General features: G+C 34.0%; 2 protein-coding genes, 1 long non-coding RNA gene and 2 pseudogenes across 5 annotated transcripts; 2 read left to right on the top strand and 3 right to left on the bottom strand.

The window, feature by feature from the left end:
* The first annotated feature begins 16,248 nt into the window (after positions 1-16,248).
* On the top strand, positions 16,249-23,100 carry LOC120088219. 2 transcript variants are annotated; one of them, XM_039045360.1, is made up of 8 exons: positions 16,249-16,385; positions 17,039-18,108; positions 18,335-18,453; positions 20,612-21,541; positions 21,638-21,941; positions 22,148-22,313; positions 22,470-22,575; positions 22,665-23,100. In XM_039045360.1, the coding sequence occupies exons 2-8, from the start codon at positions 17,323-17,325 to the stop codon at positions 22,777-22,779; spliced, it is 2,526 nt and encodes an 841-aa protein (XP_038901288.1). In that variant the 5' UTR covers positions 16,249-16,385; positions 17,039-17,322; the 3' UTR covers positions 22,780-23,100. The 2 variants fall into 2 exon arrangements, with proteins under 2 accessions (XP_038901288.1, XP_038901289.1); XM_039045361.1 differs by lacking the exon at positions 16,249-16,385 and adding an exon at positions 16,405-16,696.
* A 654-nt stretch (positions 23,101-23,754) lies between these two features.
* On the bottom strand, positions 23,755-36,263 carry LOC120088724 (annotated as a pseudogene).
* On the top strand, positions 28,256-29,971 carry LOC120088016. Of its 2 annotated transcripts, none has more exons than XR_005484794.1 (4): positions 28,256-28,664; positions 28,765-28,837; positions 28,924-29,017; positions 29,103-29,971. It is a non-coding gene; the product is annotated as an uncharacterized LOC120088016 (long non-coding RNA). The 2 variants fall into 2 exon arrangements; XR_005484795.1 differs by having other exon boundaries at positions 28,913-29,017.
* A 5,223-nt stretch (positions 36,264-41,486) lies between the features above and the next one.
* Positions 41,487-42,005, bottom strand: LOC120088209 (uncharacterized mitochondrial protein AtMg00810-like). The gene has a single exon (XM_039045335.1). The coding sequence runs from the start codon at positions 42,003-42,005 to the stop codon at positions 41,487-41,489; it is 519 nt and encodes a 172-aa protein (XP_038901263.1).
* A 570-nt stretch (positions 42,006-42,575) lies between these two features.
* LOC120088208 lies at positions 42,576-51,577 on the bottom strand (annotated as a pseudogene).
* Between the last annotated feature and the right edge of the window lie 8,465 nt (positions 51,578-60,042).

Here is a 60,042-nt window from a genome sequence, read left to right as displayed (position 1 = left end):
GGAAAAAATCGTAAAAAAGTCAAAATGTTGATTTTTTGGTCAAAGTTTGATTTTTACAAAATGACTATTTTGCCCTTTGACTAAAGTTAGTGGGAAAATCCAAACTTTTGTTGGATAATTCCACTAACAAAATAGTGGGCTAGGTGTTGGCTTATAGTGGAGACATTAAGCCTACTTAGATAGTAGATTCTAGGTGTTGGGTTTTTATGAATTGATTTTATGTAATTGTTGTATGACCCTTTTCTATAACTACGGGCTTTTGAATTTGGATGAAAAACTTTTGCTTTTTGCCAATTTTAGTTTTCAAAATGTTGCTGGAAAAATAAAAACCCAAACCACAAAATTCTATTTATTTTTCCATCTCTTTCTCTCTCTCGGGTTCTTCATTCATCGGGTCCCACAACCCGGTTCTGAGTCAGAGGATAGTAAGTCAACTCTAGTGGTGGTCCGGAAGAGTTTGGGTCGAGAATCAGTAAGGAAAAGCGGTTTTTAGGAGCTTTAAAGGTAAGTTAATTTACTGTTTTCCCTTAATTTTGCATGCTAATTTCCTTTTGATTAAAAGCAATTAGAGTGTAATTAGATCCTTATTCCGCTGCGTATCCTTGCAGCACTATCCTTGCCTTTAAAGCAATTAGAGTTTGGGTCGAGAATCAACAAGTATGTCTAGCCAAATGAATGATATATTAAATATTTAATAAGTGGAAATTCTTGTTATTTATAGAAGTTGTGGAGAAAGGAAAATAAAAACACATTAAATAAGAAAACTCACTTATTGGTTTGGCACGTGGCGGTTAATCCTTGAATTCGGGAGGCGGCAAGAAAATTAAAAGAAAGAGAAACTTCGAAAGGTTGGTTTTGACAATCTACATGAGCAAATTTAGTGAAATCAGTGTCATTTGAAAGCTGAGAGAATCTAGTTTTCAGGGTTGTCTTGCCCAAAAAAGATTGCAGGAGATAATATGTATGAGATGACCTATACTTATTTTGACTATTACTTTTATTCTTAAAATTTTGGATAAATTGTCAAAAGTACTATTTAACTATAAGATTAGTTTCAATATTACATTTGGACTTTTGGAAGTTTTAACTTTATTCTCCAGTTAATGATTTTTCTTTTCAAAGTCTATTATGTATTTCGAGTATCTACTTTTGTTCATGTTATTTTCTTCTCTTAATAGCTCACATTTTTCTTTCCCATGTACACACCATTTTTCCATACAGGCCACGTTGACTAATTCATTATAATAAAGATCGGTGTTATCGTAATAATATTTTATTGATCAATCGTAAACATAGGTAGCAAATACAATCGTATTACCTTCGAACGCGTTCACATTTATTGTCATAAAATTCAATTGATTCTCACCTATTTTCTAAATCAATATAAAATATTAACCTTACACCTTTTTAGTTTTCAAATTTTAAATCTTTATAAACAATATTGTCATGAGATTCAATTTTTTTTTTTTGGTTTTGTATATGAATTTCGTTATTATACATACACGCATTTATATAGACATAATATTTGGGTTAAAAATATCAGTAGTTCAAAATTTGTTTAATTTTAGTTTACTTTTAATAAGTTTTAAATTTAATCTATGTTGCTTTTGATTTTTTTAAATATAAATATTATATATTAGCAATTTCTCTAAAAAATTTAGAAATATATTCACGTCAACGTTATTATTATCTAACTAAATTCATTACAAAAATTAATTACAAATTAATTTAGAGAGACTAAATTTAATATTCATTTAAACTACATAAACTAAGTTGAACATTTAAAAGTTTAGGGACTAAATAGAAAATAAATTCTAAAGTACAACAAGGTTTAAAATATCGATTTTGATGAAAATATTGAGATCTTAATTTTACAAATTTTTTTAATAAAAATATCGATAAAATGGATATTTATGAAAAATATAAAAATAAAAACTAAAAAAACTTAAATTAGTAAATGAACATTTTATGGTTTTTAAATAAGTTGACATGTTTATTATTTATATTATATTTACATTGGTGACATTTCATTGTTTTTCTTTTTTTTTTTTTTAATGTTTTATGATTTTTTTTACAATACAAATAGAAATATCGATTCACCCTCATATCAATATAAAATATATGAAAATGTAAAAGTATGGATGAAAATATCGACATGTCAATTTAATACTATTACTAGAAGCACCAAAATGTTAATTTAACTCAATATTTTCATAAATTTCGACGAAGCCCAATTTTATGTAGAATTGTGATCGGCCTGTTATCATAGTCTAGAGAAAATCTGGGCCAATGAAGGTCCATATGGGCTCATGAGTTATTCAATGGTGGTTACAGACGATATGTCGTCACCCGGCATATGCAGCTAGACGACATGTAGTTTCAGTAAAATTACTGGATTGACCGATCAGACAACATATCATCTTCATGAACTTAATTTAGTGGTAATTAACATACACTTTATTTCTTCAAATCAACAGTTTGATCTTCTATCTTCATAATTGTCGTACTAAAATGTCCATTATAGTTACGAATCATTTTGATCCACGCTTAACAAATTTCACATACAAAGGAAAAGTTTAATATACATTTATTGGAAGAAAATACCATTTGGTTCCTAGATTCTGAATTTAGTTTTCATTTGATCCATTTGTTACATTTTTATAACTGAGTTTTGAGTTTAGTTTTAACTTGGTCTATAGGTTTCAACATTTTGCATTTTTACTTGTGAGTTGTTATTAATGCTCACTTTGGTACTTGACATTGACATTCATTTAACTAATTAAAAATACTTATGAAATGTGGATTTTTTTTTTCCAATTTTAATAGTGATTGAAAACTAGTGGAAACTAATGTATTAATAATTTAATTATTTATTTTAAATTAGTTAACAAACATTAGTACTGAAAACTGAAAAAAGTGAGTATGTAATAAAAAATCAAAGTTAAAAATATAAATTTTGAAGTCTTATAGACCACATTGTAAAGAATTTAAAACTCAAAGATAAAAGTATAACATTTTGAAACCTATGATAAAATAAAAATAGAACTCAAAAGTAGGGGATAAAAATATAACGTTTTGAAACATAGGAACAAAAAAGAAATCATACCCAAAACTTAAGGACCAAAAATATATTTTTCATTAAATTTATTACTATATTTTATGAAATTGAGTGAATAAAAAATCATGTTAAAAGGAGAAATAAATTAGATAAAAATGACAATGAACAAACTAAAATGATCATTTTTTAAATGTACAATTACCGATTAATGTTTAAAAATTTCAAGAACTAAATTCAACAAAAATTAAAATTATATAAACTAAAATAAATATATTGAAAATATATAATCAAAATGAACCACAACTATAGGTACAAAAAATTAAAATAATATTAAAACATGTCATTATTAAAAAAAAAAAATACTTATCTACTATTTAAATTGCAACCATTTTTTTACAATCTAGTTCGGTGATCCAACCACAATTTACAGACTACCCGCCAAGTACATCGAAACTATAAAAATGAACTTCAAATTAACAAAATATTTACATAAAAATTCAAACCTCACACTTTATAATCAATAAAATAATACACAAACCAATTAAAATATACCTAAATTATTAAAAAAAAAGAAATTAAGTATGGAGAAGATTTGGTAAGTGTGTTTATTAGGCATTTAGGGCTCAGTGTCGCCAGTCACGCCCGTCTCGTCGCAATGGCAAGGGCTCGGTCGGCCACTTCTTACAATCAAATCCGGAGCGTTTTGTCGTCAAACGCGTGGCCGTATAATGGAAATTTTGTTTTTTTTTATTATTATAATTTTGATTTGACTAATCAAATTCCCATTTTCAATATCTTTTAATTTTTAATATATATATATATACGGAAAAAAAAAACCCATGAAAAGAGAAAAGAAAAACCTATCAACTTTTTCTTTTCCCCTCAACTTTGACGCTCATCCGTACCAAAATTAGATTTTTGTGGTTCAAAACAAACAGACATGCTCAAATCACAAGTTGTGTAATGTATGCAATAACGTGTGCCATTTTTTCAGCAGAACAATTTCATATAAAGGTGTGGTATAAAATATTAAATATTTAGTGATTTTATTTCTCTGTCTTTTTAATAACAAAGGGTCGGATATGAGAATTTAAATACATGATCTTAAAAAGAATAATACATGTCAATTACGGTTGAATATATTTATAGTGACGTAAATTTATTTGTTTTAGATTAAAGGTGGTATCCTAAATTCTATGAATTCTACAATTTTAGAATTTTGAAAATCGATATTTTGAAATTTATATATACTTGTCCTTGGCTTAAAGTGATTTTATCTTTTACTCTTCTAATGTTTTATAAATACACAACTATTTAAAAGTATGTTATCAAATAGTCAAAATTAATGATAAATATAAAAACAAAATAAAATTACTTAAAGAAGAACATTTTTAAAAATAGAAAAATAAGAGAATTATTTAAAAAAAATTAATATTATTTGATAGAGGCTATAGAGACGATTAGAAGTCTATCAATCTATCAGTGATAGAAACTGATAGAAGTCTATCACTGATAGATCTAAAGAAAATCTATCAATGTCTATTAATATTTTTTTATTATAAATAACTTGACATTTTTTCTACCTGTGAAAATTTTCTATCAAAGAACATCTACTCAATATTTTCTTAAATATTTGGAGGTTGAATGGTTGAGATACAAATGTATTGATATTAAACATTTGTGTTTGAATATCCATATATCAAATAAAAACAATTTTTTTGGGGAAAAACTTTGTTAACCAAACTTCTAATTAATTGATTGATTAAATGCAAGAAAATAACTTAATATAGTTATAAATTAAAACTAGTAGAAGTAATAGTCTCACTCTTATTTATAGTATAAATTCATAACCGTACAAAAGTGAGCATAATTTAATTTACATATAAATGTGTTAGCGATTAAGAGATATATAGTTCGAATCTTCTTAGAAAATAAATTCATAATTGTAGCAAAGCTTACATAATTTTACATTTTTACCCCTCCTTCCATTCATGATTTATTTTTCTTTTTATATCATCAATTTAAAACTAGAAAGAATTAGATTTAATGTGAGCCAAAGACATTGGAGAGAAAAAAAAGTAAGAAGTTGATGGTTAGAGAATGAAAAAGAAGGAGAATCATATGGAACAGAAACATGGTCATGACCTTATTGTACTCTTCTGTCTTTTTATAATCCATGCATTGTCAAGTCTTGATGGATATATAATATAGCCTTCTATGATACTCACTTTTTATTCACAAATAAAATAAAAACACACTCACACACAAAAATAAAATTAAATAAAATAATAAAGGAGAAAAAAAAAATGATAGGATCAATTTTAATAGCAATTCTCATTTCTTTTTCCCTTTTCTTCAATAGGAGAGAGATGAAATCTATTAAATCAAATTGAAAAATAAATCTATATATATGACTTGCCACATCAGCAACTACAACATTTATTTTCCATATCATATTTATTAGTTTGCCCCTCAAGGTCTATCATTATTATTATAGGTTGAATTTTACCTTAAAATGAGCCAAAAACAGCCTATAAAAGTTCCAAATATTACATTTTCCCCCCTTTACAAGGTTATAATTTGAAAAATATCATACAAAGCAATTTATATCTCAAATTAAATATCTTTAAAAAATTATAGTGTAATTGATCGATTCAATATTATCTAAAAATTGATCTTGTCGACACAATGGTTCTTTTTCAATTTCATTAAAACTAACTATAGAGGGATTTGACATGCTAACACACCTATGACGTAGTAAATGCAAAAGAACCTATCAAGATAATATTGATAATTATAATATCTTTAAAAAACCAATAATAAGGACTAATACTAAACTATATAATATAATTTTGTGGAAAAAAACACATTTTTCTTATTTAAATTTCCTTGATGATTATTGCCATGGAAAGCACCACTTTGCTGAAAGAAAATGAGGGGTTGGTCCCTTAACTTATAATGCATCAACCCAAGAAAAAAAATTGTCAACAACACAACTAAGGCAAAATGGAGAATAAAAGTTCTTACTGTAGAAGGTATAAAGAAGATATAATTGAGAGAAATTAAAAGAGGGAGAGAAAAAAGTAATGATTAGATGTAGTATAGGTTGCATCTAATTCCATAGTTCCTAATTATTTATATAGAGAAAAATGCAGAATGGATGAGTGCAGTCTAGGATGTATCTAAATTTTTCTATAAAAAAAAAAAGGGTTGTTGGTTGAAGATATAGATTAGTTTGCTTGCTATTTTTCCTTTCACTTTAGCTTCTTCTCACTCCTTTCCTTTAACATCAAATTTTAGGTGAGAGAGATGAAAAAAAAAAATATAAATAATGGTGGAGAGAAATTGAAGTCCCACTTTTAATAACATTTAGCTAGCTTCAAATTTGATTTTTATTTTTATTGGGAAAAATAGGTCATGAGAGTCTGTCTATATGGTGTGACAAATTTGTGCTATATCATTATTTTAATGATAGTTAGGTAGAAATACAAAGAATGTTTTTGAGGGATTAAGGTCTTTAATTCATGGCTTTAAACTTGGGTTAGTCCCCTAACTTGGGAACCCCATTTCCACACTCTAACCAATTTAGTTTGCCAAATCAAAACACACTTTCCAATAATTCACTCAATTCCAAAGCCATTTTTTTTGCAAACACTTTACCTTACCAATCATTTTCCACTTATCACTTTAATAATTGAAATCCATTTTAATTATGCATTTTAATCCTTTTTGGATCAAATCCACTTAGCTCTCAACATTCTTAGCAAACCATGACAACCCATTTATTTTCTTTGATAATCGATATTATTGCTCTCTTTTAGATAGTACGAATTCAACGTACCTTAAATGTTTATAAAAAATTGATTTGTAACAATTATTTACTAATTAATTTCTTAGATCATATAACCAAATCGTTACTAACCGTGATGAGTCATGAGATTTATTTCACTTGCTAATAAACCTAAAAGCTTATATATAAATTAAACATCTAGACATAATTTTGCCTTCTGGATCGGTTTGGGACGACCTCCTCAAGATGCATGGCTGATACATAGGGTCAGCCATTGATGTTTAACCAAAATAAGTCAATTCTCCTTGAATGATCCATTGAGTTTACCCTCTTAAAACTAACTACTTAATATCTCATGCTAATTAATTTTTTAGCGCAGAGAGCAAGAAAAAGTGTGAAGAGCGAATAAGAGATTCACATGTTAAAATATGATAAAATTTGAATAGAGATGTTGTTTAATTAGATAAAAGATATGGAGAATAAGATAAGGCGTTGTTAGAATTGTCTAGAATTGATACACACACAAGTGAATGATTTTGATTAGATATGTCACGGATGTACCTACTTAGCAACGTTCTCTTTAACTTTTGATGAGTTAGCCTCCTGAAAGAGAAGCACGATGTCTGATAAGCAAATAAGGAGCTGGACATGAAGATAAATTGACGTTTAATGGGCCTAATTGGGGGGCACCCTACCCTTAAAAAATTAAAGTATAACCTACAAAAGTTTGTCACACAAATGAATAGTGTTTTGTGCCTTTTCTTAAGCAACTTGCAAAACTATATTATTTCTATACCATTAATATGTTCAACACATTCTTAATTGTGTTTTATTTTCTTTTACTCAACTAAAAAGCATATATTTTGAGATAATTATGAAATATAACACATAAGTAGGAGAAAATATTCGATATGATATGAGATTACCACGATATGACAGAACAATTATTCAATGTCATTAGGTGAATGGGAGAAAAGGACTTTGAATTTTTATCTATTGTTGTTAGAGATATAACTATTTTTGAATTGACATCCAATGATTATTATGAGTGAGTCATTTATTTTTTCTCAAAAATAGCCATGAGATAATTGATAACCATCTAAATTAATCCTAAAACGTAGAGAATATCACCATCGATGTTCGTCTAATTAAATATGAACCTCATAAAGAAATATACTAATATCCAACAATTTTTTCAGAGTTGAAAATATATTACAAATATAGGAGGTATTTGGTCCCACCAACTTCATAAGCCGGTATTAAATAACCTAACTTCATCAACTTTAATAGTGTTCACTATTGAAGTTTGCACATTTTCAAGAAAACTCCATCTTCCCTTATTTCTCTCCCTCTCTTTCTAATGTTTTTCCTAACTTTTGATTATACAACTATGAATCTCAAACACAAACTTACCAACTCAAACATATTAAATCCATATTTTGGAACTCAACTCAACGCCCTACAATAAGAAATAGTTTTCATAGAACGATTCAATTTTCTTGACTATAACGATTAACTAATACTCAATTTGACATTATTGCCCTTGTATGCTATAAACACGATTGAAATTTATGAGTGGGTTTATCTTTTAAAAAAAGGGGAAGATGGAGGATTTAGTTTGTAGACCCATAAGAATTTAACCATTTCCTCATGGGGGTATGTGAATATGAAAAGAATCATATAAATAAAAAAGGCAAAGGCATATGGGCACAATGTGAAGAGAAGGACAAAGCAAGGTCCATATATAATTATATATCAATGAAGAAAGAAAGAAGACTGAAAGACAGATAACCTAACTCCCAAATAAGTGTTCTTGCTACCAATTAACCCTTTCTATCTCTATCTCATTGTCTCATTATTCTTTGTATAGACACCCCCTTTTCCCCCCACAACATATTTTGTTCTTTTGTAAATTGTCATTTCCACCTTTTAATAATTTCTCACTATTATTAATCCATTATATTGTGGGAGTAAATTTTGATAAGAGAAAATGTTGTGGTCTCAAAAAAAAAGGAAAAAGAAAAAACACACCCTCAAATTTGGTAGGTTTTTTATATCAATTAAAATCCAAAATTTTAAACAATTTGTTACTCAATCATAACTATTTTAAATTTTAAAGGGATGATTGCGGCGTTGAATTGGTTATTATAATAGATTGTGGTTATTATGTCTATGGATTATAATAATATGTAATTGGGATGCAGACTATTTTAGTCTAGGTAGGAAATTGTAAACACTGTAACAAAAAAGGAAAAGGAAATAGTAAATACGGTAACAACTACTAAATACTATAACAAGGTTATAATGGTTAGAAATACCAACTATTATAATGAGTGTCTTGCCAACTATTATAATTAGAGTCCTGAACATGGAGTCGGCTAAACCTATTCCACCTACTTAAGTTAAGGGCACAAACACCTCCTAAATAATTTAACAATTTTTAATAATATGGTAGAAATAAAATTTTCATACTCTACATACTCTACCTTCATTTATTAATTGCCCAATCAACATGCTTTAAAATAGTATAGAGGTCCACAAATATTAAAACAATATCGATGAAGATAAATAATAATCAAAATGTTATTGTGTTACCTCCAAGGTCAATCACACATTCAAGGGCCAAGAAACTATAATTAACTCTTAATTTTCATATACAAACTGAGATGAACTCAACTGAATAATTTCTATATTTTAAAATCTAGTATGGACAAAAGAAGTATAACACTCTCGTATTTTTTCCTACCAAAACTTCTGCACCAAAACCAACTAGATGAACTTCACATTTTGGAGAATACAAATTTATTGATTTCATATCCCACATGATAGATCTCGAAATTTCATGAAAAAAATAAAGTGATGCTTAGAGTTTATTGACTTTATATAATACATCTAAAATTAAGAATAGTAGATAAGAAATTATTTGTTAGAATCAAAACGTGACTACATAACAATCCATAAAGGAAAGAGTCAATTGGTAACTTGGGGTATGTGTTTAGATTCTTTTGTTTGTCCTCCTCAACATGATCATAGTCTCATAATCAATCAATCAACTAGCTAGTTGCCTCTCATACATCTACCAAATTATGGCCTCAATTGACGAATAAAATAATAATAATAATAAAACTCGTGGTTTTAATATTTTGGATGAAATTTGGTTTTAAATCTTATTATAACATTTTTTAGTCACTAATACTTCAATTACAATTAAGTTTTCTCAAAAAATAAAAAATAAAAAAATGTGATAGATTAAATCTTTTTGCTTTAATTACTTTATACGTTTAGCTTATAACAATTATTTGAAGCTACATGTTAAGTTTCTAAGTAGATTTGAATTTCAAGATATCTTAATAAGATAGATTGATAAAGTAAGAGCTCTGTTTAAGTTTTAAAGTAAACTTTAGGATTAAATCATACGAATTTTAAGTTTAGAGACTAAATAAAAATAAAACATATATGAAACTGGAGTGGTAGTTATCTTAATATATCACAATGATACTAACAATTGATAGATGTATAGTAAAATAGTATCAACTATCAATCTACTTTATTATATTTTTTTTCTATCTTTTCGTTTAATAATGGTTAGAATTGAAATGTTGAATCATTAATCTTGAAATGACAATATATATATATATATATATATATTAAAATCCATGTATTTGGATCGCTTCTTTAATTATACACTACAAATTCTAAACCTAACACTAGCGATTAAGACACTAACATACTTTGTCTTAAAAGAAAAAAGAGACCATAGACTTCCCTTAAAGAATAATAGTTTGAATCCTACCCCATAATTACAATGTTATAATTGGAAAAAAAAAACATTTAAAATATTCAATTTCAACCTTCCCTACTTAATTCCTTTTCCAATTTTAGATGTAGATTAAATTATATGTTTAGCCCTTCAATTTTGAATTATGTATCAATTTAGTTTTTGAACTTTTTAAAATATTTAATAGATTTTTAAATTTTCGTTTTTATATCTTGGTCATCATTAAAACTTGAAATTTTCTGTTTAATAAAGAGAGAAAATCAAAAGTTTTTTTAAATTAATTATTTTATTAAATGTAAATTTAAATTTTAGGTCTAAAGTAAAAAAAATAAACCAAAACTTTAAAATTCCTATATTTGTAATTTAATGTATGTCTATAAAAAAAAAAATTAGAGACTGAAATAATTGGTCATGTATTAAATAATCCACGGCGCAGTTGTAAAAAAGCAATAAAAAAGAAATATAAAAAAAATGCGGAATAAATAAATAAAAAGACAAATAAATGGAGTGTTTTTATTAGGTGGGGTCGACATTGTATTAATAAGGGAAACAGAAAGGAGAATAGAATGGAATGGAAAGTGGTAAACAATTAATATTGAAGCGAACTTAGAATAATTTTAGTTGGGGAAAAATTAGAGTAATTAAAATAATAAATCAAGAGTGAAAAAGTTAGGCTTGGAGAAAAAAAGAAAGAAAGAAAGGTAATTCCATCGCTTAAAGAATTATCATTGGCCAACTTTTTTTTTTCTTTAATGATTAAAATAATTAAACAAAGCCCCTATTATGAACTTTTGGTCGCAGCCAATTATTTATTAGACAGCTTTTGGCTAAACTTAGGATAAGATATTGATTTTATTCATAGATTTCATGCACTATATCATATGCTTCCTCTTTCTTGGAAAAGTTGATTTTATTATATGTGTTTAGGGCTTTTGGTGGGACTTTGATATGAGTTAATTAACTTTACTTTTTATATAATTTTCTTTCAAAAAGATAATAATTTCTTTTTAGAATAAAATATCCTTTGGCCTTTCTTTTTAAGTTCGTTTAACTTTAGTTCCTCTACTTTTGTTCAATTTAAGTTCATGCACTCTTAATGAATTGTAAATTAAAGATCTTTCTGTATTGACTTGAGAAAAAAAATATATTTTTTAAATAAACTTATTTTTATTTAAATATTTTTTATAAAAACTGATTAAAATACAGTTTAAAAACTATTTTGAGTGGTTGCCAAACACTTCAATTTCTTCAAAGATGACTTATTTTGTAAATTAAACACTTGAAAATGTATTTCAAATACACTCTAAGTTCTCAATGCTAATTTTTTAGTTTTTAAAATTGTTTGTTATCTATTGATATTTTTACTATAAGTTTTTAAAGCATATTCACATCTTATATTTATTTACATGAAAACTAGTGATACCATTTGATCAATTTCAGTAAAATTAATTTTTAGAAACTAAGAAAAGAAATATACTAAAATAAAATTAAATAGTTAAAAAATATAAGGACTAAAATTTAAAAAATAGGAAGTAAGGGACCAAAAAAAATACCTTAGTTTATTTATTATGGGGTGGAGTGTTGAATGAGTAAAGGGGGATTGTAGGGTTGGGGATTATAGGGTTTTTGGTGGAAAATGAGTTTGCAATAAACAAAAATAAAAAAAAATAATTTGATGGGTGCAATTTTTGGAGGATTATTTTATTTTATAAGTGGTGTGTATGTGTGTGGAGAAATTAGTGCAAAGAGTTTGAAAAACAACAGACAATAAAAGGGCAATTGATTTTGACCTAAGTTTAAGGGGAGTGAATGTGATCGCATTCTATATATGTCACCATTTATCATTTTAGTGGTTTAAATGATAAAATCCTTATTACTATTCTAACCATTATTTAATTTGGTTAATTATTGGGAATAATTCTTGTATTTTTTTTAAAGCTTGTGAACAATAATTTAAAAAAAAAAAAAAAACCAATTTTGCAACTAAATAATTTCTCCCAATTAAATTAATTTCTCCCCATTCAATTAATATATATTGTTAGCAAGTAGAAGGTCCGTAATTCGAATTCTCTTTCTTTATTGTTCGTAATTCGAATTCTCTTTTTCTCATTGGTCTAGATGATGATAACTCAAAAGAGTGGTTTCTATTGATTAATTTCTTATCCCTTGATTTCTAAGAATATATCATCACAAAAATTAGAGGATGATTTGATCTTATAACCCATTAAAGGTGGTACACAAAGAAAACTATACAGGAAAGTAAATATACTTTAACTATTGAGTTATACTCACGTTCACAAATTTATTAAATATTCAACTTTCCTTTGACGTGGTATAAAATGAATTATAATTGTTTATAGATTACATGTTAAAAGATATCCTTGAGCGAAGGGGTATGTTTCACACTTAAAAATTTTTCATTTTTATCCATAACATTTTCAATCGTTATGATAGAAAGAGATCAAAGAAGCTCGAAGGCAATAGTCGAATGAGAAAGAAAGGCAAAATCAAAAGTGCAAACCAAAGAGAACGACGCCCTTGAGTTTGCACCAAGTTTAAAACGAGTGAAACTATTCCAAAAATGCTATTGAGAGCATTTTGTTAAAGTTATGAATGAAAACTGACACGATAAATGATGCATGAAAATTGGAAGACATACGTGACATTATTTGTAACACCATACATGTAAATCGGCGTGATAACTAACGTATTAAAAATAAATTTGTAAATGATGTTGTAAATACGATATCGGTATATATTTTAAGTTTAAATGAATAATATTAGCGATTTTAATCTTCGAAATATATTAAATCAAGTCGTAAATGATGTAATATATACTTTCCAAATTTTACAATTAGTTGTCACATCCATTTAAGTCATTTATGTTGGAAAACTCTACAATCAGATAGTTAATAAAAAAGACATGAATTCTAAAGTCAAACAATTAAATACCAAAATATCTAATCATAAATTAAGGGTTTGGAAAATCATGCGATTTTTGGGTTGAGGTGTGTTCACAATGTCTTCATAGAAGACATGCCCCGACTTGCACTTAGTAATTTGACACTCCACTCCCAGAATATAACACCCTTCAAGAACGCTTGTATATAGCTAAGCAATCTTACAAATTTATTTGGACTTGTAGTTCATAAAACCTTTTGAAATCGTATATAAAAATCAGAGTATTTTTATGTGTCTCTCAGAAAATTATATTTTTTTTTTACCGAAGGAAGAAGACGATTAAAAAATCTTGACCACCTCCACTTAACATCAAAGGTTTCTTAAAAGAGGGAAGAAAAATCGACTTTTTCTCACTCCTTAATTATTATTATTTAAATAAAATACAAATAAATAATTAGGATAAAAATAAAATAAAACAAGAAAATCAATTAAATTATTCAACAATTTATTCTAACAGAAAAACACACCAAATTTACATATATACAGATAAAAGTTCAACAGTTAAAATAAATAAAAAAAAAGATATAAATGCAACCTACCCCAAGGTTCAAAGATATCAACAAAATAAATTATTTTTCTTACTATTATAATATTATATAAGAGACAAACAAAAAAAATTATAAATTTACTTCTTGAATTTTTGTGTATAAATGTTCTCTAAACTTAAAAAAGTATATAACAGATAGATCTTTAATTTTTATTTTTAACCTATTCTTATACTTTACAAGTGTTTATTAATTTCTTAAACTTTCAAAATTTTGTCTAATACACCTTTAACATATTCGAAGGTTTTAAAAATTCAATAAATAAAACTATGAATTTTATGCCTAATATAACTTTTAGGTTTCAATTTCGAGCAAACTATTAAAAAAATTATTATAAACCATAATAATTGTAATAAAAAAGGTGAAACAGTGTATAGGCTATGTATCTACCTGTATAATAATATATCATACTACTTTATGGTAGGTTTTGAATTCTTCCCCCTTTGACTAGAGGGAACTATCATAAGATAGAGTTTGAGAGCTTTCTATAATTAGCCGAACATTTATTATATTTTTTTCTCCTAAATTTATGTCTTTTTTCCCTTTTTATTTATTTATAAATTTCTATTGTTTAAAATGTGCCATTGAAAAGAAAAATATGAAATCCAATTCATTGTTAATGAGCCATAATCATAGGGCTAATAAAATTATAGAGAGAAAAAAGAATAAAAAAACAATGCAAGAAAATGATAACCCTAATTGTACCACCAAAAAGGGAATTCAATGACCATTCCAAACAAATAATAAAAGGACAAAAAATGGCTATAGCTAGTTTCAATGTGCCACTTGCTCAATTATATTGCTAACATTTGATTTTCAACCCAATTTCCTTGACAAAATCATAATAGACCCAAAATAATAATAGTAATAATAATTTAGGTGTATATCTTTTTTCCTTTCACGATATGTAGATGAAAATTTCGGATTTTTGATTTCAAAGTTAATAGTTCGAATACTATATCAATTGAATTATGTTCATTTTGATATTTAGTAGATATGTTTGTGAATGTGTATTTAATGATTTTTACATAGTCAAAATCTTCGTTTTCATTGTCAAAAATAATTTTCTTTTAAAAGTGATATTTAACAAATGTTAATTATGGTGAAAAAAATTTATAAATACTTAGAATTGATTTTTCAACGATTAGTTAAAATGTAGTTTTAGTAGAGTGATTGACTAAAAATTGGCCTATGAGATTGGCCCCACCTTGAATTTTCCCTTTTCTAAAGTAAATTTTACTTCTCGATCATTTTCAAAGGGTAGTTATTTTAAATGACAAAATTATTAGAAATATTTATGAATATAGTAAAATATTATTATTTATTAATGTAGATAATGATATTTTACTATATTTATAAATAAGTTATCTTGTTTTTCTATATTTGAAAACAATCATTTTTTAAAATAAAATTGACATCAAAACTATAGAACTAAATATTAATATGAATGTATAAAAAATGGAATTTACAAAATCAATTATATATTACTCTCAAACATGTAATATATCCTTCAACCCATACATACATATATATATATATATATATATATATTGTTTTGATGTTTTTCAAAAAAAATTAATTGAAATTAATATGGTAATAGATATGCTCTGCCACTACTACACTGCAATTAATCATGTTATATATTTATATTATATCATATGCTTATTAGAGCATTAAAATCTCTGGCCCTGACTGAATCCCATGTGGTCTAAACCTTCATGATTTCATTTCAAAATTATTTTATTCTTTTTCAAAAAATGATTTATTAGGATTTCTTTTTTGGTTTAATTACCTCTCAATTATTCACACTCATTATATTAAATAAAACAATAACAAAAAGAAAAATTAATAGTATGTGACTATACTACCGACAACCCTTCGAAACCGGAACGACGTGTCGGATGACGGTTGGGGATTTTTCTTATTTTTAAATTTAATTTATTTTCTTACTTTCCATTTAATTTGAAGAATCGGAACGTTTCAAAAAAAGGAAAAAAGATAATTTTTTTTTAAACTTGGAAGAAAAGGACACGTGCCACGTGGAATGATGATATGGACTCTCTCTAAATATTATAGACGTTAGAATTACGGCAAAAAAATTCTGGGTAAGAGGGAACGAAACGGTGACGTGTTGTGGGTTTAATATATTTCAGAAGTCGCCGCTCTTTCTTTTCTCTCTCTCTCTCTGTAACTTTCCATACAGCTTAGATTTCGTTTCCTTTACTTAGAAACCACAGGCAAAGGGCTTCATTGGTACGTTTTTCTTCTTCTTCTTCTTCTCTTTTTCTCTGCATTTCATCTCTTTCCAGATCACTGCAAACCGTAAGTGTTAGTTTTCGAATCGATTACATGGGAACCTTTGCGTTTCAACGACTTCTTCTTATTGTGATGATGACGACGACGACGACGACGACGATGATGATGTTTGGTTGAGATTGTTGATCTCTGTGTGGATTGTGATTCTGTTTTATTTGAGTGGTTTGTGGAATCGAATGTGGATTTAGGTGGCGTTGTTTTGATTTTGTGTATTGGTTGGGAAGGCGGGGAAATGAATGTAACGGAAGGTTCGTATCTCTTGATTTTGATAATTGGATTTGAAGAAATGGAGGTTGACTGATAGACTGCGTTTTGTGCTTGCATTATTATTATTATTTCTCTCTTTTGAAGAGTAGTGTGTTTGTAATGGTGGAAAATTTGAGAGTCAAAACCGCGTTTTATTTGTGTGATTCTTTGAAATCGCTTGGTAATTCTTAGGGCAGTGGTAGATTGATTAGACTTCTGGTTTCGATTGTTTTGGTTTTTAATTTACCAAAATGTTTCTGTGATTTTCAGTTGTGGTGTGGCTGTGTTTTTTCTTCTCCGAGTTGAAAATTTAGAGTAACGAACCTTTGTGGTTATTGATGCAGCGAAATCGAGGAATCAATGTACATACGATGAGTTTTCTCAAGGCTGGTGGATTCAGTGCCAGAGGGAAACAACGATGGGACTGTGTTTTCGAAATTTCATGTAGAGATTGAAAAGGATGGCCGTGTAATTCTTTGTGAAGATGAGGAACATGGGAACAATCAATTCACGGATGCAACGATCCTGATTTTAATGAATCATTGAAACTCTAACTTCTAATAAGTTTGTGCTTATTTATGCATTTTCAGTGACGGATTGAAAGATTAAATTAATAGCGTGGTGAAAAATGGCTATTGCTGGTTTACATAATGTCTCTGTTCTTGATTCTTCATTTATTAGAGAATCTCAGTCTCAAGCATCAAGACAGTTAGGAAATGAAAGTAGCGTAAGCACCCGGGCATCCTCTCTTCGGCGTTTACGGCGAGGACTTGATGATGAGCAAGTGGTGGGAGGAACGCAGGAGAGCGTTAGTGGAAGATCTACTGATCTCTCTAGAATCGAATCACCTGAAGGGCAAAGTACTGTTCGGGGGGATGATTCAGAGAATATGGGGATGAATATTAATGAGAATGATATTGACACATGGTCTGACGTTCAGACTGCTTCACAAAACGATGATGAGGAGTCTGGTGAATTTGGGGTTGTTGAGAGGGAGAGGGTTAGGCAAATTTTTAGAGAATGGATGAATAGTGGTGTGGGGGAACATACACCTAACGTTTCCCAAATGAATAACGGCTCAAGGGCAGAGTGGCTTGGTGAAACAGAGCAGGAGAGGGTGCGAATGATAAGGGAGTGGGTGCAAAAGAATAGCCAGCAGAGAGGCACTCATGGTGGAAATGGGGAAGTCCAAACGGCTGAGATTGGTATTCAGGTTGCACAAAGTTGTGATGGATTGGTTGGAAGCCAGAATGAAGGTCGGATCCAGCTTGCTCGGAGGGGTTTTCGTAGGTTATGTGGCAGACAAGCTCTCCTTGATATGGTCAAGAAGGCTGAGAGAGAAAGACAAAGGGAAATTCAAGTATTGTCAGAGCAGCAAGCTGTGTCAGGCTTTGCTCATCGCAACCGCATTCAGGTTAGACAATTCAATTAGTTTTCATCGTTTGCATGCATTGTATATTTTTGTACTTCCTTTACTCCATTTTTTATACCGTACACAGTCTCTAAATTTTTTTTACTCTAGAACGAAGTTCTTAATTATTTACGAGCTCAACATGTTTATTTGAGTTGTTTTTTTTTTTTTTTTTGGAGTGCCCATAATTATCAACACTGAGTATTCAATCATGAGATATTATTTGCAGTCATTACTCAAAAGTAGATTTTTGCGAAACAATAGATTGACTGCGAATGCAAGATCTGTATCTGTTGCGGAATCTGAGTTGGGCCTTTTAAGGCGAAGACATACAGTCTCTGGTTTGAGGTACTTCTTTACACTTTATGCCTAATTATTGGGCATCCTTGTCTTTCATTTCACTGGTGCTTTTTCTACTCTAAATTACCAAAGTTCTGCAGTATTATTTCTGGATGTTGTACTTGTACCCTTCAGGGGAGTTTTGCTATCTAGCAACCGAGGAACATTCAAACCATTCTGTTTAAGTGTTAGCGGTGTTTAAGTTTCCTATACTGTCTTTCTTCACATCTTAACTGGACTGTGGATTTTTCTCATTCTAAAGTAGGTATTATGCAATTCCTAGTCTCTTTCCTGAATACGGCTCGACCAAAGATCTTACCCTGTTAAATCCAATTTTTGCAATCCTGGATTGCTTGGTATATAGGAGAAACTTAGAGAACAGAAATCTAGTGTCAAATTACTGCCAAGTAAATTGCTATCAGTATCATCATCATCAATGCCCCACTCCAATCATCATTGATATGTAAGATGACATTATCTAATGTCTAGTGATGTTCCTAACATTAGTTAAGTTGTTAGGAGGTTAAATTTACGTATTACTAAAGCCTGAAGATAGTGCTCAATTTCATATGGGATCATATATTCCCACTCCAGAAGTTACAAGGTTCACTACCGGTTAGTGTCTTTATTTTGGTCAAACTAACCTAAAGCGTCTTTGTTTAGGAAGTACAAATACTTCTAATTGTGCAGAGAATCGGTATCAGATATGGATACGATACGGATAATCCAAATACGTGGTAGATACGTGTCTGATACGTGATTTGAAGTATCTGATTTTTTTTTTTTTTTTTTTAATTTTCAGATACGCGTATCTGTTTCCAGATACGTGGGTCAATTATTTTTTTTCTTCAAATTTAAGTCCAACCATTTAAAAAGCTCAACTCACAACCCATTTTATTTTAGTGCATGTTTAGGAGTGATTTTAAAATCATCAAAAATCACTTTTTTTTTTTTCATTTTTAAAATAACTCGAAAACATACTTTTAATTACTCAAAATTAATTTAGTTTTCAAATTTACACTTTTAAATGCAATTTTCATATCATCAAAATTAGTTTTGAAGGATTAAAACATGTTTTACGGTGATTTTGAAAATGACAAAAGTGATTTCAACCATTTTAAAATTACTTCCAAACATAAAAGTCCACTTAAATTGAACAATCCAAAACAAAATAAATTAAAAATGAAAAAAACATAATTTTTTTTTAAAAACCCGAAACATAATTAAAGCTTCATTCTTCCCTTTTCTCTCACTATTTAAATCATGATTCACACCCCTTCATTTTCAACTTCATTCTTCAATTTTTTCCTACAGTCTACTCTAGTCACTCAACAATGACTGGACGTTACTGGATTTTTTTTTTAAAGTCACTCTCTTCTTGGATCTATTTTAATCTAACTTAAAATAAATACTATAGCAATTAATCAGACATTATATATATATATACGCATCTTCAACGTATCCGTATCTTAGATTTTTAGAAATTAATGTATGGCCGTATCGTATCCGTATCATATATCCTTTCTCTGCATTGGGCTCGCTTCAAGCTCCGCCCAACCTATACAAGACAAGGTGCTGCTCGCTTTTTCCGTATCTGTGTCTGTGCTTCTTTGACCATCATATATTCGTATTTGTGTCTCTGCTTCTTCGGCCTTTGTTATTGCTAACTTCTCTTTCTAAATTAACGTTAACACTGATGGACATTGTTTGTTTTCCTCGTTGGCATTGGATTCATTACAAGTTAGAGACAAGTTACTCAAATCTAAGCACTGGGCAACAGGGCAAGTGGGCATTGTGGTTAAGGGTCATTATATTCAACCAAGAAGTCTTAGGTCCAAAATTTGCTACCTGCTTGGAAGACTAACGTTTGATTGGGTGCTGCTGAATATTGTGAAGTTGAATAATAGTTAGCTATTTTGAAGTTTGTGAAAGTGTAAGAGGTAGGATTTCTGAATATTACGAAAATTCGAACTAAGCAAAAACAACCTAATTTGCTCTATTCACAATGAGAGTCATGTTTTGTTTCCTTAGTGTCAACCTCAAATTTTTCCCGTTTGTTTTTCACTTAAGTTCATGGCAACCTGACATTTTTGTCCATCATTCTATAATGCTGTAAAGCCCGTTCATTTTGACAATAGCAATGATATTGTGACTTTCTTTGAAGCAGGGAAGGATTCTTCTCCAGATTGGACAGTTCTGTTCAAGATCAAGCTAGTAGCCGGCATTCTGACACCACCTCTAACAGTGATGATGCTGATTCTCTAACTGACCTGAATTGTACAAGGAGTTTTGAGGTCCTAGACGATCTTCGCGAACAGTCTGGGATCAGTAATGTGGAAAGTCATGAAGGCTCTCACAGCACTGGTCTAACTGAAGTTATATCTGAATTAGAAGGAAGTACCCCTGAAGCTAGGGAAGAATCTGTTCATGTGGTGGAAAGGTCACAAGAACAGGTTGCTGAGAATGGTTTGGCCAACCAAACGGCGGGTATTGGCTCTACAGATATGAGAGATGACTCAGGTCAAGGTATGAGAAGCATTTTACAAGAAACTGCCACAAATCTTTTATACCGTGAAATTCCACAAACGGACTCTGAGGATCATACTAGTGTACTGGATGTTGAACCTTTCATTCAACAAGTTAATACTCTTGATGAAAATGTCGATATTGGATTAGTTAATCATTCGGGAAGATCTCAAGACAGTGATCTCGAAAATGTAGATCCACAGGAATCTACCTCTCTTGAGGAGCTGAATGAAGAACTAGGTATGGGAGTTGAGCCAAATGATCGGCAAGAATCTGGTTTTCAACATGAATGGGAAAATAGCATCGAAGAAGATATAAACGAAACTCAGTTGGAAAGTATTGCTACTAATTGGTCTGAAGAATTCTTGAGTACGACATATAGAGGAGATATTCATCTGCAAAATGCCCCTGAAGCTTCCCATGAAAATGTTATCTTCGTGGAAGACGTGCCGAATTGGTTTGAAGAAGGCCTTCCCAATCAGGAGGCTACATCAAGCCGAAGGTTGGAGACCTTTTATTTTCCTGAAGATGATAATGCGCATAATGGGGAAATCAGAGAACTTTTGAACAGGTAATAAAAAATTTATTCGTTGACAGCATGCCCTGCTACAATTCAGACCTTTCTAAATGATGAATTTACATGTGGACCTGTTCTTTAATTATGCAGGAGAAGTGTTTCTACTCTTCTTAGCAGTGGTTTCCGAGAAAGTCTTGACCAGTTAATACAATCTTACGTAGAGAGGCAAGGTCACAGTACCAGTAACAGGGATATAGACGAAATGATGCCCCTTTACACATCTGCTGAGCAAGAGCAAGAGCACGATAGGCAGAGTGAAGGTCAAGCGGGTTCTGTTGAGAGCCATTCACTTGCTTTGCCTCTGCCACCTACATTGCCCTCTCGGCAACTTTGGGATAATGAGTTGAGCAATGGTAGTTGGTCACGACGTGATTTCCGTCAGCAATTCGGAGCTGTATGTCTCATCATTTTTTTCCCTCGTCTTTTTAGTTGAAGTCAGTAGGATGCAAATGAAATAAGGAAAAAAAAAATAAAAATAAAGTAAAACATGCAAATATCAATGCTAAACCATTGACGAATAGTCATTCTATTATTAAGAATTGTTGCAATTTCTTAACTCAATCGTGGTTATATTTTTTAACTTGTTGCTGAATTTTTCAGGATTGGGAGATTATTAATGATTTGAGGATTGACATGTCGAGGCTGCAACAAAGGATGAGCAACCTACAGCGAATGTTGGAGACATGCATGGATATGCAACTCGAGCTGCAGCGCTCAATAAAGCAAGAAGTTTCTTCTGCATTGAACCGAGCAGCTGGTGCTGAAGGTTTGTCTTCATTCTAAATGCTACTGGATTCTTTAGTTTATCTAACAAGATAAAATATACAGAATTTTGTTTTTAAATATGATTCCTGCTCTAGACCACTTAAATGATTTGGTATGCTTTCCCATGTCTTCGACTGATTGGATATCACCTTCGCAGAGATGTTTAAAGACAGTCTGCCAGACGATGAACCCAAATGGGATCGAGTAAGAAAGGGAATTTGTTGTATATGCTGCGATAACCATATTGATGCTTTGTTGTACAGGTAATCCCAGTAAACTTTTAGTCTCTTTTCGTGTGTTTATGGTCCCGAGTTTCACTAAACTTTTATATACTCCCATTTACAACGTGTAGATGTGGGCACATGTGCACATGTTCAAAATGTGCTAACGAGTTGGTCGACGCAAGAGGAAAGTGTCCGATGTGTCACGCGCCCATTCTAGAAGTGATTCGTGCTTACTCCTTATGATGACTTAGATGACAATAATGAAAAATGAGATTACTAGTGATTCATTCATCTTCAACAGGTGACCTACTGATTCTTCTCATACCGATTTCTATACATATAAAGTTTATTTGTACGGTGATGGACGATTGAAATAATATATGTAATCTCTGTAATTGATTAATCTTGGCCAGAATAAATGTGTTGAGTGAATTTAGAAACCTTATTTAGGGGAATTTTGAGGATTTAGGTACTTACCGCTCTCCTCCAGCGGAAGGACTTCCAATTTGCTAATTTCCAGTGTTGAATCTTCATGAAGCTTTTCTAACTAAATTCCCTTCATAACTCTTGAGCTACCTCTTTACTTTTTTTCTTTTACCTCATAAAGATGGTTTACATTAAATATTTTCATTTTTCAAGAAAAAATCGGAGTGTGATTGATGATGGAGAAAGTGAGGGCATGGTTTTCCAATTCTCAAACTCATTGAAGTGTTAAAATTGGATTCTCTAGTTAGAAATTGTAATAGTTATATAAGTTTGAGGATTTAATTTTTATCATTTGGTGGTCTAATGGAAAGTTTGAGGGTGTAATTGCAACTATTATTATATTTCAAGGTGGGCTTTGCATTTTTTTTAGTCTTTGTTGCATCCTATTGAAATGTATACCTTGTTTAAGGGAACTTTTTGAATCTTTTAAAAAATATGTACACTAGAATGATCTAGATATATATATATATACCTTCTCTGTTCACATTAGAAATTTATCCTTATACATATACATACACATACATACATATTATTTCTTTAATAATCAATCTTTTTTTTCGTACTTATGAAATTGGTTATAGATTTTAAGGAGTGTTTTGATATTTGGGTTATGAAAGTGAATTTTATTATTATTATTATTATTATTATTATTATAATTTTGAAATATGATTTTTTAAATCTGAAGACTATATTGATAAAATTTATGAAATCCATCAAATTCAAATAAAAAAGCAAAACAACATTTAGCTACATTATCCTTAAAATTAAAAAAAAAAAAAATCAAAAGGCTTAATATTTAAAGTTGAGGGGCTAAATAGAGACAATGGGACTAAATATATGATTTAACCATATTTTTCAGTATAACAAGGAGAGATTTAATAAAAATTAGTACTTAATTGAAATTTGAAAAGCAAATGGCCATAATATCAGGAGTCGATTAAAACTTTAAAACAAAAAAAGCTATACGTATAGGGAGGAGAGAATAAAGTAATGTAACAAAAAAAATAAGGGTTAAACATAAAATTTTTGACAAACTATGAAAGATGAGATCAGAAAATGGGGCAACCATCGACGATAATTCCTCTGGTAGAGGGGCAAGGGGCCAAGGGGCTAAGGGGCATCCATCGGTATTGTTTCCCCACCAGTCAATGCCCTTTGATCCCAATGTAAGGATGGTAAGTATTGTCATGAAGGCAGTTCCAGCATCCAAACCACCAGACAAGATGTAATTGTAACGTTCCCACCACTCTGTCTTGTATCTGAAAAGAAAATATCCAAACACAAAACCACAGATGAGCCAACTCGTGAAGTTTACGGCACTAGCTGATGGCATCATTGACGTAGTATCTAATAGGATTGACATATGAATGAGGCGATTGCTCCACCAATAAAGAACCAATTTATAGCTCTGTAGTCTCCAAGCTCTTCAAAGATTCTACAAAGCCCGACAAATCTCCATATTACAGAAGCATCGATGTTTTCTGATAGTAGGTTGGTATCACATAGATCTTGAATCGGTCCCATTAGCCACCAAGCAGTTCCAATGTATACTAACACTGATATGATTGTCCCTACAACCTGCAATGGAGTTTATTTGTTATGAGCAACTTCACACACTTGGATATTGTGCTGTATATACTTTTAAGCCAAGGTTATAGAAAATTCACCTGGGCCATGAACATTGTCCTGGGTGGAATCTTCATGTAGTATCCAAGTTTAAAGTTGAACACAAATGTTAGAGCTTGTGTCATTATGATATATCCACACACCTTGAAACACATGTTGGCAACTGGGCGTTCCGTAATAATGTTCAAACCAGGTGCTTGCAAACAAGAAAGACATTTAGATTTTGCATGATGAGTAAGTGTTTTTAAGAGAAAAAAAAGGTTTTGAAACTAGAGACAGTTGTAGTTCGGATTGGTATTCTAAGGCTCACCTGGTTTGTGGTAGCAGCAATGATGCCGATAGTGTGAAGACGAAGGCAATGAAACAAGCTATCAGTAGACCCCACCAAGGCAATTGGAGTGATTCGTTCTAATATTGACAAGCAAAAATGGAGAGGCCAATGTTCAACATGAATGGCGATGAACCACCATGTCGGTACTTGTTTATAAGCTGGCATAAGCCTTGTATGTATGTCAATTTTTCTCTGCCTGCAAAGGCACTTCTACTTTGGTTCCATAGTTCCCTGCGTGTAATGTACAATATCAATTAATTAGATAATGGTTTACAATTTCCTACATTTTCTAATTTAAAGTTTTGCATAGAACTTACCTTCCATTGAAGAGAAGAACATGCACAACTATAGCAGAAAGTGTGGCAAATCCAAGACCATAAGTCATTGCAAAGAAAGTACTTAGCTTTACTGGCCCAGTTGTGTCGTAAACACCTCGATCAAGATGGAAATTAGAATTGGCTGTGCTTGAAACATTGTACTCCAATCCATTCGCCATGAAAAGGCTACTTGAATGTATGGGGAACTACTTGGCCCCGTAAATATTAAACCGGTAACCAAGGGGTGTTATGACATACATCACAAGAACAAACCCTTAGCAGTGGCAAACTAGGGACTAGCTAGGGGGCTTCCGAGGTAAGATGAGATTGTCGACCAATCTATCCTGAATGTGCCAAGCCCAAGGCCTTGTTGGATTTAGTGTCCTAAATCTTGTGGATCTTCAATTTGTAAATACAAATTATTTATTAGGAATATTTTATTCGACATTTAGAATGCATTAACTCAATCCAGTAAACGATCCAAGGTAATTTTATGTAGCTTGAACAGTAAGTGATAGACATACAAGTGGATCATATCAAGCAATAACCTAAAAGGTCGGTAGTATTTGGATAAGGTTGGGTACCTTATTTTGGCAACATTGCGGATATGACCCATTTTGTAAGTGTTACAAACGATTTGATCTAAATCGTTCATGCGAAGACATGTGAGTAGGGTATCATGTACAAAGAGTTTGTATAAGATCAGATGATTAATCTTTTTTTATAACACTGTTAACTGAAGAGACTAACATTTCATAGGATGACCATCTCGAGTGAGTTATAGACTCCCGGTCTATGAGGTCAATCCTTTGTTTTGTATGGGTGAAAGTGGTCTGAGTCGCTGACTCAATAAGCCTACCAGTTTGGGCATTTGTCCGAGTAGGGAGTTAGGAACATAACTACATAAGATGAAGTTCACTCCTTCCCGTTTTTAGGGAAAGTACGTGAGTTGTTCTCTTAAGTGCTGACTTCGGGTCTTGAACAAGTGACCCCTCCCTCTCATTGGCCCGAGAAGGATTTAATTATAATTACGAGAAACTCGTGAAGGATTGACTTATTGATGATTGGTTATATCCATAGACACAAAAATATATCTATAGTGCAAAGAGTGTAACTGTGGGTCTTTAGTGGAGTGACCAACAGTTAATGAATATTGATTATATTAGTTAAAGACTTTGATTAATTTAATCTCAAATAACTCGAGCTTCTAATCTGTAGGTCCAATAGTTCTTCTACTAGCTCACTAAGGGTAAAACAAGGATAAATTGATTTTAGACTAATTTGAATTGTACAAATTATTTTAGGAAATTTTATATTAATAAGGATCAGTATAAAGTGTAATGTATAATGATACATTATAACATATAGTTAATTATAAATATGATTTATAATTAAAATTATATAATATGAGAGAATTATATTTGAATAAGTTTGGAATATTAATATGAATTGGATTCATATTAAAATTATAGATGAAGAGAAAGATATGCATTTTATATGATTTAAATGCACAATTAATAAATATGTGGTACTAATTAATTAATTATTAATTAGTAAATTATTATTATTTATTTAATTATTTATATATATTAAATTTGATTTAATATATATTTAATTAATAATATTAAATAAATAATAAGAAAAAGGGAAATAACTCCACTGCAGTAATGTAGGGGAATGAATCGTGGGTGAAGAGATAACTCCCCTCACGTAATTTTGTTCTTAAAAGTTTTTTTTAGAGAACACTTTTTTACCGAGGCAAATTCACTCAGCAAAAAAATTTTCCTACTCACTTGCAATTCTCCATTCATCCCCTCTCATAAGCTCTAATTCCTTTACCAAAGAAGGATCTACCATCCTTGGTCCTCTCTACTACAAGAAATATGACTTTTAGCGACGAAAATAATTTGTCGCTAAATCTATTTTTTTCGTCATAAAAAATGTTTAGCGACAAATTTTTTTTGTCACATGTATTTGCCACTAAAGCTTAATCACTGAAAGGTTTTTGCGATGTTTTATTAATCGCAATATGCAATGAATCCTTAGAACATCGCATTCTTATTGTGTCGAAACATAAAAAGTCGCAATATGCGATGTTTATCAGGATGTCCTATTGAATGTTATCTAGTCATTGATAACTTGATTATTTGTAGATATAAATAGACCAAAACAATGCTCGTAAGTTGTCTTATTGAAACCAAGAAATATAAACCTGACTGCTATCCGCACTAGAATAAATGAAGTTTTTCGTAAAAACTTGCTAGTGAAGGAAGAACTTCTAAGAATAAGAGATAGGGTTAAAGAGAGAGCCAAAAGAGGATCTTTTGTGTATAATCCCGCATAATCTTGAATGTTATCAGTTCTTGCACTTGTCTGATTAGCTAGTTAGTGAGACAATAATTTATCATGGCGATGATCAGTAGTTGGTCTGAGAGGATAACTTATATAATTAACCTTTTTTGTTTAACTCGAGAAAAAAATGAGCTAGATCTATGAAAATTTTCATTCAATTAGATTAGATATGGTAAATTTTTTAAATAATAGAACAACAAAAGAATGGCCTATTCTCCCCGGTTGGAATAGGCAGATAATTTTCTTCCCTTAGAATCGTACTTGAGAGTTTCTTACCTCATACGACTCAATAATCAATTTTTTTGCTGTCCCATATTTTTCAGAGGGATTCATATGTAACACCCTGTATTTTTTTTTTTTTAGTATTAATGTAATTTTAATATTTTATTATTTGAGGGCATTTTTGAAATTTTGGATTTCCAGTGTAAGTGCAGGAATTTATTTTTAACCTTAGAAATTATTCAATTTGGAAATTAATGACAGGAATAAATTTCTTTTCGGGAAGGAAAGGTAGTTAATAAAATATAGTAGAATAAGGAAAATAATAATAAAATAAAAGGTTTATTTTATTTCCTTATAAATTATTATTATTATTATTTATAAAACAACTCCTTTTCTTCTTCTTCCTTGTGCCACCGAAGACCTAACCTCCCCCATTGTTTTCGTTTCTCCAGCCCCGTCGATGCAACTCGTTGACACACCGCCTCCAGCCACCAGTGTTTCTCCCGACATCGGTCCGAGCCATCTCTGCCACCGCCAACCCAACCTGCTCCCGCTGCATCGTTGCAGAGCTCAGCCCTGCCCTCCGGATCCGCGCATCCGCCGCCCCTCTGTCCGAAACCCAGCCTCGTTCACCGCTTCAGCCGCCGTTTCACATTCTCTCCAGCTGCAGACTCACGCGACTAGAAACCCAGCTTCATTCACCGATCGTCCAGCTGACTATCCGAGCCCAACCACCGATCTCCACTGGTCACTACCTACCTTCACTGTCGTTCGTCGGATTTCGGCGAATGTTGGTAAGTTTTGGGTGAGATCAATTGAGTTTTGAAGGTTTTGGGTTGCCCATTAAATTGTGGATTTTCCTTTTTGTTGATACCTATTATATTTGGGATTTAGATCTAAGACTGGAGTACTTTAGAGTGCGCAACGTGTTGCCCAACAGATTCGAGTTCGTTCGGCAAGTAGTTTGGTAAGCGTTATGATCCTTGTTGTTGGTTGTTGGGCACCCATTGATTATTGGACTAAAGAATGGTTTAATTTTAAGTATTCTTAAAGGTTCCAAGTCGTCATCCATTGAGTTTTAAAATCTGCTAAGAGGAGATTTTGGAGTCGAAATCTTGCGGGTGTTTGTTGATCAAGTTTCGTTTGGGTAAGTTAATTAGTGATCATTGGATTCAATTTGTATGTTTGGGTCCTAGTTCCAAGACTGAAATTTAGTATTATGTATGTATTAGGGGACTCAGTTCAAGACTTATTTGGTTGGAGATCATTAGCTTGGATTAATATCTAAATTTGACTTCGAGGTAAGTAATCTTACCATTGGAAGTACCCACGGGCCAGGTTTTATTTGTATGCTCGCGTGATAAGTGTATGTTATGGTAAATATTAGCATGTTGACTGATAGTATGATCTGAATCAAGTATGTTCTGGCACGGGTTTTTTTTGTTTAAAGATACACCTAGGCACTTGATTGTTAGTATGTGATGGTATGTGTTTTCATATGTTGATATCTGATCTGTTGGTGTTGAGGCATACTTGCATGCTGTGGGATTATGATGTAAGGTATACATGAATGTAGTATGATATGTTGTCAATAATCATGTGTATGTGATGGAGCCATGGTATCAAGGATTTTCATGTATGTTCCAGAATTGTACAATGTTGATTTTTAGAACGTTGAGACTGTGTGACTATCCTCATTAATTAGTTAGACGCTCACCAGTTTGTGTTTCCTTCGGGATTCACTAGTTTTGTGTTTCCTTCGGGATTCACCAGTTTGTGTTTCCTTCGGGATTCACCAGTTTTGTGTTTCCTTCGGGATTCACCAGTGTGTGTTTCCTTCAGGATTCACCAGTTTGTGTTTCCTTCGGGATTCACTAGTTTTGTGTTCCCTTCGAGGTTCACCAGTTTTGTGGGCATACTTAACTACAATAGGATAGGGCTCAGTCTCTCGTTTGTTCTATTTGTTTATGTACCGTAGGTGGGTATCTAGAAGACATAGATGCCTAGCCTGACCCCAGTGGTGGGGTTACTTACTGAGTATTTTATACTCATTCTTTTTCATATTGTTATTTCAGGTAAAGGTAGAGATGCACTGGCGATGGCGCAGCAGAATTCGTGATCGTGCCACTGGGACTAGTTTTTACGTTTTCGCATCATGACATTTAAAGTCCTTATTCTTTTTTTCTTAATGTTTAGTTTTACTGTCTTAAATTTATTATTACGGATTATTTCTTTTATATACTTTTAATAGTCTTTACGAATTATGGGTACCCTATTATTGTTTTAACAATTGCATTTAATAAATGTCTTTTGAACTTCTCTTGTTTAATTAACATTTATTTCAACATAACTGAGCGTCGTTTTAAATTTTATGCATGCATTTATTTTAGTAACAATCTAACCTAAGTCCTAGGGGGTTGGGTCGTTACATCATATATGAAAGAGGTCGACAATAAGTTCTTTCAAAATTGACTATTTGTCCCTCTGTTAGAGGTGTTCTAGAAATGTCTGCGATCAAGTAAATAACTTGTCACACCCCTCTCGAGTTATATCCCCAAACCCGAAAGGAGATGTGTAGACAATTGACACCACCCTTGTGCTATCAACTGTCCAACTTTAACCAACACATTATAACTAACACGCATAATTTAATTAACCTTTATTAGCAATTACAAGTGTTCATTCTAAATACATTTCCAATCCTAGTTAATCCTAATGACTTTCAATAATAACCAGATCCGAGGTTTCGCTCTGTGAGAGAGTGGCAATCCAAACTTGAGTGGTTTTTTCAGAACGTCCTTCTATTTCGCTACCGGCAGGGGGATAAAACATTAGAAAACGTGAGCTAAAAGCCTAATGAGTGGTATATTTTATAGAAAAAAACGTTTGTTCTAGAAATTCATTTTTGGAAACCAATTTCACAATCAAGCAATCATAACACATAAGAATGAAACTCTTCCAACCTGATAACTGGCTATTTTTGGCATGATCATATATTTTCCAGGTATTCTCATGAATTTCTCAATATGAATGTTAAGGAAACAATTTCAGTACCCTTATAGCCCACTGAATGTGCACATATCGACAATTTCCCGTTAGACGTGCTTGAGACAAGCTAACAATTTTCTAGGATACAATCTTAGTTTCTAATGCAATTCATGTTATGCAAAATAACAAGAATCAAATCAACAAATAAAATCTAGAAAGACACATGTCCCGATCATGCCAACTTTCCAAATCTTTACACACACACATATATATTAAAAAACATACAAAAGTAGAAAATCATTCACAGTTCTTTTGTTGAGATTTCTTTCTCAAGCAGCTCCTAGTCCTGTTTACTCGAATTCTGCTTATTTCAAGGAAATCCTAAATTATCCTAAAATTCCTTAAATAATTATATTTTTGGTCTTTAATATCCTCAAATTAAATAACTCGACTTACCCACTTTAACCGACTAAAAAATAGGTTCAAAATTTGAAAATATAACTTTTGAGGTTATTTAGGTGGGCTGGTGAGCAACGTGTGCAACCAGCGTGCTAGGCTGGGCATAGGTAGGCGACAGTCCTCGCACAGATGTGCATGACACAGGTACAGGATGTGGGCGAGCGCGAACGAGGGGCTGGGCAATGCACGCAACACAGACATACGCTGGGTCGCCTGGCTGTACGTTATGCACGCTGACAGGCGTCCGTGTCGTCTAGGTGGCATGCCTTGCGATGGGCGTGCACGCGCTTGCGCTGTGCGCCAGGCGTGGGTGTATGCCATGGCACTTACCCTGTACGACCAACTGGGTTTTCTGCCTTCCAACGCAAATTCCTTACTCCTAACTACTCCAAATTAAATGGCAATATATGATCACCTACTACACTCTCCTTTTAACAATTTGACACCAATTTTACCTGAATTGCATGAGTGAATTGTAAGAACCATCAGCCCTAAGATGCCCTATTTATAGAAGCCCCAAGACCACCACTGCTTGACACATCTTTAGCTTTGCATGTCCAGATGCCTTCAGCATGCAAGTGCCAACTCCTCTCCCTTGACACCTCTTCCTTGCATGTGGCTGAAGTGTCTTAATCTACTTAGGCCAACGCATAGCTTCCCTTTTGCATGTCTTATTATGCGCCCACCTTAACCTTGCTTAAGCTCAACATCACTTGATTTAGCCACGTGCCCCGATTTTTTGTCAACCTAGCTTTGCTCCCCAAGTTTACTCAACTCAATGCATATTTTCCTCCTTGGCCGCATACCCTACTCATCGCATACCCTCACTTGAATGCCTACATCTTACTTGGTCGCCTAGCTCACCCAACATCAAACCTCACTTGGATGCATAGTCTCTCCCTCAGCCGCATGGTCTTACTTGGACACATTCACCATTTAGCCGTCGCATCACTATCTTTGCGCCCACATCTAACCTCAAGATCAACGCATAGTCCATAAATGATCGTACCACTCCTCCCAATGCCTAGTCTCATGGTTGGTGCATGGTCTTATTGCACGCATACCACGTCCTATGCACATCCACACACACACAAGTCTCCTTGCCTAGGCCATCCTAGCTGCATGCGTCAATGTGTCTTTCTAACCTCAATATGCTTTAACCAATGCATGGTCTCAACGCAAGACTTCCTTACTCTTGGCCAACCTTAACCTCGTCCTCACCTTCTTCAACGCCGACATGCATTCACTAACCTCAATTTGCTAGGGCTATCGTGCACCTCACAAGAACTCCAATTCATGTCTCCCACACTTAGCCAAATTTTGCCTCCCTTAACCAAGCTCAACTATATTTTTAGGTTAGCCCTAAAAAATCTCATTCTCAATACTTACGGTACTTTCTTCCTCTTTTAGTCAACCTCAAGCTACTTCTTATGCCAAGTTTTCTTTAATCTTATCCATTCAAGTTTGGCTAAAACTCAAGGGTTTACATAGCTCGATGAACAAATGGATCAGATCGAATTGAAAAATGGAAAGATTTATACAAGTTATACCTTTCGTCACCACTTTGTGAAAAATCGTTAGGTATGAATATGTTAGATACATATAACTCGATTGGTGAAATAGTATCTCTCTCCAAAAAGCATGTTTTTTCTTTTACCATCGCACAAAGAAAATATTTTGTTGCGAATGAACAAGATATTAAGGAATTGTCCAAATGTAAAATCATAATTATTGATACGAGCCTTTTCCACATAATTCAAATGTTTTATTGTGCAACTTTTTCCTTTTTTGATGCAATAATTTTGCGATATTTTACGTTTCGTCGCAAATTTTAATAATATTTTAAAAAAATTATTATTATTTTGTTCAAGCGGTTTTTTAAAAAACATTATCCCTGATAGAAAACATGTAGTGCAATTCTATTGTGAAATTAAACAAATATGAACAAAATATTGTACTATATTAAAATATGTTTATAATCTTTAATATCCACTACAACAAAAATAAGTTTTCAACAAGGTTTGCATATTTCTACCGACAAGTTTGGTTTAGTCTTCATAATGTATTCTTCCAGAAAGATTTAATATTGTCACTAACAAATTCTGGTTCAATTATGCACACATAAATACTACACATATCAAATTGTTTTTAAACATGAGTATATCAAAATTTGTTAAATATTAAACTTAAACATATTCATCATTGATATAAAAAGATTAATTCATTTTTAATTATCAATCAAAAGTTAGTCTAAAACATAATTAAACATAAATACTCATTCTTCCCCCTCCCCTAACCATTTTGTTCACAACAACAACAAACAAAATATGAAATACTTAATAGTTACCACATTAATTATAATGTAAACATGCTTTTTCCACCTTCATTACAAAAACTACAAGTATAAAATCAAGCATAATCTATTTCAAAACTTTATCCATATTTATCCTATGAAAAACATCAAATGGAAACTTATCATAAAGTTATTTAAAATAACCAATAATATGTGCACAATATTTAGAACTTTCATCATTCCATAATAATTAGAATAATTAAGCATATTCAACACAACGCAAGAATCAACAAACTTTTAAAGAACTTAATCAAAAATAAAATCAAGCTAAGAATAGAATCACACAAATCAAGTAATCTCTTCAAATGTAATAGATACAATAACATAAATATCATAATTTAATTACATAAATCGTCTAAAACAAACTTTAATCACATTATGACTTCCAACTCACACTTTCAGCACACAAAATAGTCTCCAAAACTTATTTCAATGCATACAATTTAACTACATAATTATTCTAAAAAAAAAAATACATAATAAACTCAAATATCTTATGAAAAAGCATTAAAGGGCATATAAAAAAATTTCATCATGCTAATCAAACAACGTTTTTAAAAAGCTTGAAGACATAAATAATATCCAAATCACCTTTTAAATCTCTCATCAACAAAGTTTTTACTATATTAAAAAATAAGAATGATAAAAGAAAAGGTATAAAAAGCTACATACCTTCAAGGAGCTTAACCGAGAAGAAAATCAACCTTCGAATGGAATCTTTGAACAAAAGAAATAAAAGTATTTGAATGAATAATCATACAATCCAACTAATAAAGATAACATGTTGTAATCACACAGTAAGTTCCAAATAAAATTTTGTTCACATAAAGACAAACTTCAAAACAAAATTTGAACACAATAAATCATGCTTTAATCAAACAATGAGCCCCTAAGCAAAATCCAATCATATAAATGTTGGGAATGCGACCAAAGTCCCACATTGATTAGATAAAAGGAAGATCATGGGTATATAAAAAAGAACAATCATTTCTATTGTTATGAGACTTTTTGGTATAAAACCAAAAACAAAGCCATTGTGGAGATAGTTGGAGGATGGTTGTCATCTTCAATAAATAGCCATCCAAATCATAGCTTAATCACATAAATATTTTCAAAATCAAAGTTTAAACAAAAACCTACACTCAATCACAAAAATTGCTTCCAAATCACAAATTATCTACACAAATGAAATTGATTTACGATCATGCATCAAATTGTTATTGTTTAAGATCATGTCTTATTGATGACGATCTCCCCTCTAAATGTTCCTCTCAACTTCAACAAACGATAGAGTAAAATACGTAAAAGACTAAACCTTAAGTAAATGGTTCTAAAAAAATCTATTGCGACTAAATCTTATTTCATCTCAAATTATTGCAACTAATTCTATTTTCGTCCCAGTTTATTGTGACAAAAGCCTTTTTTGTTGCAACGCGGGCTTGAAACTAAAGCCCATTTCGTCACAAACCCTCAGATTGGATGTCAAACATCTTGCCCAATTAATTGAGCTAACATGCGTTGAAATCATTTTTCGTCACTCAATACGACGACTTTGAAATACGTCGCACGCCACTTGTGATGATTCGGGTGTTTGTCGCATGCCACTTGCGACGATTAGATTTATTCATTGCAAGTTAGCGACTTATTAGTTTTTCGTCACATGGATAGGGGCAAGATTTATTTTGTCGCTATAGTTGCGACGTTGTGAATTTTGTCATTAGATATTCGTCGCTAAAAGTCATAATTCTTGTTGTGCCCCGAGACATGTTAGGGTAGCCTAACGGTGGTGTTCGTTGAAGAATTGGTCTTCAAAGATCGTGCAGAGAACTTTCATTGAAGAATTGGTCTTCAAAAAGTAATTTTTCTATACTGAAATAAATTGCATGCTTAACCTTTTAATTTTGTAAAATCAATTCTGATTTTTCCCATCCTAGTTCAAAGATGAAAAATGATTACACGCTTCCACATTGGGATTCAATCCCTTGAGGACTTTTTCATGCCAGAACCCGTTTGATGAAGCAAAAAGACTTGAAATCAAACCAACAGAGCCAAGATAAAGAGGTAAGCATCATGAATAGATAGCCAGGAATAATATAATCCGCAAAGCTGCAAATCATGGCCAAGATGAAGAATTGTTTAAGAGTGATGCTTCGTTTTAATCTTTTTACCTTCTCATGCAGAGCTCTACAAATCTCAAAAGTTTACAGTTAGAAATTTTATAAGAATGCAAAGAATAAGAGCATTCAACTAAAACAAAATTAGTCAAATAAAGCATTAGATAATAAGACGTCACCTAAATAATGAGACCTGAACCAAAATAGATGGCCACCACATCTCGCCTGGCTCAACCAAATATTTCCTAAAAATTCCAGCCTAGCAAAATCCAAGAATCTACAAAAAAACAGGTATCATATAAAGTTATAAACATCATAATACAAATTGATAACAACCACAAATAAATATTGACCAATCATTCTATCGAGACATTCAAAAAGTGGATGAAGATATGAACTTGAGTTGTGAGCATAATGAGCAAAGTAGGAATGAAAGTGAGTTGTCTCTTATAGAGCAGTTTAACAACAGTCAAAATATGAGTAGCATAAAGAGAGCCAGCACCAGATTTGGCAAAAATGGTAATAAGAACATCCTCTTTTATATTGAGGGGTCCAAGATTCTTAGTGAACTGGAACCATGTGCCTTTAAAAAAGGGTTGAGTAGGAACTGTCTTGGCCATCAAATGGCCAAGGGGCACAACAGCAATTTGCGCGACAATGAAAGAAACCGACAGTGGGTTGGATTTGTACCAAAAGAACTGGCTCACGAATGAAAGTATGACACTGGCCACTAAAGAGGAATTAATTTTTCATAGTAAGACAAAAGAGTGCAATAAAGGTGACACCTGAATCAAGAAAGGGAGAAAATCCTTTTTTAGTATTCAATTCAATACAATCACTGTAGCTATGAGGGTACATTTATATAAGAGCGGGAAGGAAACCCTAGAAGGCATAATGGACAAAACAGGTGGGCCCTACAAACATTATTCACTAATGAAAAGAATATTACAGTATAAAAAATGTATTTAATCAATTTGTGGAGCTTTATCTTCTAATTGAGATTTTTCCTTCACATCCCCCCTCAAACGAGAGGGTAAATTAATTATCCCGAGTTTGGATCTGAGATACACAAATTGTGACTGAGATAAAGGTTTGGTGAGATTGTCAGCCACTTGATCTGTTGATGGAACATACTTGATTTCAAGAGTACCCTAAAGGACTTTATCACGCACAAAATACACATCAATCTCAATGTGTTTTGTGTGGGCATGGAGTATCGGGTTTGTGGCGAGAGAATTGGCACTTAGATTATCACACCAGATAACTGGGGTTTGAGGGGTGCGAAGACCGAGTTCATGGAGGAGCTAGGTAAGCCAAGTTATTTCAGTAGATGTATGAGCTAGAGCTCTATACTCAGATTATGTGCTTGAGCGAGCAACAATTATTTGCTTCTTTGAGGACCAAAAGACAAGAGAGTTACTGAGATACACATAATAAGCCGCAACAGATTTTCGATCATCGATATTCAAAGCCCAATCAGCATCAGAGAATGCAGTGATGGCAAAATCATCAGAAAGTTGAATTACTAACCCTATGTCTTTTGTTCCACTTAGGTACTGCAAGACACGTTTGACTCCTTGCCAATGAGTATCAGTTGGTTGTTGAAGGAATTGGCTAAGATGATTAACAATGTAGGCAATATCTGATCGTATATTGGTCAGATAGTGCAGGGCCACAATGGTACTTTTATAGATAAACGGATTTTGCACGGGAGTGCCTCCAGTTATAGAAAAATACCTCCCAACAACAGAAGAAGTGGGAGATGACTTGAGAGAAGTAAGTTTGAGTTTGTGGAGTAAGTCGTCAATGTATTTAGATTGTGTCAAAAGGAGCCCTGAGTTAGTCTGAGAAACTTGAATCCCCAAGAAGAAGTTGAGGGAGCCAAGATCTTTTAGAAGAAATTTCTTTCCAAGGGCTATAACAATTTTGTTTATTAGATTCAAACTGTTTCCAGTGAGTATCATATCATCAACATAAACTAAGAGTAACGCAATAGAAGTCCATTGTTTGTAAATGAATAATGAAGTATCTGCCTGACTGTTAACGAATCACCATGATGTCAAGGTGGATTTCAGCATACTATTCTAAGCTCGAGGAGCCTGTTTTAATCCATAGATAGTCTTCTCTAACTTGCAGACGTGATTAGGGAATAAAGGATCAATGTATCCAGTGGTTGTGACATGTAAACCGTTTCATCCAGTTTCCTATTGAGGAAAGCATTGTTGAAGTCAATTTACCTAAGTTCCTAATTATGAGAGACAACAATATAAAATATAACCCGAATAGTTAGAGCTTCAACAACAGGGCTGTAAGTCTCAAAGAAATCTACACCGGGATGTTGGTGAAAGCCCTTGGCTACAAGTCTGGTTTGTGACGTTGAATCGACCCATCAGAATTTCTTTTGATCCGGAACACCCATTTACACCCAAAAACATTCTAATTAGTAGCAGGTGGAACAAGGATCCAAGTTCAATTTTGACGTAGAGCTTGAAGCTCATGATCCATGGCTTCTTTCCAAACTGGTGTGGATAGGGCGTCTGTCACTTTTGAAGGTTCGGTGTTGCACCAGTCTATTGTGGAGGAGGATAGCAACACCTTGGGCTTAAAGACACCTGCCTTGGCTCTCGTTATCATGGGATGACCAATTGGAGGTTGAGGATGGTCGTTAGTTTAGGTGAGGGTATCCGTGAAGTGGAGAGAGGTAGTTGGGTGGTGGGATACGGAGAGGTAGATTGGCTTAAGGAAGACAATGAGTCGGTCGAGACTGAACTTGGGGAAGGATCCCCTCGGTTTGGGGAAAAAGCTGACACATAAGGAAGGGAGGTGGGACCAGATGGGTTGGGTGATGGTATATATGTCGCAGGTGAATGTTCTTGTGTTGGCCTGTTGATTGTGGGGCTTGGGCACAAGGAAGTGCTGAGGGTTTGGCCGGTCCATTTGTGTTGGGCATAGGTTGAGAAGGTGTCGGGCTAGATTGGGCTATTAGCAATGGACTGAACCATTCGGTGGATTGAAGTCCCCATGGAGCACTCAGAAGATAGTCTGAGGTACTTGAACTGAAAGAGTTCAATGATTCACCTGACAGCTCAAAACCTGTTTCACAAGGAAAGGAATTTTCATCAAACTCAACATGTCTTGAAATGTAAATTTTACCTGATGAGTTGAGGCATTTGTGTCCTTTATGGATTGGACTAGGGCCAAGTAAATGCACTTTTTTGATTTGTATTGAAACTTTTGAGAGTTGTATGGTCTGAAGCATGGGTAGCAGGCACAACCAAAAGTTATGAGATCATAGAAGTTCAACTATCTTTGTATTAATTTTTCATGGGAGACCGTCCTCTTAACACCGTAGATGGAAGCCCATTAATGATTAACGTGGCTGTCATAAAGGCCTCCCACCAAAACTTTATGGGCATTGAAGCTTGGGCTAGTAAAGTTAATCCCATTTCAACTATGTGTCGATACTTCCTTTCAACTCTTCCATTCTGAGATGATGTATAAGGACAAGAAAATCTAGACTTAATCCCTTGGTAAGCACATATTTGATGTACCTTTTTGTACTCACCTCCATTGTCAGATTGAAAGGTTTTAATAGATTTTCCAAATTGACTTTTTATCATTTTTAAGAAATGATCAAAGGGCTGCATTGCTTTTTAACTTTAAGGGATATATCCAAACAAACCTATTGAAATCATCAATGAAATATACATAATATCTGTAACCATCAAAAGACATGATAGGGGCAGGACCCTATAAATCTGAATGAACTAAATCAAATGGAGCAAGGGCATGAGATTTAGAGTATGAGAAAGGAAGAGCATGAGATTTTCCAAACTTACAAGCTTCACAGAAATTGAAATTTTCATTGGCTTTTACTGGTAGATTACATTTTTTAATAACATCATGTAAAACTTTTAAGGATGGATGTCCAAGTCTCCTATGTAAAACAGTTTTCGACACAACAATATTAACACAACTATTCTAAACAACTGTAGAGAAAGCCATTATCTTATCTTCTGAATTCAAGCAAGAATCAACCGAACTTGAAGCACTACCAGTGGCTCTTGTTGTTCCAACTTTGTAAAGCCCATTTTTAAGTTCCCCCTTCAACACCACCCTGCCCGTAATATCCTTGACAAGACAATAACCATCATGAAATTCAATAAACACCTTGTTATCTTGAGCAATTTTGACACACTAATGAGGTTTTTAGCAATTTCAGGAACACATAAGACATTTTTTCAGATTCAACATTCCATCAACAGTGGCTAAAGAGTATGAATCGATATGAGAAATAGATAAGGCACTACCATTACCGATTGTTACTTTCTCATTACCTCCATACTCAAATGAATGTGTCATGCTAGTAGAGTCTGAGGTCACATGATTCGAAGCCCCGCTGTCCATATATCATCTAGGATCAATGACCAATTCAGGTGTGGCGATAAATGAGTTGTTATTTTGAGTAGCCAGAAATGCTTGATTAGACTGTTGTGTTTGAGTGTTGGGTCCATTTTGTTGAACATTCCCTGCAAATGGTTGTCTCCGAGAGATTTGATTGCTATTCTAATCGGAGGGAAAATGATAGCCAGTTAGTTTAAAGCAGGTCAATGCAGTATGACCTTGTTTGAAGCATACTTGATAAGTAGGATGATAGTTTCTACGACCGCATCCTCTTCCTCGATTGTTCCTTCTTGATTCGTTGTTCTGTTGGGAAGGTCTGCTACTTGTGAAGGACTGTTGTTGTTTGTTTCCACCACTGCTTGTGGTGAGATTCACTGAGGATGTGCTACCAAATGATGCTGTTTTATAAGTGTTTTGCAGATCAAGACGTTTTTAAAGAATCAACAACTTCGATTGCATATCAGACCACTTAGTGTTCACCCTTCCTTGGATTGTTGTGACCACTATATTATACTCTTCATCAAGTCCAATAAGGACTTGTGAAACTAAAGATCGAGTTGGGACAAGACTACAGCTAATTCTAAGTTGTCATTGAGTTGAATTTCAGCTATCATCGAGTTGTAAAGCCATCCTAAAATGAGTTGATTTGTAGCTATCCAAAATTCATATAGAGGACTCACGGTGGGAGAAGATGTTGTTGAAGAGCTTGAAGCTCTTGTGCCGGTTTGTCCAGACGTGGTGCCTAGCCCAACAACAGTGACAATTGCAAAGTTTGGAGCTATCGGAGTTACAGGTGAAGTTGCAGCGGCTGGAGATTCAGTGAACATAGGTGGGCAAAAATTTTCACCAATGAAATGCCTCTCAATGCGATAACTCCTCAAAATTGGAAGAGTAAGGTACTTCCATAGCAAAAAATTGCTCCTATGTAGCTTGATGGTGGTAATCTGATTTAAAAGCTGATTTAATGGTGGGTTGTTGTAGGTAAGACTGTTGAAGGATCCAAAGACATCAGCAGTGGTGGAATCATATCGTAAAAGAAGGGTTTTACTTAGGAGATGATGACGAACAAATTGACAGTCATTCTTAATACGCTTGGTACGTTCATGAAAGATATCATTGTGAGCAATCTGGATGGCACTACGATTGTCACAATGAAGGATAGTCATTCTTAATACGCTTGGTACGTTCATGAAAGATATCATTGTGAGCAATCTGGATGGCACTACGATTGTCACAATGAAGGATAGTCGCAGACTGTTGAAAAACTCCCATATCAACGAGAAGCCAACGAAGCCATATTAATTCTGACATAGCATCAGCCTGGGTGTGATATTCAGACTCTGAGAAACAATACTTTGTTTCTTACTTTGACAAGAAATGAAAGAGTCACCGAGGTAGAAACAGTAACCCAAGGTAGAACGCCTATCAATAAGACTACCAGCCCAATTAGCATCAGAGTAGCCAGACAACACTAGGGATGACCGCAAAGAGAACTGAAGTCCATGTCTTAGAGTACCCTTGACATAGCGAAGAATACGAAGAACAGTAATAAAATGAATGATTCGTGGAACAACCATGAATTGATTAATAATATGAACAACATATGCAATGTCTGGACGAGTTACTGTTAGATAAATAAGGCTACAAACAAGACGACGATTGAGACTGGCATCTTCAAGAGAAACTCCATTAAATGAAGTCAAGCGAACATTAGGATCAAGTGGTGTTGGTGCTATGGCAGAGTTAGTGATGCCTAAATGAGCCAATAGATTAGAGGCATATTTCGCTTGAGACAATGAGTAACCACCAGAGCTCATTGATACCTCGAGACCAAGAAAGTAACTAAGTGAACCTAGATCTTTCATCTCAAATTACTTTCCATGATAACACTGTAGGCTAGAAATAACCTGAGGATCATCCCCAATAATAATCATGTCATCGACATATAGGAGAAAAAGAATAGTACCATGAGTTGTTTGACGTGTAAAGAGCGCCGTGTCATGAGGATTGGACATATATCCAAGTTGAACGATGGAGGAACTGAAAGTTGCAAACTAAATGCACGAAGCCTGCTTCAAACTATACAACACATGACGAAGGAGACACACTTTTTGGGATGGAGGAGAGACACTTGGTAGTGGTTGCATGTATACTTCTTCAGATAAGGCCCTATTAAGGAAAGCATTCTTGAAATCCATTTGAAGAAGAGGCTGCTGTTTGGCTGTAGCAACTGCTAGGAGACTCCGAACATATGTCATCCATGATATAAGAGCGAATATCTCTTCATAATTGATCCCATACTCTTAAGAATACCCTTTTTCCATAAGTGGAGCCTTATATCATTCAATAGAACTATCAGAGTGAGCCTTGATCTAATAAACCCATTTTCAACCAATGGGTCTTTTATCCAGAGGCAAATCAACATAGTCCCATGTGTGCATCTTTTCTAAAGCATGGAGTTCTTCATTCATTGCTTGCTGCCACAGAGGGTTAGTATTCACCTCATGAAAAGAGGTAGGTTCAACCAAGGAGACGATAGTGAAAAAATAGTGAAAATCTCGAATATGAGTTAGAGGTATCCTTATCTGAGTGAAGCATCGAACAAGAGAAGTAGGGTCATGAACATCTTCCGATTCAACAAGTGAGACAGGAATTTGATTAGAATCGATAGAGACTAGTGTAGATTGCTCAAGCTCAGTATCATGAGAGGACTTGGATGAAGGAAAAAGATCAATAGACCCATTAGTAAGAAAGGGATGAGAACTCGAGAGAGAGGCATGAAAGGACGAGAGGCTGGAGAATATAGCATGCTCCCAAAAAGTGATATGACGTGAAATGCATAATTTATGAGAAAGAGGTTCCCAGTAACGGAAACATTTGTGTTTAGTTTCGTAGCCAAGGAAGTAACAGAGACGAGCTTGTGGTTCCGATTTAGTATGTTCATGTGGATGTAGGAGAACAAAACAAGCACAACAATAAACCTTGAGATTAGAGTAGTTAGGAGGAGTACCATATAATCGTTTAAATAGAGAGACATTTTAAAGGACAGAAGAAGGAAGACGATTGATTATGTACATAGAGGTAAGATCAGCCTCACCCTAAAATTTCTTTGGACAAGAGGCAAACATAGAGTTGGGCTTGAACGGAGTCTAGAATGTGGTGATGTTTACGTTCATTCTATTGAGAGGTATGAGGACAAGAGTGCTGAACAAGAGTGCCTTGTTGAGTGAGAAAAAAAAGATTGGAGGAGTCTTTATATTCCAAGGCATTACTTGAAGAACTTTAATTGTATGGGAGAACTAACTTTGAACTAAATTAGCAAAATTAATATATATTTGAGATAAGTCTGAATGATGTTTAAGAAAATATATCAATGTAAATCGAGAGTAATCATCAATGAACAAAACAAAATAACGATAACCACTGACATTAGCAGTAGAGACAGGACCCCAAATGTCATAATGAACTAAGTTAAAAGGTTGATCACATATAGAACTTGACTGGAAAAAAGATAATGCAGACTATTTTGCAAGTTTGCAATTCAAACAATCAAAAGGAACAAATTGGAAATATTATTAAGATTTTTAATAGAAATTAAATGGCGAAGTTTTTTAGAGGAAGCATGACCAAGATGGAGATGCCACTGATATATAGTGGAGTCTGTGACAGGAGTATAAATAGAACAAGCAAGGAGCTTAAGTGATGTGAGCTAAAACAATCTTCCCACTTTGCGAGCCATACCAATTATTTATTTCATCTGTGGGTCCTGAACTTGACACCCAGTAGAAAAAAAGAAATAGTTAAGCCAAGGTCACACAATTGTCCGACTGATGAAAGGTTAAATGTTAGGTTTGGAACACAATAAACATTAGAAAGTTTCAACATGGGTGTGTCAATGGAGCCAACATGGGATATGGCCATACAATTACCGTCAACAACATAAATGGGGGGGAGCGATTTTGTAGGAGTAGGTGTAGTCAGAAGAGAAAAATCAGAGGTCATATGATTGCAACAAGTGGAGTCAAGAAACCGTTGATTACCCGGGGAAACTGCAAGAGTAGAGAAATTGGATGAAATCACTTGTTTTAGCAAGTCCTGTAGATCACTCAACTGAAAACTAGATAAGGAAGGATCGAAATCAGTAAAGGAGGCAGCAACAGTGGTAAAGGAAGAACAAGGTTTAGTAAAATTCCTCGTCTTTGGATGACTTGGAGTTCGAGGTGGTCTTATGGGACAATTGTCCAGAACATGGTCACATTTGTGACAATGCCTGCATTCGACTTAATTAACAAATTTGTGCCCCGAGAGCTTACAATTTTTACAGAAGAAAGCTATAGGAGTACTATACATATGAGTGCTTGCAATAACCACCTCAGATTGCTTGGAAGAAATGATACCGAGTCGCTTTTCCACAAACAGGATTTTCTGAATTGCTAAGTCTAGTGAAGGTAGAAGATTGCAATGTAGTAGAGCAACATGAATAGACTCATATTCTAAACGAAATCCCATAAGAACTTTAATAAGACGGGGATGACCGACACTGATTTTAGCTTGATCCAATTGTGTCCAAATTGGCTAAAATGTGGCAAAATATTTGCTAACTAATTGACCAGTCTTCTGATTGAGATTAGCAAGAGTACTGTGCAACTGATAATGATGAGCTAATCCAACACACTGGAAACGAGTAAACAAAAAATCCCACAAACTTTTAACATCGTCAAATGCATCAAACTGAACATGAATAGCAGGTATAGATGTATTACGGAGCCAAGTGATGATATGTTGATTTTTACTATCCCAATCCTCTAACCGTTCAATAAATTTATTGTCGTCCTCAGTGGCTATCTTGATTGGCTTAGAAATACCATCAGTGATAATGCGTTGTCATCACATTTCCAAGACGACGCGGAGCGGTCGACATCCTAAAAAAGGGTTAATTTTACAAGAAAATAAAAAGAAGTCACCATCAATCCTTTTTACGGTGTGATTGGATACCGAAATAAAATAAATAATTTTTAAATAAAATTAAATAAAAATGGTCTACAAAAACTAGAGTTGAGTTGGAGAGTTGTTTGTGTCTAGGGAAGGTGTTAGTACCCACAACACTCGTTTAAAAAACGGTGGCCCTATTTTAAATCTTGAATCAAAAATTAATTTTTTTTTTGAAGAAATTCATTTAGAAAAAAAGGTTTTAAAACAAATATCTTATTTTACCCCATTACTCCAATATTTGAAATAATGATCTCATAAAATAAGCGAGTAAATTCCATCATTATGCTATATTATAATTGAGGAAAAATTCCTCACCTAAAGAATGCGAGAAATTATTATAATTTCTCAAAATCTGTCGTAGGAGTAGCCATTTAATAAAGGATTTTTTTTTAAAAAAAATTAATTAAATTCATTTTCTCTTATGATCAAATCTCGGACTCCCAAAGATGTGATTCCTCACCTCAAGAATTCTAGGAAATTGGACTTCCAAATTTCCTAGATTCCATCGTAGAATTTTTTTTTAAAGGAAAACTATCTTGAAAACAAAGTATTAGCAAGCATTGATTAGGAAACCTTTTGAAATCATAGATTAATTTTGAATGTTTGAAAACACAAAAACAGTAATTCTAAAAAAAAAACTTTTTAAGTGATTTAAAAAAAGTTTTATGAAAGATTTAAAACGTAGAGAAATTTAAATTAGAAGGATTTTAAACCTTTGAGAAATTTTAATTAAAAATCAAGTAAGATTTAATATAAACATTATACAAGCAAAACATAATTAAAGAAGCATCATAATAAATTATGTAAACATGGACATATTAGGATTTTAATAAAAACATATTGGAAATTGATCTCGGAGTCCCAAAGAAATCGACTTCCTCACTTCAAGATTTTAGAAAATCGGACTCCCAAATATTTCTAAAATCCATCGTTATAATATTTTTTACAAATAATGCAAGTAAGCATTAACAATATTGGCGTAATAAAATCTATAGCATAGATATATCGAAATGACAATACAATAAAATACTTGTAAAATAAAATAATTAAATGTAATAAAAAATAAAATGGATAAATGTCAATAAAAAGGAACTGAAATATAAAATTTAAAAGAAAAATTAAAGTTAAAACAACATTTTGTTTAAGAATCATTTAAAATAACTTAAAATTATTAAAATATAACTAAAATAATATAATTATAAATTTTTTTAAAAAATAATAATAAAAAAATGTGCTAAGCATCAATGGCAGACTGCCAATGATGCACCATCATTACATAAAAAAAAAAAAAAATCAAATTGATAGAAGGCTGGCGACCATCACATTTGCACACATCCATACACTCTTAAAAGAAAATTAATAATAATAATAATAATAATAATAATAATAATATTATTATTATTATTATTATTATTATTATTATTATTATTATTATTATTGTTATTATAAAGGCTTAGATGCTTTTACTTTTCTTTCTTTTTCTTTTTTTTTTTTACTTACTAAAAATAATAATAACCAAGTAAAAATGCATATAGTTTGAAACACTCTCGTGAAATATCAAGATAAAAAAAAAATATATTTCTCCATTCTTTTCATCTCTTTACTTTTTCTCTCTAAACTTCCATCTTCTTCAATCCTTCTTTGAGAATTTTTCTACTCCTCAAAGCATGTTTTCTAAGAGCACAAAAAAAAAAAAAAAAAAAAAACTCATTCTCCTTTCAAAATATGTTAATCTCTATCTTTTTACACCTTTTTATTTTTTTTATCTACATGCATGTTTCTACCTTGTAAAAAAGAAGTTACAACATACTTGTGTGTATCATCAATAAAGAAAGGTGATAAAAGAGAATGAAAACAAGATAAATAATCACAAAAAAGAAAAGAAAAGAAAAATTAATAGATCTAAAATAACTCCCAGAAAATGCCTTTCTCACCACATATGATCCTTCATAACTGGGTTTCCACTTTCCTTTATAATCATTTTGAAATGGCAGGATCCTTTTTAACACTAAATCTCCCTCTTGGAAGCAATGATGTCAAACCTTTCTATCATATGCACGTGTCATTTTCTTCTGATATAGTTGTCCCCTTCACAATGTAGTCATTCTTCTTTCTTCTATGAGATTCAATTGCTCATGTCTCACTTGAGTCCATTATGCTTCTTCTAACTCTACTTCTTGAATTACTCTAAGGGATGACACCTCGACCTCAATAGGCAAGATAACCTCTAAACCATACACCAGAGAAAATGATGTTGCCCTGGTCGATGTACGAACTGAAGTTCAATAACCATGTAATGCAAATGGTAACATTTCATGCCAATCTATATATGTGACAATCATCTTTTCAATAATTCTCTTGATATTTTTATTTGTTGTCTCTATTGCCTCGTTCATCTTAGGGCGGTAAGGAGTAGTGTTTGAGTGTTCAATTTTGAACTGTGTATACAATTCCTCCATCAACTTGTTATTCAAATTCTTTCCATTATCAATGATGATACCCTCGGGTAGGCCATACCGACATATGATGTCTTATATGCTGGTGCTTCATGCTTATCAATATTTATAGGTTGAATTTCTTCATTATAAGCCACATTAAACATGGCAGATAAAATGGCCAGTGCATCTGTAACCTGGTTATTTTTGTGTGGGACATACTTGAATGTGATAGACTCAAAAGCTTGGGGCAATTCTCGGATATACTTATTATAGGGAATCAACTTAGAGTCTCTTGTCTCACATTCCCATTTAGTTGATGTACTACCAAAGAGAGTCCCCATAAACTTGCAACTTTTTAATCTTCATTTCACAAGTCATTTGAACCCCTATACTAATGATTCATACTTAGCTATATTGTTCGTGCAACCAAAGTATAGCAGTTAAAGGATATAACTTCCTATAAGGAGATATCAAAATAGCCCCTATACCATGCCCTACTTCGTTCGTGGCCCCATCAAACAACATTGTCCACATGTCAAGATCTTGTGTCGTATTCAATGTGGATATCGTCATGATGTCTTCATCTGAAAGTTTAAATTTCATTGGCTCATAGTCTTCAATTGGTAATTTAGCTAGGCAATCGGCGATTGCACTCTCTTTGATGGCCTTTTTAGTGACATAGACAATTTCATACTCTGATAGCAATACTTGCCATTTGGCTATTGATGCGTTATTTTATTAAGTGGAAATACGGATGATATGCGTTGATGGATTGCATTGTGCACTCAAGTTTCTCCAGCGAAATTCAAGTGTAAATTTTTCTGAGTTTCTTGGTAAGTCTGGGGTCGAACACAGAGATTTGTAAAAATAGATTGCGTTGATAATTTTTGATGAAAACTTTGCGATAATGGGGAAAATAAATAAAGTGTTTGGTTGTTGATTGCGTTGATTAAAAAGAAACAAATAAATATGGCGGATTTTAGAAACGAAAGTTGCGTTGATAGATGCAATGAGTATACGATGAACGGGTTGAGAAGATCTTTAGCTAGTGTTACTTGGGAATGCGTCAGACCATGCGATCATGTTACTACCATGCACAACAAGTCATTTTCTAATGTAAATGAGATGCTCCTAATCTAGGACGCATGTGTTGAATGCAAGATGTCCATAGAGCTTATCCCTAAGTCTCTACTCTTGTCCTATGTGTTGATGCAAAATGCATGAAAGCAAGGAGATCACATACAATTATATCTTATCGCTAAGATGCATGCGATGCATTAATAACAAATAGTGCTTATTCCTAAGCGTCAATCTCTCGTTTATGCGTTCTAATCTGGTTCTTCCAAACCTAGATTCTGACTTGACCTTCCCAAGTCTAGATCCTGTCCTTAGACTACCCTCCCGAGTATCCCTAAGGGACGAATGAAGCATACATAAACAAGATAATTGCAAAGAATGAAGATTTCCTAGTTGTGCTAGCTAAATACTTCTCAACCCATTCAACTAATTTAGCTACTCATGCATGAATCACAGAGAGTGGACAGATATAGAGAAAGAAATTTCATTCTTATAAATACATTAAGTACAAAATGCTAATGGAAGTTTAAGGTAGAGAGCCTGGTAGCAATTCCTTGCTGACCGAGGCTTTTTATACTAGAATCTCTATTCTTGCCTAAAGATATTCCTGCTTCCCAGGCGTCAGCCCTTTCCCTATCTTTGAAGCTTCTGGTGCTCTCCTAAGCTTACCGGAACGATCTACCGACACACTTTCTTCCTCGCGTCCCCCTTAAAATGAAAGAAACTATGGACAGAGGTGTGAACTTGTAAAGTGGTGAATTAATCGACTGCTTCCCCCCTTCTCTGAAGAATGCACTTGATATTTATAGGGCTTCCATGGTGAAAGGCGGCTTCTCTCTCCCGGTTGTACAGATGGGACAGCTTTAATTCTGATTGACGCGCCGAATAATTATCACCGATAAAGCTGAATGTACTTCGTGATCGTTATCGGCTGTCAACTTAATTTGGATCCGATTGTCATCAACTTTCTATCCCATTGCTCTTAATTATCTTTTCACCCGGATGCGTCCACCATGTTGCACTAACCAAGTTGCGACGATCATTCTCAGGAGAATGTTTGCGAGCACGATCAATGCAAAGTTTTGCGGTGAAGTTGCGCTCGACCGATAATTTCCTATGATTGCAATCTTGCATTGCGTTAACGCATATTTTGCACAAAAATACAAAAATCAATAGTTCTAATGCGCTGAATGCATGCGATTGCAATATTATAGAATTTATGCTTAATGGATGCAATTTAACATTTTTTATCAACAGAATCCAACATCGTTTAATAACTTAGCACTATGACAACATGCATTTCTGCCCGTTATCAGTTATCCTTCTAGACAAAGATGGCTTTTCGAAAATGTATTTTATAGGATCTATTTTTTAGATAAGCCATGTCATGCAGTACAATATATACTGTCTTAGTCTTTAAGCTGTCCATGCTAAGGCACGACATGTTTTTTCTAATGATGAGTACTTCGACTCGTAGCTTGTGAACTTCTTGCTCAAATAATAAACAACTTGCCCTTTCCTTCCTGTAGAGTCGTGCTGCCCTAGCATACATTCATGGATTCTTCCTTTTTTGTTAAGTATAAGATTAACGGTCGTCCTGGAGTTGGTGGGACGAGTGTTTGAGGACTTTGCAATTAATCTTTGATTTTATTGAAAGGCTTTTGGCAATCTTCATTCCAAAGACATATTTCACTCATGCGAAGAAGTCCCAGTATTGGCTCACAAATTTAAGTTAAATGTGAAATAAATTGTGCAATGTAATTTAATCTTATTAAGAAACTGCTAACCTCTTTTTGCGTTTTTGGTGGTTTCAAATCCACTATTGTCTTAATCTTGTTTGGGTCTACTTTGATTCCTTCTTGACTGACAACGAAACCCAACAATTTTTTGGACGATACTCCAAATATGCACTTTGATGGATTCAACTTTAATTGGAACTTTCACAGTCTCTTGAAAAGCTTGCGAAGGGTGACCACATGTTCCTCTCCGGGTCTAGACTTGGCTATCATATCGTCCATGTAGACAAAATGTCAACTAATATGTTGAGAAGGTTTAAATATGAATTAATGTTACATTGTGGGGAAAAGTGAAAAATAAAAAGGATGAAGGAAGAAAATTCTAAGTGTTCATGTGTATAATCTCGAGTAGTTTTGAGTTTAGCCTTAGCAAGTGGAAATTTGGCTAAATATGGAACTAGGCATGGATGCCATGAGGCGTTGGAGTGAGGACATGGTAGGCGACGAACTTGTCATTGGAGGTTAGGCGAGCACCTAGAAGAGCTAGCCTTGTTAACTAAGTGTTGGCCAAAAAGCTTGCCTTGCGTTAGTGATAGACATGCAATGATTAAGGCCTCGAGAGGCTCGTGAACTAGGTGGTGCGTGCGGCAAGGCAAGGCCTTGAGCGATGGGCATGAGGAGGCGATGGCATGATGATAGGTGAGTGTGGAAATCAAAAGGGGTAGCCATGCGTTGAGTATGGGCATGCACCAACCAAGCTCATCTTGAGGTTGGCTAGGCAGTAAGTGCCATAAAATAATTGGTAACTACTATCGTCACATTCTCTTTCAAGTTAAGAGTGTAGTTTGGGAGGGGGTGTGACACTTGAATTTCTCTATGCATTAATTCATGGAATAACGTAACCATAGCTCTCCAGTAAGTTACCCTGAATATTTAAATGGAAAAACAAAACTTCCCCCATAAGGTGATGAACGTTGTCTTTTCTCGATCTTCTGGAGCCATCTTTATTTGGTTGTATCCTGAAAATCCATCCATAAACGAAAAAGTAGAATACCCAACAGTATTATCCACTAGTACGTCAATGTGAGGAAGGGGAAAATTATCTTTTGGACTTGCACAATTTAGATCTCTATCGTCAATGCACATTTTTTATGGGTATTGTGATGCCCTAGTTTATTGTAGTTATACATTTTATTCTCTCCATGTAAACTCAACATTGTATATATTTGTATATATTGATCCACTGGAGTTTTAGTCCAAGTGGGAGTATTGTTGGGTTTTATGTCCTAAAACTCGCAGTTTGTAAAATGATAAACATTTTCTATTATCAATATATGCACTCGCATAGCTTTGTGCGGCAGCTGGGCGATGCATTGAATGCTATGCGATGACATTAAACGATCGTTTACCTTTTCGCGCGCTAAACAATCAAGGATTTACTAAACGATCTGGCAAAATACTAGACGATGGTCGTCATTGCTAAACGACGAGACTTAGCGAGATGTTGAACATGTGCAAGGGCTGTCGGTTCGACTGGTTCTCTTGTGGTCTGGTCCGGTTCAGCTTCGAATGGTTCTTGGCTGGTCCGGTTCAGATAGTTCGGGTCCGATTCAAGCTACTTGAGTTCGTTTTGTAGCGATTCGAAAGCTGTTTTGTAATGGTTAGGCTTCTGTTTACTTGTTTTTGCCAAAACTAAAACCATATTAGTCTGTGTTTAATTATTTATACATTTGATATATGCTATTTAGATTTAGAATCCCACCATAGGAAGCATGTAACATGCATTGAAAGTATGTTATAATTGTTATAATATATAGTATGCATGTTAGGGTTTCTCGTATTTAATATAAATGTTATATTAAATTTGAATGCCTCATGTATATTATGGATGTTTAGCATGTCTAAAGTTTTATAAGTTGTTATAAAATTGGGTTAGACATTTAAAATCCATAAACAACCACCTGTTTTAATTGTTAAAACTTATAAAACCTAGGTTACAAACTCAACCGGTATATAGTTCTGTCTAAGGCTGAGGATACTTAAGATGATGGTTTACAAAATACCTCCTACCTGAGGATTATGGCCGAATTATTAAGCGTTGGTAACCGGTTTTATGAGCATACGTGAGTGATGTGAGGTAATAAAATGGTTTATCACCTAGACATCATAGGTTAAAATCCAATTATAAGAGTTATACTTGGATAAACCACATAGACTTAGGGTTGTTTTATTAGTCGAAAAGAACCTAAGTATAAATATACCCAAATAAAACACTTCAGTGGTAGTTTAATAACTTCTATATGATAGAGTTATTAGAAAACTTCAATGGGAGATTAATAACATATATGATACGTTATTTTTAGCTCTCACGTCTCTAAGAGTTCACAATCAAGATTTAAGCGGTACTTTGTGTCACCCTGGAAGTGACCTCCATTCGGAAAGTATTTTTTTTACCTTAAATCTAGATTTTGGTGAATAAGAGGAAGTTGTTCAAATATAAGTCTATTATACGATATATAGATCTCAACTGCCACGTCTCCACATAGTTTACACCGTGAGATTCATATGATGCTTCGTGTCACCCTGGAAGTGTCTTCCATTCGAAAAGTGTTTTGTATGAGTCAATATCAAGTAAACGGAGCAAGTAATTCATAGTAAGTGGGTGAAGGATATGTGCCAATATATCCTATGATCTCCTTCATTAGTCTGAACCGTGAGATTCCTATGTTGCGCATGCTGGTTTGCTTTAGGTGGCCCTTTGCTAGTTATTTAGCGATGGCTATCCCCTCGGAGGGTTGTAACATAGGATTCGGAACAACACAGACTTCAGTAAAATGAATAGGGTCTTATAGTTCTGTCTTGGATGTTGTCTTTGATGCGTTATTTTATGAGGTGGAAATATGGAATGAGAAGCAGTGATGGACTTGTGTTGAGCAACAAGTTTTCTCAGTGAAATCCAAGTATAAACCCCACCGAGTTTCCTAGTAAGTCCAGGGTCAAACTCAGGGATATGGAAAAACGGTATGTGGTGGCAATTTTCAGGAAGGCTTTACGGTAACCGGTAACTTAAATAGTTGTTTGGTTTGTTGTTTACGGTAATAAAAATAAATAAATGCGGCGGAGTTTCGAAAAGAGTGATAAAACGAAAGATGCGATGAGTATGTGGTGAACGGGTTGAGAAGGGATTCAGCTAACACTTCCTAGTATGCGTTCATGCTATGCAACCATGCAACACACATACAATAGTAAACCATCTCTCGACGCGAATGGTATGGCTTCTAATGCTAGAACGCATGAGATATATGCGATGAGTCTATAGAACCTACACATAAGCCTCTATTCTTATTTATGCGATGACAAAATGACACATATACAAATAAGGCGACCACATAATATCATACCTATCTCTAGGGTAAATGCGATGCAGGTTGGCAAACAAAGCTTATCTTTAAGTCCCTATTTCTTGTTTATGCAGATCTAATCTTGCTCTCTCGAGTTTAGATTCTAACCTAGCTCTCTCAAGTCTTAGGTTCTTTCTTCAGACTCTCTCTCGAGTAGCTCTAAAGGGGTGTTGGGCACAACATAAAACAAGATAATCGCATGCAATGAAGATCCTAGGTCATGTTAATTTAGTTCTTCTCAACCCATTCGATAAGTTTAGTTACTCATGCATGCTAAGAGAGTGAACGGATGTAGAATAAGAACTTCTATTGTATAAATATATAGTTGAAATACAAAATAACAATGCAAGAAGAGAATAAAGAGTATGGTAGCAATCTCTTGCTTCCCAGGCTTTTACACTATCTTTTATACTCTTGTTCAAAAGATAATCTCGCTCTCGCGAGAATCGGCCCGCTCTCTATTTTCTATGCCTCCGAGTTCTCTCTCGAGTTTCCCTGAGCAATCTTTCGGCGTCTCTTCCCTTCTCTCGCTTCGACTTCTTAAAAATAAAAGAAAACTATGGACAAGGCTAAACTATGAACAAAAACTTGCTAAACTACCTGAACCGAACCCTTCTTCTGAAGGATGCCTTCGATATTTATAGAGTTTCGGGGTAAAAGACGGCTTCTCTCTTATGATTGCACAGATGGGATGACTTTAATTGTCTAACTGATGCACCGAATATTTGTCACTGAAAAGCTGATTGTACTTGTTATCGTTAGCGGCTTGTCTACTTAATTCGGATTCGACTGTCATCAGCTTTCTGTCCCATCGTGGTTCATTATGCCTTTCACCAGATGCGCCCACCAAGTTGTGCCAGCTCTATGCGTAATCCTTCTTGAGCAAATGTTTTGCGAACACAAATCCACCGCAAAGGCCTTGCAGGGTAATGCGCTCGACCATTAATTTCTTGTGGTCGCGCTTTCCGCCTTGTGTCAACGCATATTCTGCATAAAAATACAAAAGTTAACTGTTTCTATTCGATGGACGTACACGACCGCAATGTTATGAACTTAATGCTTTTTGGACGCAATCTAACATATTTTATCAATGCAAACTTTCATTGTTTAATAACTTAGCACTGTAATAATGTGCATTTCTGCCCGTTATCACACCCCCAAATTTAAACAATGCTTGTCCTCAAGCATAAGCTAAAGGTTTCCTTTAGCAAGTTGACCGCAATCTTTTTTCCTAGATTTCTCAAGGATACTTCATTCAAATTTTATACACCAAAATTTCCTTAATTTTTATTCAAGTCTCTTCTTAAAATATTTGTAAAAACTAGGGACCGCAAGTTTAACCTTTAAAAGGACTTTACTAAATTCCGGGACATCGCATGATTCATTTTAAAAAACTTTTCCATCGGAGTGTCAAATGATTTTTATCCTTGCATATTTTTTACATTATTATTTTTTTCTGACCTTGCGCTGATCCAAGTACCTCGCCTTCGTTTTGGCTTGCCCCCATGTGTGTCATGCAGACATCCAACTACGAGCAAGGCGCTTTTTCTCAGATTGAACTCATACCTGCTTGGCAGCAGAGTTGCGGTCATTTATTTATGTGTTGATCTTGGCGATTTATTTTCGTTTTGGCTTGCCCCCATATGTGTCATGCGGACATACAACTACGAGTAAGTACCCTTCACAACTTAACTCTTATAAACATGGGTTTCCTCATTACGTTGAAGTGGAGTTATTTTCATAAAGCTAAAAATAGCAAGGTCGAAAATAAATACCTCACCCCCAAATTTAAAATGTGGCAATGTCCCAATTACCAAAAGATTGAAAGAAGTCATGCGATGTTATTAGGAAGTTTGGTAAAGGGTCGGTTTGAAAGAAAGTTAGCAGACCACTAACTTCTAGAAATATTTCATGAGGTGACTTGTCCTAAAATTAAGTTGACTCTAGTATATACGAAAAAGATAGAAGTATGTGTTTCATCATTGAAATCATAATTGGCAAAGAGAAAGCATGCAGTGACTTACTAAATTTATCAATGTTAAATGATTGCGGTAATCAAATAGGATGCGGTGATAAAACTTTCAAAATTAAAATGCGATGCGATAGTGCAAAATTTGGAATAAAGTCAAGGAAGAATACAATCCCCAAATTTGCGCTGTCGGCCGCATTGTTTATTGACACATCCTGCTTTGTGGCGATCTTCTTCTTTTGGATTGCGGTGATGGAATAAAGTAGTTGCATCTTTGTGTGGCGCCTCCGCAATTGTTCGTCTCGATCGTTTGCAAGAAAAACATTGAGAGGGTCAAATGATTTTAAACAAAACAAAATCTTTTACCGCAATTCGTCAGCACAATCGCATTTTTTTTTTTGGATAAAAAAAGTGTAGATAGATAAACAATAACAACAAAGTGATTGCGATAATAGATAATAACAAGATGATGAAAGTTCATAAAGTATTGATGCAGGAAAAAGGATATTCAAAATAGTTGTGTCGCTGATGAGGTTGAGTCATATAGTAGCTCAGGGACTTCTTATTCCAAGCTGGTCTTTTCACGTCCACAATGGCTTTTTCCTCTTTTCTTGATCTCCCGGAATCTTAACTGCCTTAATCCGGAGCCTTTCCCTATTGATGTTCATTATGATTTCCCTCTTGTGCACATCAATTTGAGCACGACCTGTTGAGAGGAATGGTCGTCCCAATATGATGGGCACATCTTCATCCGCTTTACAATTCAAAATGATGAAGTCTGTCGGTAAGATGAATTTATCAATTGAGATTGCGACATCTTTTAACTCTCCCTCGGGATGTATTCAGGATCCATCCACAAGTATGAGAATCTCTGTTATGGGTGTAAGTGTGCCAACATTCAATTGTTTGAGGATTGATAGCGGCATTATGTTTATACTCGCCTTAAGATCGCATTGTGCTTGGCCACTATAGACCCTTCCAATGGAGTATGGTATTGTGAAGATTCCAGGGTCATATATTTTTTGTGGGATCATAACATTTTGCGTTACGGCCACTGTTGTGATCTTGTCTTCATCATTTTGTTTCTCTTTCAATCTTTGCGGAGCTGGTGGTAGCCGGACTTCTTCTGTCTCATGTTCTGAAGGCTTGAGGGTGGATGAAACTTCGGGGTTCATTTTCTCGGGCTTTTCTGAACTATAGGTCAACAGGTCCTTGTTTGTCACCGCATTCAAGTTGGTCGTGATGGGTTCTTCCCTTACTTTTGCAGTCATTTTGTCGCTTAGCATGGAGACTGCTAAGCATTGTTCCTTCCCGGTACCCCCAGCGTTGCGAGGAAGCTCAGTTGAGCTCGACAATGCTCTTTGCGTTCTATTTTTCAGCTCGCCCACAATTTTTCCTAGTTGAATTTCGAGATTTCGAATGGATGTTGCTTGATTTTGAAGCACTGATTCATTTTTCTCGACGTACTGCTTCAACATGCTCTCTAAGGACGAAGATTGCGATGTTTGCGAGCTGCTAGCTTGGTTATATGTTGAATCGTTGTTTTGCGGGAAAAATCCGAGTTTTGCGCCACTGGTTGGAAGTTTTGTTGTTGATTTTTCCACGCAAAATTTGGGTGGTTTCTCCACCCGGGGTTATATGTATTGGAATAGGGATTATTCTTTATGAAGCATATTGACTGTGGGTTTGCTGGGCATTTTCCCATCGAATGAACATCTCTACAAATGACACAACTTGCGGTCGTTTGAGCAATTGCGTTAACCTGCCATTTCTTCGCTCCCGTGTTATTAATTGTGATGCCTTGAATCAAACTCATCATCGTAGTCATCTGGTTTTGCAGGAATGCGATGACCCCGTTGTTTATGTCACTGTCTTTAATTCTTAATCTCTGATCGCTTTCCCGTCAATCCTCGTGATTTTTGAAAATGCAATCAAGTATACTCTTTGCCTCTTCATATGTTTTGTCAAGCAGACCACCAGCTGCTACCGCATTGGCAGCGGTCTGCGAAGCAGAGTTTAGTACTTGGTAAAAGATCTCCATCTGCAGGCAGTCTGGTAAGCCATTATGTGGACAGTCTCTTACCAGCCACTTAAACCTCGCCCAAGCATCGCTGAGCGTCTCATTATTTTCTTGTTCAAATTTTTTTTTATTAATTTCCTTCTCCTGGCATTCTCGGTAGGTGGGAAGTATTTCTTCATAAACTTTTTGACGACTTGTTCCCACGAGGTTATCTCCTCTAGTTCGAGAGAATATGCCTATTTTCTTGCTTGATCGCATAAGAAAAATGGGAACAGAGTGAGTCAAACTTCCTCGATGGAGATTTTCGGGAACACAAAAGTGTTGCAGATTTCTATGATGCTCCGAAGGTGGGCGTGTCTTCGCCACGCCTCCCTCCAAACTACCCAGTAGCCTGGATCATCTGCAATATTACAGGCTTCATTTCAAACCTTGATCTGTCTAATGTTGGCCTCATGATTCCTGGAGAGAAATCATAGAGGTTGGGCGACGCGTAGTCCCGAATGGGTATATTGCCGTCATTCGCTAGAAGGATGGGGTTGGCCATTATATTGTTCGCATTTGCAGCTCTTGCTTCTGGTTGTTCCAACATTCTTGGGTTCTGTCTTGTTGTTGGTGGTTGTCTCTTAGTCTGCGTTGAAATTTCCTCTCAATCTCCGGGTCGTAATTCACCAGAGATTGAGAGCTGTAAAGAAATAAAAAAAATTATCGTTAGCATACTGATTTGCCAAAGTCCAAGGCAACGGTGCCAAAAACTTGTTTCATTATTTTATGAGGTGGAAATATGGAATGAGATGCGGTGATGGAATTGTGTTGAGCGACAATTTTTCTCAGTGGAATCCAAGTATAAACCCTACTGAGTTTCCTGGTAAGTCCAGGGTCGAACTTAAGAACTTGGAAAAACAGTATGCGGTGGTAATTTTCAGGAAGACTTTGCGGTAACCGGTAACTCAAATAGTTGTTTGGTTTGTTGTTTGCGGTAATAAAAATAAAAAAATGCGGCGGAGTTTCGAAAAGAGTTGATAAAATGGAAGATGCGATGAGTATGCGGTGAATGGGTTGAGAAGGGATTCGGCTAGCACTTCCTAGGATGCATTCATGCTATGTGACCATGCAACACACATACAATAGTAAACCATCTCTCGACGCGAATGCTATGACTTCTAATGCTAAAACACATGCGATATATGTGATGAGTCTATAAGACCTACACATAAGCCTCTATTCTTATTTATGCGATGACAAAATGACACACACACAAATAAGGCGACCGCATAATATCATACCTATCTCTAGGGTGCATGCGATGCAGGTTGGCAAATAAAGCTTATCTCTAAGTCCCTATCTCTTGTTTATGCAGATCTAATCTTGCTCTCTCGAGTCTAGATTCTAAGCTAGCTCTCTCAAGTCTTAGGTTCTTTCTTCAAACTCTCTCTCGAGTAGCTCTAAAGGGGTGTTGGGCACAACATAAAACAAGATAATCGCATGCAATGAAGATCCTAGGTCATGTTAGCTTAGTTCTTCTCAACCCATTCGATAAGTTTAGCTACTCATGCGTTCTAAAAGAGTGAACAAATGTAGAATAAGAACTTCCATTGTATAAATATAAAGTTGAAATACAAAATAAAAATTCAAGAAGAGAATAAAGAGCCTAGTAGAAATCTCTTGCTTCCCGGGCTTTTACATTGTCTTTTCTACTCTTGTTCAAAAGATAATCTCGCTCTCACGAGAGTCGGCCCACTCTCTGCTTTCTATGCCTCCGGGTTCTCTCTTGAGTTTCCATAAGCGATCTTCTGGCGACTCTTCCCTTCTCTCGCTCCGCCTTCTTAAAAATAAAAGAAAACTATGGACAAGGCTAAACTATGAACAAAAACTTGCTGAACTAGCTGAACCGAACCCTTTTTCTGAAGGATGCCTTCGGTATTTATAAAGTTTCGGGGTGAAAAGCGGCTTCTCTCTTATGATTGCACAGATGGGATGGCTTTAATTCTCTGACTGATGCGCCGAATATTTGTCATCAAAAAGCTGATTGTACTTGTTACCGTTAGCGACTTGTCAACTTAATTTGGATTTGACCGTCATCAGCTTTCTGTCCCATCGTGATTAATTATGTCTTTCACCCAGATGCGCCCACCAAGTTGCACCAGCTCTATGCAGTAATCCTTCTTGAGTAGATGTTTGCGAACATAAATCACCGCAAAGCCTTGCGGTAATGCTGCGCTCG

This window comes from Benincasa hispida, chromosome 10 (assembly GCF_009727055.1).
Source record: "Benincasa hispida cultivar B227 chromosome 10, ASM972705v1, whole genome shotgun sequence".
Taxonomy (NCBI): domain Eukaryota; kingdom Viridiplantae; phylum Streptophyta; class Magnoliopsida; order Cucurbitales; family Cucurbitaceae; genus Benincasa; species Benincasa hispida.
Note: the sequence above shows the minus strand (reverse complement) of the source record. Positions and strands in the feature narration are given on the sequence as shown.

Excerpts from the sequence above, each read along its gene's own strand:
- LOC120088209 (XM_039045335.1), bottom strand. The coding sequence starts at position 42,005 with ATGAGCTCTGGTGGTTACTCATTGTCTCAAGCGAAATATGCCTCTAAT.
- LOC120088219 (XM_039045360.1), top strand. The coding sequence starts at position 17,323 with ATGGCTATTGCTGGTTTACATAATGTCTCTGTTCTTGATTCTTCATTT. Across the intron at positions 21,542-21,637 it reads ATCAGAGAACTTTTGAACAG|GAGAAGTGTTTCTACTCTTC; the intron begins GTAATAAAAAAT and ends TTAATTATGCAG. Across the intron at positions 21,942-22,147 it reads TCCGTCAGCAATTCGGAGCT|GATTGGGAGATTATTAATGA; the intron begins GTATGTCTCATC and ends TGAATTTTTCAG.